The sequence below is a fragment of the Dipodomys spectabilis genome, unplaced genomic scaffold (genome assembly GCF_019054845.1).
Source record: "Dipodomys spectabilis isolate Male_0828 unplaced genomic scaffold, ASM1905484v1 ptg000173l, whole genome shotgun sequence".
Classification (NCBI taxonomy): Eukaryota; Metazoa; Chordata; class Mammalia; order Rodentia; family Heteromyidae; genus Dipodomys; species Dipodomys spectabilis.
The window spans coordinates 5,962,785-6,034,873 of record NW_024870850.1 but is presented as its reverse complement, the minus strand read 5'-3'; the positions used below and the strand labels follow the sequence as shown (position 1 = coordinate 6,034,873).

The following is a 72,089-nucleotide window of genomic DNA, read 5'->3' as shown; positions in this document are numbered from 1 at the left end:
GATCTAGCTTTAGTTTTCTACAAGTAGTTAACCAATTTTACCAGCACCATTTACTGAAGAGGCTGTCTTTCTTCCATTCTATTGTTTTAGCTCCCTTATTGAAGATTAGTTGGCTATAGATCTGTAGGTTCATTTCTGGGTTTTCAATTCTAATCCATTGGTCCTGAGGTCTGTTCTTATGCCAGTAACAAGATGTTTTGATTACTATGGCTTTATAGTAGAGTTTGAAATATGGTATTGATATTCCTCCAGCAGTGTTCTTTCCATTGAGGAGCGTTTTTGCTATTCGTGGTCTTTTATTTTTCCATATGAATTTTTGGATTGCCTCTTCTATTTCCTTGAAGTATGAGGTTGGAATTTTGATAGGTATCACATTGAATTTGTAGATAGCCTTGGGAAGTATTGCCATTTTCACGATGTTAATCTTTCCAATCCAGGAGCATGGAGGTTTTGCCATATTCTAAGTTCTGTTTTGATTTACTTTTTCAAGGTTTTAAAGTTTTCATCATAGAGGTCCTTCACTTCTTTGGTTAAGTTAATTCCTAGGTATTTTTTTGAGGGGCTATTACAAATGAAGCTGCTTTACTAATTTCAGTCACACTTTTCTCATTGTTGGCATACAGAAAAGCCATTGATTTTTGGGGGTTAATTTTATACCCTGCTAATTTGCCAAAATTTTGAATCAGCTTGAGTAATTTGGGAGTGGAGTCTATGGGATTCTTTAAATACAAGATCATGTCATCTGCAAAGAGGGAGAGTTTTATTTCTTCTTTCTGTATTTGGATCCACTTTATGTCTGCATCTTGTCTTATTGCTGTAGCTAGGTATTCTAATACTAGATTGAAGAGAAGTGGAGAGAGTGGACATCCTTGTCTTGTTCCTGAGTTAAGAGGAAATGGCTTTAGTTTTTCACCAATAAGTATAATGCTGGCTCTAGGTTTGTCATATACAGCCTTGAATGTTCCATGGATTCCTAATTTTTCCAAAACCTTCATCATAAAGGGGTGTTGGATCTTGTCGAATGCTTTTTCTGCATCTATTGAGATAACCATGTGGTTCTTATCCTTGCTCCTGTTTATGTGATGAATAATATTAATTGATTTGCATATATTGAACAGGATTTGCATCCCTGAAATGAATCCTGTTTGATAGTGGTGTATGATTTTTTTGGATAAATTGTGGAAGTCGATTGGCCAAAATTTTGTTGAGAAGTTTGCATCCATGTTCATCAAAGAAATGGATCTATAGTTCTCTTTCTTTGATGAGTCCCTGCCTGGTTTTGGGATGAAGGTTATGATGGCTTCATAGAATGTGTTCGGTAGTGAAATTTCTCTTTCAATTTCATTGAAGAGTTGGAGGAGTATTGGTGTGAGCTCTGCCTTGAAGGCCTTGTAGAATTCCGCTGTAAAACCACCTGGTCCTGGACTTTTCTTAGCTGGGAAGTCTCTTATTGCTGTTTCTATTTCAGTGCTTGATATGGGCCTGTTAAGATTGTTTAACTCATCTTGGTTTAGTTTTGGCATGTCAATATTTGCTAGGAAAAGGTCTATTTTTGCCAATTTCTCAAACTTATTAGCATAAAGTTTTCAGAAGTATTCCCTTATAATGTTCTGAATCTTGGTTGTTTCTGTAGTGATGTTTCCATTCTCCTCTCTGAGTTTATTTATTTGGGTGTGTTTTCTTCTTTTCTGATAAAATTTGCTAAGGGTCTGTCAATTTTTTTAATTTTTTTGAAGAACTAACTCTTTGTTTTGTTGATTCTTTCTATGGTTTTTTTGGATTCGAATTCATTTAATTCTGATTTAATTTTAATTGTTTCTTTCCATCTACTGGATTGTGGTTTATCTTGCTGCTCTTTTTCAAGGAGGTTTAGATGTGTCATTAAATTGTTGGTTTCAGATCTCTCCAATTTGTTGATGTAGGAGCTCAGAGGTATAAACTTGCCTCTGAGTACTGCCTTTGCTGTGTCTCAGAGGAGCTGGTAGTTTGTTTGCTCATTTTTGTTGAATAGCATGAACATTTGAATTTCCTTTCTAATCTTTTCCATGACCCACTCGTGATTCAGCCATGTGTTTTTCATCCTCCACGTGTTATCAAACTTTCTTGGGTAGCTTTTGGTGTTGAGTTCTAATTTTATTCCCTTGTGGTCAGAGACAATGCAAAGTACAACTTCAATGTTTCTGAATTTGGACAGGTTTGCTTTGTGGCCTAAAATGTGGTCTATTTTAGAAAATGTTCCATGTGCTGCTGAGAAAAACGTGTATTCTGATGCTACTGGGTGAAATATTCGGTAGATGTCTGTTAAATCTAGTTGATCTATGCAGCAGTTTATAACTGCGGTTTCTCTGTTGAGTTTTTGCCGAGTTGATCTATCTAATAGGGAGAGTGGTGTGTTAAAATCCCCAACAATTAATGTCTTTGGATCTATATGGGATTTGAGGGAAAGTAGTGTTTCTTGGAAAAATTTGGGTGCTCCATTGTTTGGCGAATATATATTTAAAATTGTAATATCCTCCTGAAGTAGAGATCCCTTAATTATTATGTAGCCACCTTCTTTATCTCTTCTCACGAATTTTAATTTGAAGTCTATTTTTTTCTGATATTAGGATTGCAACTCCCGCCTGTTTATGGGGGCCGTTTGCTTGGTAGATTTTGCTCCAGCCTTTAACATTGAAAATGTGTTTGCTTTTATGGGCAAGATGTGACTCCTGAAGGCACCAGATAGATGGATCTTGTTTTTTAATCCAACTAGACAGTCTATGTCGCTTAATTGGAGAGTTAAGTCTGTTAATGTTGATAGAAAGGACTGAGAGGTATTTGGGAGTTCCTGCCATGTTATCCACCTTCTTGGGGGCTGCGAAAACTGGGTTCTTCCTATGGTTCTTGGATTCTCAGTTTGGGTGCAGTTTCTTGGCCTTTATTGTGGTCTTGTTGGGTTTCTATGTGTAGGACATCTTTAAGAATCTTTTGTAGGGCTGGTTTGGTGGAGATGTATTGTTTCAATTTTTCTTTGCTATGGAAGGTTTTTATTTGGCCTTCAGTTATGAAGGAGAGTTTAGCTGGGTACAGTATTCTTGGTTGATAGTTGTTTGTTTGTAGGGCATGGCGTACATCATTCCAGGCTCTTCTTACTTTCATTGTCTCTGCAGAGAAATCTGAGGTGATTCAATTGTTTTCCCTTTATAGGTGATTAATCTCTTCTCCTTGACAGCTTTAAGGATCTTTTCCTTGGTCTGAGTTGATCCTGTTTGGATTATAATATGATGGTGGGATGTCCTATTCTGATCTGGTCTATTTGGAGTTCTAAAAGCTTCTTGTATCTGAATAGGCCTATCTTTTTGCATGTTTGGGAAGTTCCTTGCTAGGATCCTGTTAAACAAATTTCCTAGACCATTAACTTCTGTTTCTAGGTGCTCCTCTACACTCATTATCCTTAGGTTCGGTCTTCTGATGGTGTCTTCCAAGTGTTGGATAGATCTATTATATTTCTTGGACTTGTCTTGGATGGTTGTATGTTCTTTCTCTATAATATCTAGGCTGAAGATTCGATCTTCTGCATGGTCTAACCTGCTGTCAAGACTTTCTACTTTGTTTTTTTTTTTCTTTCCCTTCTAATTGGTTAGCTTTGATGGCTTCAAATTCTTTGTTGAAGCTTTGTTTTAGATCTTGTATGAACTTCTTTACTTCTTTAATTTGGTATTCAGTGTTTATTCTCAAATCACTTAGTTGATTGGTTATGGTTTCCTTGGACTCCCATTCCTTTTGTTGAATTCCATTCAGCATTCCCTTTGTGGTCTCCCTGACTTCCTTCAACTCTTTGATAACGGATCCCATGAATGCCTTTAGTGGTCTTTGTGTATTGTCATCCTGCTCTCTCAATTCCTGTTTTACTCTTTGCTTAGCTTCCTCCTGTTCATGTCATTCCTGTAGTTCTCTTTGGGTGTTCTCAGCCTGTTCATGCCATTCCTGCCTTTCTCCTTGAGTATTCTCAAGCTGCTCATGCAAATCCTTTATCAGTTTTTGAGTACCTTCCTCACGCTCATGATATTCCTATATAAACCTTTGGATTGTCTCCTCTCTCTCCCTCTCACGCTCATACAGAGTCCTTTGTAGGTTTTCAATCTTTTCCTGCATTGACCTTTTGTTTGCACTTTAGTATTTCTTGTAGGAAGAGATTAGTGTAGATAAATTCTCTTAACTGTGCTTCTCTGTGAACATCTTTATCCTTCCTACATTTCTATAGGTAGCTTTGCTAGGTGCAATAAACTCGCTGGATAATTTAGATTTTTTTTTATCTTCAGAATTGTAAAGATCTCTTACCATGCTCTCTTGACTTATATGGACTCTGCTGAGTAATTAGCCGATATGGAAATGGGTGCACACATATACCATATGGGTCCCATTTCTGTTCTAGTTTAGAAAATCATCCTGCATATATAGTTAACTTGTGAGTGTTTCATGCTTAGACAGCCTGCTGTAGATGTTATGTTCAATAATTTGATTATCCTTGGTTGGAAAATACCTCATTGGTAGTGTGCTTGCCTCACACGCATGAGGTCGTAGGTTCAATTCCTCAGCATCACATAAGCAGAAAAATCCAGAAGTGGTGCTGTGGCTTAAGTTGTAGCGTGCTAGCCTTGAGCTGAGGGAAAGCTCTCAGGGCCAGATTTCAGCCCCAAGACTAATAAAAAATTGATTATCCTTTCATCATTAGGCTTTTTACTTTGTAGGTATCTCTACATTTGTTTTTGCTTTATTGAAAATACTCTCTTCACCTTTTGCAAAAGCTTCTTAGCACATCTTCATTCCTGCATTTTATTCCTCCATATGTGTATGTGCAATTAGATTTTTCTCAAGCTCACTATTTTCTTCTGTTTATAACATTTCAGAATATGATAGGCTTTCGTGGTCACTTCACATATACCTACAGCATATAATGAACAAGTTGGTCCTTTCATTAGCATTACCAACATGCCTTCATTGTTTCCATTTAAACAATACCAGTTGATTTCATTATATTAATTTATTTAGAATATTCACCCTACAAACATGCATATAAACACACACACAGAAACACACATTCACACATACTTTGACACACACAGATAGGACTGGCAGAAAGAAAGAAGGAATAGTACTTTGATACTCTTTATTTTGCTACTTTAGAGAGTCTCTATCTAAATATATTGGGAAGAGAATAGTGATCATGGAGGTCTTGGAACTGGAAATTCTATACAAATCTTACCTACAATTCTTTCCTCAACCCTCAAGTAAGGGCTTTCTCTCTCCAAAATGAATTCCTTGAAATTGGATGCATCCCATTTGTTTTGTTACATGAAGAAAAATAAAAATCTCTCCCATTGTAGGTCTGCTCTTTTCTTGGTTGTTATCAGTAAGAACTATTCCATATGTTGTGTCTGTGAATAGACTTTGCTATATTATCATTCATAAATAACCCTTCGCTTCTGAATACTGCTCTTAAATTAAACATTCCTTAGTTAGCCTGACCTGCCGTATAATCACAAAACATAAACTGAGTGACTGAAAACAGGAGAATTGTTTTCCATACAGGTGTAGCTAGTGGCGCTAATTTAAAGAAACACAACATTTGCTGCCTCATGAAAACTTAATCCAACAGACAGCAGCCTTTTGCTGTGGTGCATGTGGTAAGGAGGAACACAAGGTCTCCCTTGACTTAAATATGTATCTGAATTCTATATGTAAGCATAAGAGACTACATTTATGTTCCATTCTAATTGGGGTAATATTTCAACTTATTCCTAGATAAAGAAGCAAGCATTTAATATATTGAAGTTTTAAGACATGAAATACTTCTTCAAAATTTCTTTGATCAGCATGCCGGTTTATCTTGAAGAACTATCAGTATGTTTTGGCCTTGGCTTTTGCTATTGAGGAGATCAACAAAAACCCTGATCTTTTACATAACCTGACTCTGGGATTTGATTTCTATGATGTTCACTTCAATTCTTGGACAATGTTTAAGAATCTTTTCATTTGTCTCTTTGGGAAATATAAGATTCCAAACTATTCCTGCGTGAGAGGAAGCACTTCTATAGCAATACTTACAGGACCCTCAGGAGTAACATCTAACCAGATTGGGGCATTGCTGGGACTATACACATTTCCACAGGTGAGGGTGGAAGGTGTGCAAGGATATAAAAATGTCTATTTTCATGCCATTTCAGGTGTTAGAAGAGAATGAGAGGAAGAGACTGAATTCACAAATAAATCAAATTTTGTGATATCAAATTGTAGTTACTTAATGGTAATCAGAAATGTACTTTTTTATTGTGAAAATACCATACAGAGGGGTTACAATTACATGGGCAAGATAACGAGTACATTTATTATCAATCATTGTTGCCTCTTCCTTTGTTTCCCCTTCCTATACCTTCTCATACATCCCCCAGTATCCCCCACCCGTTTCCCCCCCACGAAAATTGTAAAGTTCGTTTTTCGATATAATGACATGTATATCTCATTGATGCAATGGGTCCTCCTATATCCCTATTTAAAAAATTTGTCTTTTCGCTTCCCCTCCACAAATTATGCCAACATCAAATACAGTGAAATCTGGGGTTATATCGTGGGGGAGGGACATACAAAGCAACAAAGAAATCATCTTATAAATATGTTAGAAACAATTGCATGAAAGAAAAAAAACATGAGTCCTTATCTTGGGGTTCATTTCCCTAACATCAATTTATCTGACATTTTCTGCTTGACTCAGACATACACAGGTTTTGGCAAATAAGGCAAACCATGGGACCTATGTTTCTTTGGGCCTGGCTTACTTCACAATATAATTTTTTTCCAAGTCTTTCAATTTCCTATCAAAAGGGGCCATGTCATTCTTTCTGATGGAGGCATAGAATTCCATTGTGTATATATACCACATTTTCTTGATCTACTGAAGAGGATCTGGGTTGGTTCCCTACCTTAGCTATGATAAATAATGCTGCAATCAATATAGGTGTGCTGGTAGCTTTAGTGTGGTCTTACTTGTGATCATTTGGGTAAATGCCCAAAAGTGGGATTGCAGTGTAGTAGGAGAGCTTTATGTGGAGTCTTTTGAGGACCAACATACTACTTTCCAAAGTGGTTGAATAAGTTTATACTCCAATCAACAATGCAGTAAGATTCCCTTCTGTCCACATCCCCTCCAGCATCTGTTGATATTAGAGTTCTTGGTTTTGGCCATTCTAAATGGGGTGAGGTGGTATCTCAATGTTGTTTTAAATTGCATTTCTTTTATGGCTAGAGAGGTTGAGCATTTCTTCACGTGTCTATTGACCGTCCTTCTTTCATCTTCAGAGAAGTTTCTCTTTAAGTCTTTAGCCCACATATTTATTGGGCAGTTGTTTCTTTGAGGATTTGTTGTTGGGGAATTTATTTTTTTTGAGTTCCAAGTATATTTTAGATATGAGACCCTTGTCCGTTGTATGGCTAGTGAAGATCTTCTCCCAGTCTGTGGGCTTTCTATTGATCTTGCTAGCTATGTCCTTTGCCATGCAGATGCTCTGCAATTTCATGCAATCCCATTTGTCCAAACTTTCTTTGATTTGTTGTGTTTCTGGGTCTCTATTAAGAAAAATTCTGCCTGCACCAAGCGACCCAGGGTTTCTCCTATTCCATCCTGTAATGTTTTCAGAGTGTCTGCTTTGACTCCGGGCTCTTTGATCCATTTGGAGTTGATTCTGGTGCAGGGTGATATATAAGGATGTAGCTTTAGTTTTCTACAAGTAGTTAACCAATTTTGCCAGCACCTTTTACTGAAGAGGCTGCCTTTCTTCCATTCTATTTTTTTAATTCCCTTATTGAAGATTAGATGGCTATTGGACTTTAGGTTCATTTCTGGGTTTTCAATTCTATTCCATTGGTCCTGTGGTATGTTCTTGCGCCAGTACCAAGCTGTTTTGATTACTATGGCTTTGTAGTTGAGTTTGAAATTTGATATTGATATTCCTCCAGCCCTGTAGCTTCTGTTAAGGATCATTTTTGCTATCCGGGGTCTTTTATTGTTCTTTATGAATTTTTGGATTGCCTCTTCCATTTCCTTTAAGAAGGAGATTGGAATATTGATAGGTATCACAATGAATTTGTAGATAGCCTTGGGAAGTATTGCCATTTTCCCGATGTTGATTTTTTCAATCCAGTAGCATGGGAGTTTTTGCCACTTTCTAAGTTCCGTTTTGATTTCCTTTTTCAGGTTTTTAAAGTTTTCATCATAGAGGTCCTTCACTTCTTTGGTTAATTCCTAGGTATTTTATTTTATTTTTTTGTGGTGCTATTATGAATGGAGTTGCTTTCCTAATCTCAGCCACACTTTCCTCATTGTTGGCCTACAGAAAATCCATTGATTTTTGAGGTTTAATGTTGTACCCTGCTACTTTGCCAAAATTTTGAATGAGCTTGAGTAATTTGGAGTCCATGGGATTCTTTAAATACGAGATCATGTCATCTGCAAAGAGAGAGAGTTTTACGTCTTCTTTCCCTATTTGGATCCCCTTTATGTTTGTATCTTGTCTTATTGCTGTAGTTAGACATTCTAATACTGGATTGAAGAGCAGTGGAGAGAGTGCACATCCTTGTCTCATTCCTGAGTTAAGTGGAAATGGCTTTAGTTTTTCACCATTTAGTATAATGCTGGGTATAGCTTTGTCCTATACAACCTTTATTGTATTGGGGATTGTTCCATGGATTCCTAATTTTTCCAGAGACTTCATCATAAAGGGATGTTTGATCTTGTCATATACTTTTTCTGCATCTGTTGAGATAACCATGTGGTTCTTATCTTTGCTTTTGTTGATGTGATGAATTATTTTAATTGATTTGCATATATTGAACCAGCTTTGCATCCCTGAAATGAATCCTGTTTGATCATGATGTATGGTTTTTTTTGGATGAATTGTTGAAGTCGATTGACCAAAATTTTGTTGAGAAATTTTGCAGCAATGTTCATCAAAGAAATGGGTCTATAGTTCTCTTTCTTTGATAAGCCTCTGCCTGGTTTTAGGATAAGGGTTATTATGACTTCATCGAATGACTTCGGTAGTGAACTTTCTCTTTCCATTTCATTGAAGAGTTGAAGGTGTATTGGTGTGAGCTTTGCTTTGAAGGCCTTGTAGAATTCCGCTGTAAAGCATTCTGGTCCTGGGCTTTTCTTAGATAGGAGGTGTCTTATTGTTGTTTCTATTTTAATACTTGATATGGGCCTGTTAAGATAGTTTAACTCATCTTGGTTTAGTTTCGGCATGTAAATATTTGCTAGGAAAAAGGTTCATTCTGTCAAGTTCTCAAACTTATTACCATAAATTTTGAGAAGTAATCCCTTATAATGTTCTGAATCTTGGTCGTTTCTATGGTGATGTTTCCATTCTCATCTCTGAGTTTATTTATTTGGGTGTGTTCTCTCCTTTTTCTGAGAAGATTTACTAAGGGTCTGTCAATTTTGTTAATTTTTTTGAAGAACCAACTCTTTGTTTTGTTGATTCTTTCTATGGTTTTTTGGATTCTAATTCATTTATTTCAGGTTTAATTTTAATTATTTCTTTCTGTCTACTAGATTGGGGTTTATCTTGCTGCTATTTTATAAAGAGGCTCAGATATCTCATTAAATTGTTTTTTTAAGATCTCTCCAATTTGTTAATGCAGAAACTCAGAGCTATAAACTCGCCTCTGAGTCCTGCCTTTGATGTGTCCCAGAAGGGCTGGTAATTTGTATGTTCATTTTTGTTGAATATCATGAACATTTGAATTTTGTTTCAAATCTCTTCCATGACTGACTGGTGGTTCAAAAGTGTGCTGTGCAGCATGCATACGTTACAGGACTTTCTTTGGTAGCTTTTGTTGTTGAGTACAAATTTTATTCTCTTGTGGTCTGAGAGAATGCAAGATATAACTTCAATGTTTCTTAATTTGGACAGGTTTGTTGTGTTACCTAAAATGTGGTCTATTTTGGAAAATGTTCCATGTGCTGCTGAGAAAAACGTGTATTCTGATGCTGTTGGGTGAAATATTCAGTAGATGTCTGTTAATTCTAGTTGATCTATGCAATTGTTTAGAACTGTGGTTTCTCTGTTGAGTTTTTGCCGAGTTGATCTATCTAGTGGGGATAGTGGTGTGTTAACATCCCCAACAACTAATGTCTTTGGATCTACGTGAGATTTAAGAGAAAGTAGAGTTTCTTGGAAAAATTTGGTGCTCCATTGTTTGGCGAATAGAGATTTAGAATTTTAATATCCTCCTGAAGGATAGATCCCTTAATTAGTATGTAGTGACCTTCTTTATCTCTTCTCACCAATTTTAATTTGAAGTCTATTTTTTCTGATATTAGGATTGCAACTCCCGCCTGTTTATGGGGACCGTTCGCTTGATACATTTTTTTCCAGCCTTTCACATTCAAAATGTGTTTCTTTTTATGGGCAAGGTGTGACTCCAGAAGGCAGCAAATAGAAGGATCTTGCTTTTTAATCCAACTAGACAATGTATGTCGCTTAATTGGAGAGTTAAGTCTATTAATGTTGATAGAAAGGACTGAGAGGTATTTGGGAGTTCCTGTCATTTTATCCACCTTCTGGGGACTGCGGCAACTGAGTTCTTCTTATGGTTCTTGGAGTCTCAGTTAGAGTGTGGTTTCTTGGCCTTCATTGTGGTCTTGTAGATTTCTATGTGTAGGACATTTTTAAGAAACTTTTGTAGGGCTGGCTTGGTGGAGATACATTGATTCAATTTTTCTTTGCTATGGAAGGCTTTTATTTGACCTTCAGTTATAAAGGAGAGTTTAGCTGGGTACAGTGTTCTTGGTTGATAGTTGTTTGTCTTTAGGGCATGGCATAAAGTACTCCAGGCTCTTCTTGTTTTAATTGTCTCTGCTGAGAAATCTGAGGTGATTCTAATTGGTTTCCCTTTATAGGTAATTAATCTTTTCTCCTTGACAGCTTTAAGAATCTTTTCCTTGGTCTGAATTGATCCTGTGTGGATTATTATGTGACAGAGAGATGTCCTGTTTTGGTCTTGTTTATTTGGGGTTCTGAAAGCTTCTTGTATCTTCATAGGCTTATCTTTTTGCATGTTTGGGAAGTTCTCTGCTAGGATCCTGTTAAACAAATTTCCTAGACCATTAACTTCTGTCTCTAGGAGCTCTTCTATACCCAGTATCCTCAGATTTTGCCCGCTGATGGTGTCTTCCAAATGTTGAATATATCTATCATATTTCTTGGATTTGTCTTGGATGGTTGTATGTTCTTTCTCTATAATATCTAAGTTGTCTTCAATACTCGAGATTCAATCTTCTGCATGGCCTAACTTACTGTCAAGACTTTCTACTTTGTTTTTCCTTCTAATTGGCCAGCTTTGATGGTTTCAAATTCTTTGCTGGAACTTTGTTTTAGATCTTGTATGAGCTTCTTTTCTTCCTTAATTTGGTGTACAGTGTTTATTCTCAACTCACTTAGTTGATTGGTTATGGTTTCCTTGGACTCCCATCCTTCTGTTGGGCTCCATTCAGCATTCCCTTTGTGGTTTTCCTGACTTCTTTCATCTCTCTGTTTATGGACTACATGAATGCCTCTATTGATCTTTGTCTATTCTCATCCTGCTCTCTCAATTCCTATCTTACTCTTTGATTAGCTTCCTCACATTCACACAGCTCCTGTAGTTCTCGTTGAGTGTTCTCAGCCTTCTCATGCTATTCTTGACTTTGTCTTTGTTCGTAGCCTGCTCACACAATTCCTGACTATATCTTTGACTGATCTCAGCATGCTCACGAAATTCCTTTATTTCTCTTTGAGTATTCTCAATCTGCTCATGCAATTCCTGTATCAGTCTTTGAGTAGCTTCTTCACGCTCATGAGATTCTTGTTTCATCTTTGGTTTGACTCCTCTCTCTCCCTATCATGCTCAAACTCAGTCCTTTGCAGGTTTTGACTCTTTTTATTTACCATGTTTACCTGTAATATTTGTAGAGCTTTATGGGGACTCTCCTCTGGATTATTCATGATCTGTTCTGTCCCCTGATTATCATGAGTGATAGTTGATATACCCGAACTTGCCATTTTTTCTTGTGTTTTTTTCTGGTTTCATCTACCCATTTGGGATGAAAATAACATCAGTTTTGTGCTAGAAAACTATTTTAAGGCAAGCATCAACCAAAGTCTTGTAGTTGCACAGTGCACAGTCAAAAGTCTGCAGATAGAGTCTACTTCAACAGATACAATCTATTCAACAATAACATCTATGGCCTAAGAACAATAATGGCCTAAGAACAGCAAAGAAGAATTTGGCAAACTGGAAATTATTAGGTTTAGGGAGAAATGTGGGGGAAAATAGGATTAGAGGGATGTGGAAATGTAAAGGGAAAGTAAAATTAACCAAGTCCTAATCTCAAAGAGGTAAATGGATTGGCAGAATGATAGCAGAAAGAGGAAGAAAAAAGAAGAAAAAGAAAAAAGAGACAAGAAAAAATGGAAAAACAAAAATTTTAAATTAAAAATGAAACACTTAAAAATTGCAAGTTTAAAGAAATAATATTGATGGAAGAACGGCCATGGGGTGAGAGGAGGGGAGAGATAGAAAGGAGACAAGAAAAACTAAAAAATAAAAATGTTTAAAATATTATATGGGTATAAAGAGGTAATTCTTCTATTATAGAATTTAAGTCTAAGAGGTTTTGAATTGAGTAATAAATTTCTAGATTAAGTGTGTACACAATGGGGGATAAGGTCTAATTATGGATGGTGGGTATATACCTAAGGATGAACAGAACAGGAATTAAGTCTCGCAAACAAGAAAAATAAAGAAGAAAAAGTAAAGAGAACGAGAAAGAAAGAAGGATCAAAAGATCAGTTGAGATAAAAGAAGAACACGCACACATATACAGCTAAAATAAAATTATTTGAAGAAAAAAAGAATAATAGAAAACAATTTTTAATTAAAAATTAAAAAAAAATTAAAAAAAAACCAAAAGGTGCAAAAGAAGAGTTCTTTGATTTTTTTGGGGGGTGGGATGGAAAGATCCTGTATCTCCCTTGTGTCTGTAACCAGTCTCTTGGTGGAGTCTCTGGTCTGCTTGTGGTGTTTGGCGTTCCTGTGACTTGATTGGTTACTAAAGTCAATTTGTTTGGGCAGGCAGAAAAATGCTCTTCTTTACTCAGGATTTTGTGATCCTCCTCCCAGGCTAGTTCACTGGGAAGGAGATCTGCTTTGAGTATCACAAAAGAGGGAGATGGCTGTTTCCTCTAGTTTGGAGATGCTGTGATGAGGCTAGGTTCTGGGAAGTGTTGAGGCCATTCTGCAAACAGTAGCTTTTTTCTGAGGGGCTAGCTCCAGAGACCCTCACAGAGCCCAGCTTGGATCCATTCTCAGGGTTTATGTTTACTGAATTTTATTTTAATTGATTGTCTAGGCTGCTGTAGGGAGGAGCAGCCTCTGGCTCTGTTTATCCAGTGAAGAATGCCACTCCTCCCGGGCAGAGCTTTCTCTGCCTGGGCTGGGTGACATTTCCCTGGGTGGAGATGAGCCTGGCTGGTCAAGTTAGGTTCCTGTGACCTGCTAAATGACTTATTTGTTTTCTTCCAAGGCCTGAGTTGGAGCTAGCTCCTCAGCCAGACTTTTTTCAGTATCAAAGATGGAGACCTCTGGTAGTTGGGGAGGGGAAGTGGTGGCTTTCCATCCTCTGCTCTCTGAGAAGGTGTGATGATGTCAGGGTTCTACTCATGCCGAAGTCTTGGTTCCAGGGTCATCTCTGGTCTATAATCTGCACGATGAAGACATCTGCCCCTTGTCAGTTCCTGATGGTGTTGAGTAGAATCTGCTTGCCCACTGCATCTGGCACTTTTGTCCCGGAAATTCTGTGTTGTAGGTATGGCGTCTATGGTTACCGCCACCGCTGCCACCACCACAGCTGCAGCCGTGGCTGCTGGCAAATGCTCAGATCTGTCTTCTTGCCCAGATTTTCCTTCTCTGCCCAAACTCTCTGTACTGTGATGGCACACTTGGTGAAATTCTCTGGCCTAGAAGTGTTCACTGGAACACTAAAACTGCTTTCTATGTTATAGCTTGTTTAGCCTCCAGCTTCTCTACCAGCTTCCCCAGGCAATACAGAAATATAATTTTAAATTTTTTAAAAAGAGGTGAAATATTTGAGCAAATAATTGGATAATTTATTGTTTCAATCTATATGAATAATTTTCTTTAATAAATCAGGAAACGGAAGATGACTTTGCAGTGTGAAGATATGTTGAGCAGGTTACTGATGGCACACAAAAGCAATCCTAGCTAATCAGAAAACTTGTATCTCCAATTAACCTGTAAGGAGCACAAGGTGAATGTGTGACTCCATTGGTATAGAACCAGTTTTGAGGAAAATGGTCAAGGAAGTGCAAGATTGTATGTGTGTGGGCCCCTGTACTGGCATTCATGTGTAAACACACACACACACATACACACATAAAGAAAATAATATTTAGAATGAAATAAATCAGGCTCAGAATGATAAAGTATAGCCATATGTATCATGTATATATATAAATATATGTATATAATCAATCAGACTAACATAGGATATATGTAGAGGTGGAACTCCATGGTGTAACGTTTCTGATCTACTGACAGTGTAAAAAATGAACACCAAAAAGAGGTGAAGCATATCTTATCTGAGTGGGATAGGGTTTTAGGGAAAGACTAGGAAAAGGATGGGTGAAGGAATACAACATAATATTCAATGGGCATGTGTCAAAATGGAATTAGGAAAGTTGGGTAGTATATGGGGTTACAAATAGGAAGTATTGATGGGAAATAGTGACAATAACAAAAAAACATTTTACAAATACACAACTATTCAAAAACAAATTATTTTTTCGAAAACTAAAACAAAACCTACCTTCCATCTACTTCAACTAGTTCTTAAGAGACTTCAAGACTGAGATTGTGATGCATGGCAATCTTGTCATTCATAGAACATCCAATTTTCATTCCCTTTAGTTTACATTTGGGCCTTTTGATCCTGCCCTGAGTGACCATAAGAAGTTTCCTGCTCTCTATCAGCTGGCCCCAAAGGACTCATCAATAGCCACTGCTATGGTCTCTTTACTGCTTGACTTCAGTTGGAGCTGGGTAGGACTATTGACCACACAAGATGATAATGGGGCAAGGATTCTTGCTGAATTGAAAGTAGAGATGGCCAAGAACAGAGTTTGTGTAGACTATGAGCTAGTGATCTCCACCCAAGATGCATATAAGCGGTAGCAATCTATCGTGATCTTAATCTATCTTCAGCAAGTGTCCTCATCATATATGGTGATAATAATTCACTGATGATTTTCATGGTATTTATTGAGCAAATTATTATACATGGGAAAGTTTGTATCATGAACTCTCAGTGGGATTTCACCCTGAAAAGGAGATATTTCATGATAGGATCATTGCATGTACCTCTTATTTTTACACACCATCATGTAGATGTTTCTGGATTCACAGATTTTGTCAAGGCAGATAAGCCTTCCAAATACCCAGAAGACATTTTTCTTGCAAGGCTGTGGTTTCTCTCTTTTAATTGCTCTGATTCTGTATCTGACTGTGTAACATGGGACAAGTGTGCTCATGATGCCTCTTTGAATTGGTTACCTGGGCATATTTTAGACATGACTATGTCTGTAGACAGTTACAATATATACAATGCTGTGTATGCTGTGGCCCAGGCTGTCCATAAGATGCTTCTTCATCAAACAGAAGTTCAAACAACGGGATATAGAAAAGAACTGCCTTCCTCTACTCAGGTAAGTTCTTCTATGTTGGAGTACACAAACCATGAGCAAAGGCACTTACTAGAAGTGTTTCTTACTGTATGAAACTAAATATTTCTGTATGTGTACATATGGGTTTTTGTTTATATATATGTCATGTGTATATATGGGTGTATATGTACACATATATGTATATATACACATACCATATATATATGTATATCCTTATGTCATATATAACTTGTTTGCTGATATTAATGGGTATATATTTCAGTATTTGAAGTAGTTGTTTCAACTCTTAAGCTTTTTCCTTTCTATTATGAGAATCTATTGGAAGTACAAATTTGAACAACTGTATAGTGACATTTACAACACTAAATATTTCAGTTACTTTTCCAAACCCTATGAATTCTTTATGTTTCAATTTCGTAGAGGTATTCTAGACATGTGGGGATATGCTCTGAAGAAAACAACAGGCCAGTAACAAGGATAAATTAATTTTGGCCAGTGCAGGGGCTTGAACACAGTTGCTGGGTAGATCCCTGATCTGCTAGCACACAAACACTTTAGGACAGCAAACTCTTTCTGAGAAGTTTATTAGATATAACTTTCTCACTGAACTTTCTGCCCCAGCCTGCTTGGAAGCATGATCCTCTGATCTGAGCCTCCTGGTCAGCTGGTATTACATCCTTGAACCACCAGCACCCTGTTTATGAATTCACTAGTTATAAATAATATCAACATGTTCATAGCTCATGTTTTAAAATCTGTAAATTCAGCTTTTCCGTATGAGTTTCTTCAGTCATAGCAAAGGATGACTTGCTGAAACCAATTACCCATGTTTTTCATGAGTGACAGATTTTCATTCAACTTTGGGTATTAAGTATTTAGCAAGCACAAACTATAGAAATTCACAAAGGAGTGGTTGTGGATTTTTCTGAAAATCTTCCTCTTTTTCTGAGTGATCAGGATAGATTATTTTTTCACAAAGACGATTTTGATTCCTCCATAGATTTTCTTCTGTGATACTTCCCTAGTTGTCTCTACTATTCTTGAATTCAGAATCAGAGATTAAAGGCAATTAGGAGCTTTTAATATTTTGCTTTCTGTCTTAACTCTGGAACACATTTGACTATAAGATATGTCTCCTTTTAGCTGCACACCTTTCTGAAGAACAACCAGTTTTACAATCCTATTGGAAATCAAGTAATTTGGGACAAGCAAAGGAAATTGGAGCCAGAGTATGACATTCTGAATATTTGGAATATTCCAGAGGGTCTTGAACTTGAGGTGAAAGTAGGAAAGTTTTCTCCATATGCTCCACATGGCAATCAACTCTCTTTATCTGAAGATATGGTAGAGTGGTTCATTGAAACTGCAGAGGTGAATTGGATCTAATAATTTTTCACACAAAAATCAGCAAAAGTCACCCTTTAAGTTTATACCTGGCTGAGTTACAGCTAGGTTCTCCTATAATCCTAGAGTCTAATATATTGAGTGGAATATCATAGGTTAAAGTCAGCTCACATAGGAAACTTTGTGAGATTCCTATTGCCAATAAATCTCCAAAAATTTGGAGGTAGAGCTGGGATTAGGGTAGTAGAGTGTTATCCTTGAGACAAAATAGCTGAAGTCCAGTGCTCAAGCCTTGATTTCAAGACCCAGGATCAGAACCAAAAGAGCTAAAAATGTTTCTACATGTTGATTTGGAATATTTTCATAAGATATAAAATATATTTTTCTCTGTGGAAATCTAACACTGTGATAAAGGAACTGAGGAGTTAATTTATGGGATTAGAAAGGTTCTTTTGCTCCCTTCTGCGGGGATTCTTCCAATGGTTAATTGACTTGCTACTTAACCCTCTTTGATTAGAGGAAACATTAAAGACAGCTGTGAGAAGATTTTCACCTCATGTACACTAGAACACAAAGAAAAAACTATTATGACCTTGGGGTCACATAACCCTATAAAGTGGAGGTCTCCCCCTTGCTCTTTCTAATGTCACAAGTGAGTAGGAGAAAGCATATTGTGCCAGGAATTCAAGGAAATCCCATAGGGCTGTACACTACAAATTACTTTCTCACCACTACTTTCCACCTTTTAAAAATCCCATAACTTACAGTAATTCAACAGGCTAGAAATCAAGATTGAAACACATAGCCTTTGTGAATCATGGAGTATAGCATCTATAACAGAATTCAATAAATCAACTGCACTTACCTGTTTAAACATTATACTTAAACATCCCATTGTAAAACTATGGATTGTTGTAGTGTTTGGTACGTGTCGGAACAGTGATTGACACATCCTGCCTTTCCTCAGATCCCTCACTCTGTCTGCAGTGAGAGTTGTGGTTCTGGATTCCGGAAATCTCCTCAGGAGGGAAAGGCTGCCTGTTGCTTTGATTGTATACCTTGCTCAGAAAATGAGATTGCTAATGTGACAGGTCAGTCATGCTTATAAAGAAACCCTGTATATCTCCCTAGTTAACCTCAATTGAAACAAGTGAATTCAAAACTATGTATTAGGATCACAGAGCTCATTCTCCTTCTCTCTGTTTATAACTGAATTCTAAGAAGTGGTAGCATTGCTAATGGCAATTCTATAGAACATGGATTTGCATTACATATTTAGAAAGATATTCCAGTATATTGCAGGGAAAGTTACTCCAGGACCTTCTTATCACTAATCATTAGGAAAAGTCTAAACTCTACCATAAAAATTAAACATAAGTGGTATAAGGAGAGTATTCATCTTAAAACTTACATTTTACTCCTACAGAAAACTTGGATCTTGCTTATCTTTATTTCTCAGTGCTGAGAACTCTTTTGGCACAGGGCAAGGCCTCAGTAAGCTAGAATCAGAAATTGGAATAACTGTAGAGTGTCAAAGAGTGATGAGTTTGTATCTACAACTTCACAGGTGAATAGTCATGACAAGCATAATGAGAGGAAATCAAGGATAATATATCAAAGGGTAAAAATTAATGTCTTACAGAAACATATAGGGCAAGTTATATTTAAACTTTTAATATGATTGCATGACACTTAATTAGCATCACAAAAAGCATAAACAATTTTAATAAGATATTACAATAACCCAACTGTTACTTTATCAATATGACAGTCACTGATAAAAAATATTGAATAAAAATGGCTGAATAAAGAAGAAGAAAAAAATGGGAAGCGGATATGGCTTGTGAAAAAATACAAAAACACTTTTTTGATAGTAAATGCTGACATCTGAGAATTTCATCTAAAAGAAAAATTCCCTAAATTCTTTGAAGCAAACTTGCTTAATAAAAAAGTAATGGTGATGTACATTTCTCACCAGATATGGAGCAATGTGTGAAATGTCTAGATCATCAGTATGCCAACACACACAGGACACAGTGCCTCTTGAGACTGGAAAGTTTCCTGGCTTTTGAAGATCCCTTGAGCATGGTTATGGCCTGCATGGCTCTCTGCTTCTCTTTGCTAACTGCTGCTGTCAGTTACATCTTGCTCATCTCCCTCATCTTCTGTTTCCTCTGTTCTTTGCTCTTTCTTGGTCGACCCAAAACAGCCACCTGCATCCTGCAGCAGATCACATTTGGGGTTGTGTTCACTGTGGCTGTTTCCACAGTGTTGGCCAAAACAGTGACTGTGGTTCTGGCCTTCAAGGCCACTTCCCCAGGAAGAAGGATGAGGTATCAGGGGCTCCTAATTTCATCATCCCCATCTGCAAGCTCATCCAGGTGACCTTCTGTGGCCTCTGGCTGGGAATCTCTTCTCCCTTTGTGGACACAGATGCACATTCTGAACATGGCCACATCATCATCCTGTGTAACAAGGGCTCCCTCACTGCCTTCTACTTTTTCCTTGGATACCTGGGCTTTCTGGCCTTCTCCAGCTTCACCGTGTCTTTTCTGGCCAGGAACCTGCCTGACACCTTCAATGAAGCCAAGTTCCAGACCTTCAGCATGCTGGTGTTCCGCAGTGTGTGGCTCACCTTTCTACCTGTCTACTACAGTACCAAGGGGAATGTCATGGTGGCTGTGGTGGTTTTCTCCATCTTGGCCTCTGGTGCAGGGCCCCTAGGCTGCATTTTTGCCCCAAAGTGTTATACCCTCTTGTTAATGAGAAATAGAAATTCTCTGCATGGCTTCAGGGATAAAAAACATAGCAGGAGACATAAGCATACTTAGTATTAAGTACCTAGGTTTGATTAGTATACAGGAGGTGTGATCAAAATATCTAGTTATAGTAATTATCTCTTCTTGTCATAGTTTATATTATAGAATTTTTACTTCAAAGAGTAAGGCTGTACTGTATATTTCCTATCAATTGTAGTCACAAGTGATGGTAATCACAATTTACACTGGAATTTTGCTTCTATATCTTGGTTCTTTCTATTTAATCTGCACTTAATTATATTATCCCCTCTTCCTAAAGTCTTTTCTCTATTGTATTTTATATGCTTATTTTAATTGTAAATGTACTCTAGAGAGTGTTTATAATTTCATGAGTAAGGTAATGAGTACATTTCCTATTGAGCATCTTTAATACCTCCTTTGTTTTACCCTACCCTTCCTTCAGCTCCATGTCCCTACCTCTTTTTTGCCCTCTCCCTCCAAGTTGTAGAGATCGTTTTCAACATAGTGTCTTGTACATCTCATTGTTACAATGGGTCAACTTCTGTCCTCGTTTCCGTATTTTTTGTTTCCTTTCCCTTCCTCAAATTAGAAAAATGTGTATGCAATATGCAGTCCACTCCAATCAATTATATTGAAAACAGGTTATACCTTGGGGAAAGAACATACAAAAGAAACCAAAAAATCATGGAGTACACTATAAGTGATAGTAAAAAAGATTTAAAAAACTCTTATCTCCCTATCTTGGGGATTATTTCACTTAGCATCTTCTTATATGGTCAAATGTACATAGCTTTTCTGCTAGTCTGGTAAGATTAACTTTGTCTTTCTCAATAACTCCTCTACATCATTGTGTTTATTAACATCCTGTCTTCCCACCACCATGTTGCAGAGTCCTCAAATACAGTTCATTAATATTTTCCTCTTCACAAATTTACACGTTTAATGTCTTTAGATTTTGTTTTGTTAAATATTTGTATATTTCTACTCACATGTTCATCTTTTGAAATTATCCTGAGTCTCTTTTGTGGGACCTTTCTCTCTGGCCTGATCTCTCTTTCTCCTTGTCTCTTTCCATCTCCATCTTTGTCTTTCTTTTCCCTCTCACACTGCTTCCCTCATATAACTTGGGAATGACTTGTATATGTTACAAAAATGCACTTTGATTGAAGTTTACAATGAAGAAGTTTTTTCAATTTTCTCCTAAGTTTAAAGTCTATTACTCACAATGGTAAGCCCTTTCTTGCCTGAATATATTCTTCATTTTATGAATGATAATATCTCTTCATTAATTTGATGCAAAAAATTTTGAATATTATATATAAAGTTATTTCTTGTAATATCATCACTTCTTACAATTTATTAAAACAAGAAATTTTTTCCCCACATTTCATAGTATTGATAAGGTAAGCTTTACTTATAGTTTTAAATAGATTGATTTACTGAGCCCTATATTATGTTTACATAATTATATTTTTAAGAGATATAGACATAATTGCACTCATTTCTTGTCTGTTCAAGAGTTCTTTTCTTGTTCCTTCTGATAATTATTCAATTCATTTACGCATACTTGTAACAGGAACTATACTGTCCTTCACCTCTTCTCTCAATGTTTCTTTACCACTTGATCTGCAGTTGCATTTGTAACTGTTAGTCCTCTTACTGGAAATAAGACTCTTGTACACTTTGCTCCCTGGCTGACTTCAAATCTCTTCTCATATTTGCATTTGTAATGAATACATGGCTGTGTAATGTACTATAGCTTTCTATAAATTAAATTAATAGTTGAAAATATAAAAATATTTTCACAAAAGAATCTTGTGTGCTTGTTCTCTTATTGAGAGCATGATGTTTAAAAAATGAAAATGTAATTGCCCTCAATATGGCAGTCAATATATAATCAAAATACTCATCAGTTTCTACTGAGTTTTTGACTACATTCTTTCATTTTTTTAGGAATTTCATTAATAGAGTTAATTTTATATTATTGAGTAAAATGCAGAATCCTCATTGTCATGTGAAAATATTGGGAGAGTATGTGAGTACAGTGATTTTGCATAGTATTTTGTAGTATTTGCTATTTTTTTTCTGAGTTAGGATTTCAGTGATCTTACACAACACGTTTTCCCTTAAATGAAGAAATGAAAAGAATGTACACATAGGATGGATTGATTTGTTGAAGTAAAATGGATGGATGGGAGCCAAGGAGGAAGTAAATGAAATATAAAGGAAAAGTTCATGGAAAAAAGAAGTAAAACAGAGATAAGAAAGGAACAAGAAAAATGCAGCCATTTGAAAGATTTTTGTTTTTGTTACAATAATAATTTATTCATAAGAAATAGACTGGATTTGACCTTTGAGTCATGGTTTACCTATCTTCTGCGTGTGTGTGTGTGTGTGTGTGTGTGTGTGTGTGTGTGTGTGATAATAGAAATCAATTGCCATATGTTTTTTGCTGATGTTTATTTTTGCTTTAAAGTGGTTTACATATATTCTATCAAACACTGGGGATATCATATTCATGAATGAAAATAAAATAATGGAAGCCATTAGAATCAGTTAAATTTTTAGAGGAAACAAAGTATGATGGGTCCAAAGGCCTTTAGAAAAACGACTTTATGTGCTCATAAAACTATCATAATGAAACCCATTTTAAATATATACACTAGTAAAAATTTAAAATATATAAACAAATAAAATTTAAATTCAATCTACTTAGAGTTGGGAAAATAACATCTCTTTTGTGTGTTTGGAACAAACTTCATTTTGTAATCAATTAAAATAAAGTAACATGAGTCCAAAATTGATTTCATATATCCCTTAAAATGGTGGATTCAAAAAAACTAATACCTAGGCTTCAAAATCAAATTAAAGATTTCAAAAGACATCTGCAATGAACAAGAAAGCTATCATATAAGACACTATATAAGAAGGTGGAAAAACATCCTTCACTCACAGTTTGGCAGAATTTAATTTGCAAAAGTGGCTATTTTACTAAGAGCTACTATACATTCAATTTTATTCCACTGAAAATATCAGTGTATTTTTGTAGGAGTATGAAAATTAACACCAATCCAAAACCAGTGGGAAACTCTTATAACCCTAGTTGAGACTATGAAGATTCTTCTCTGAATACAGCATGAGAAAAAATGGTTCTGGGATGTCATGCTTGGGTGAGGTGTCAGATATCTGTGATGTCAGCTCTGTAAGAGGTAGAGATTGAGGAAATGAGAGTTTCTGGGCAGTTCTATGTGGATGTTAGTCACAACAGTGGTGCATGCTTATAATAACAGCTGTGATGGAAATGTATCCATTTTTTTTGCATTGCCATGAAGTGAAAACTAATCTCAAAAATACACAGAGCAAGCTGTGTGTTGGTGACTTATGTCTGTAATAATTGGTAATCATCAGTCTGAGATCTGAGCAATTTGGTTCAAAGCCAGCCTAGACAGGAAAGACATTGAACAACTTATCTACAATTAACAACCTAAAAAGCTGGAAATAGCGCTTTGGCTGAAAGTGGTAGATTACTAACATTGACCAAAAAGCTCAAGAACAGTGTGGAGGACAAAGACAAAACAAAGCAAAACAAAAATCAAAACCTCCAAATTCACAGAGTGGAAGAGACACAGTGGGCTTGGGATGGAGTAACATTACATTTTGGTCTTCAATGTGGGAATCCACAGCCTGTCTCACACATGACTTAAAGCAGAAGGGCTAAGAAACTGAGTGTGGGAAGCAAAGTAGCTTGGATTCAATCAACAGCATTCTCTGATTTCCCAGATATGAACAAGTTTCAGCACAAACTCATGAAAAGACTTTACCTTAGTAGAGAAACAATGAACACATCTACATAAAATTTGTTAGTAAAATTAAGGTGAGAAACCTCAGGTGGGAAGGACATTGGAGCCAGCTAAATCTGTAAGCTTTCCTTTTAGCTTTGGGTAGAACCACAGCTCAGCAGCTTCCAAGGAGGGAAATAATGGACAAGAGAAGATTAAATTGTGAATTGATGTTTGATTTGGGAGAAGGTAAAATCACAGTCTTGGTAAGAATTTTGTGAGGCTCCCACAATGAGGGCTCAGACCCCTAATACTTTCATTGAAGATTGTACTGAGCATCCTTGTTGGAAAATGTGTGCTTAATAGAGTCAATTCTACAGTGATATCCCTCAAAAGCCACCTACTAGGTTAAAATTGTCACTTGAAAGAAATGAAATGAACTGTGACAAATAATCACAAATTTAAGTTAAACCCATTCAGCAAATTAGTCAATACTCCAACAATCACCAGACTGAGAAAGAAGTCAAAGAAACCATCAAATTCCTAAAAGTACCTAAGAAATGTATCTTAAATACCTAGGAAAAAATGTAACCAAGGAAGTGAAAGAGATCTACGAAGAAAACCGTAATTTTATGAAAATCAGAAGACATAGAAGGAAAAAAATCTCTATTGGGCATAGATTGGGAAAAGGAATATTGTGAAAATATCTGCATCATTCAAAATTATATATATATATTTGTGTATTATACATATATATTTAAAGAAATCCTTATTAACATCCCAAAGTCACTTATCATAGAAATAGAAAATTCAATCCTAATACTGATATAGAAAAACAGACCTCACTAAGCCAAAGAAATCTTGAGCATAAAGAGTAATGCAGGAGTTATTATGACACCATACTTCAAATTATGCTATAGAGCCCTATTACAAAGTGAACATTTTACTTGCCAAAACAAAGAAGAATAAGAAGACCAACAGAACAGAACAGATCAGAAGACCTCAAAATGAGTTTGACACAGGTGCCTACTGTGCACACACACACACACACACACACACACACACACACACACACACACACACACACACATTCAAGAGTTGTTTCATTGCAGAAAAGTCCAAAAACTATATCTGTACATGTAGAAGATTGAAAATAGTTCATTGTTTGTTTCAGCTTCAATTTTTATGTAACTTCAAAGTGGAGCAAATAGGTTATTATACTTATTTAATTTTTGTTATATTAAATAACTTCAAGAGCCAGTTAGAAGTTGACAACGGTGTAGGTGGGACCTAATTGAGCTCTCTCCAAGAAACCAGTTTTCACACTTCAGGGAAAAATCCATTACTGGAAAATCACACCAATTGAGCCGTGATAGTACAGAGATTCTTCCCAGTGAGGAAAAATTCAGGCATTCTGCGTGAGAAGACATATTTGAGTACAAGCTCTTGCCAGTGACATCTTCAGGAGTGGCCAGATAAAGCTGGTACAAAGGTGTGAGAGGCTGAGAGTGCTTATCTCTCCCTTCCACTAGTGGGAGCTGGATAAATAGGAGTGGAAATCAACATTCTGCTGGCCACTGAGGATTGCAGATCAGGACAGTCTGAAAAGCCAAGGGAAACTATGAGCATCCCACAAAGGACATCCACTCCTTCCCACAGAAAGGGCTATGGAAGGTGGCCTTCTCCCTACTGACACCAGAGAAGAACACCATATTTGATACTGGCATAGATCCTGCCATAATAGCCAGCAGATAACTAAGGCTGATAAACATCAACTGTGGCACCATTTTTTATCAGGGCAAAGAAATTGGACCTGTGAGGATCAGCTCCACTCTGAGGAAGGCTTCCCTGTACAGGAGGAGAAAACTTCTCACAGGGCCACGTCTGAACAACTCTGGTGAGCCCAGAGAGGCAGCTCTCCTCCTCTGCAGGGAACAGCCAAACTTACAGCTTAACCAGCTACAGGAATTACAAAACCAAAAATCTGTAAAATCTCACTAAATTCATTTAAGAAAGGGGGACAGGTTATAAAAGCCCATGGTGTCTCCAGTTTCCAGCTTGGGCCTAACAATGGGTTATACAAAAATGGGCTAGCCAAAAATGTGCTACCCCCATCAGATAAAGCCATTGATTCCAACCACCTCAATCTCAAACACTCAAGGTCACTCTCAGCAACAAACTACAGAAGCCAGCCATCTCCTCTCTGCATTACATGAAAAGCAGATCTTCTGGCCACTAAATTAGTCTGAAAAGAAGGTTACAAAGATCCCAAGTCTGTATAGAATTTATTTCTTCCCATCCAAACAATCTGTTTTGTAGAACCAAACAAACTAAAAGAAAAACTGACTACTGCAGATAAATCAAGTACACCATCAAGAGACTGAAAAGAGGACTCAGGGTAGACACAAGATCCCCCAAATAAATAGTGTTTTTTCCTCCCTATAATAATTATATATATATATATATATATGTATACATATACACATATATATTTACCTATATTTAATTTTTTTGTTTTTAAATTATTCTCACTTTTTGTTAATTCCTTTTCCTTTCTGTTTCCTGTGTTTTGTTTTTGATTTGATTTTTTGTGTTTTCTTTTTATACAAGCCCATTTGGTTTTTTCTTCCTAATTGCTGTTCTGTTCATTCCTGGAAATACAGCCTATGGTGATTACTGGGCTTTCTCCACAACTGTGTCTGTACTTGATTCTGAATATAAGTTGATTACCCAATTCTCTACTGCACATTCTTAATATTTTTAACTTTAGTATTATTACTACATATCATTATACTTTATCTCTTTATTTGTTATTTTTTAAATTTTTCCTTTTTTTCTCCTGTTGCTGTTTCTTCTTTTTTCTTACTCTGAATGTAAGTCCTAATATTCTTCCCTATGTGTCATTTCTTCTCTACATGACTCTACTCTGATTTTCTCCTACTAATTTGTTTACATTTCTCAATTTTTCCTCTAATTTCACCTCAAATCATTTTCCATTATTCCTGGTCCTTCACTCTTTGTTTTCTTTACTCTCTCACTCTCCAGTTGTGAGACATTAAGCTAGACGAAATCTGTAATCAATGAGACAAACCAAAGTGGCTCATATTGCTATCCTTTCGGCCCAAATTGCTTTAAACCTCATAACACACTTGTTAATTGATTAGAACTGTATATATAATACCCACTGAAACACAATAAATAGGGGAATAGCTATCTATGATGGTGAACATGTAAAATCAGTGTAAATACATGGCCCAGGGTTGGATTTGTCTCAAAACTGTGCTCCATGTTGGTAATGGGCCTATTTACATATCCAATAAAGTGAGATAGAGTGAAAATACCTATCCTTGACTGTGAACCTCCAAAATCTATGCAACATAGGGCTCTGGGTTGCTGCTTGTCTTAAAATTGTGTTCTGATGTGGAATTGGATGTACTTTTATTTCCTAAAAAGCACAGCTGTAGTGCAAACACTTATCTTTGATTGTGAACTTCCAAAATCTGTGCAATAGAGGGCTCTGTGTTCAGGCTTGCCGTAATATTGTGTTCTGCTCTGGAATAGGAGAAGCTTTCAGTTCCAAAAGAGGAGAGATAGAGTGAAAATATCTAATTTTGAGTATGAACCTGGGAAGACTACTGAACTTAGGGGCTCCGGAATGGTGCTTGTTTGTTTGTTTGTTTGTTTTGCCAGCTGTGGGGCTTCAACTCTGGGCCTGTATGCTGTCCCTGAACTCTTCAGTTCGAGGCTAGTGCTCTACCAAGTGAGCCACAGCAGCATTTCTGGATTTCTGGTGGTTAATTGGAGATAAGTGTCTCACAGGCTTTCCTGCCCAGGCTGGCTTTGAACCACGATCTTCAGATCTCAGCCTTCTGAGTAGCTAGGATTACAGTCATGAGCCACCATTACCTGGATGGTGCTTGTTTTAATATTGTAATCTGGGGTGGAAGTGGATATACTTTCATCTCCAAAAATGTAGAGATATAGTGAAAACTCCTATCTTTGTTTGTGAACCTCTAAAATCTTTGCAATCACAAGGTTCTGGGTGGTGTGTGTCTAAAATTGTGTTCTGGTGTTGAAATGGATATACTTTTATTTCCAATAATGGAGAGATACAGTAAAAACAGCTATCCCAACTTTGGAAAAGCCATCCATCATACACTGAACTTCAGTTTGTGCAAAATTCATCAAATGGAAATAAATGGGTTATTTTAGTTTGGTAATTCCTTTTAGAAAATAGCATAACAATTAACAGAACACTTGACAACAGGAATAACTTGCTTGGTTTTAGTTATTCTAAACTGATTAATATATTTACATTCTTTTTAAAATGTTTTTTATTGTGAAAATACCGTACAGAGAGGTTACAGTTACCTGACTAAGGTAATGAGTACATGTCTTATCAAGTGTTGTGCCTCCTCCTTTGTTTTTCCCCTACCATCCTTTCCCTCCCAACTCAGAGCCTCCTCTTTCAAAACTGATTAATGTTATAATCAAATGTTGATGCCTAACTAATGTATGGCATATCACCTGCAGTTAAAATAAGTGTTTCAGTATCTGTCTTACATAATTGCAACCCATTTGTCTATCACTTTTACAATAACAATAAAAAATGTGTATTAAAGAAATTGAGAGGGGTCCAAGATGGCGACGGAACAGGAGGGAAACACCACAGCTCTCTACAACCAAATAGAGAGTTTAGGTTTTAATGTTCCATTTCTTCAAAAGACCAACAACAACCAAAAGGCGATTACTCAGAGAGATTCAGGAAGTGAAAAAAAGAAAATGGAAAAACTCCAGAACTTACACAAAGACAGTAAAGTAGTAAGACCATTTCCCCACCCCTTACTGTCAGTGGGCTCCATGTCGAGTAGCAGGGCTCCATGCCAGGAACCACAGAGCTGCAAGCGTCCGAAGGCTCTGGGAAGACTCCCAAGGGCCAGTGCGAACCTGGAATGCCGAACCTGCACAAAGACCCCCCAAAGACACAGTGCCTCGGCACATGCAGACATAAACAGCCCAGTTTTGCCCTGAGTGGCAGCCAGCAACAGCAGCAGCAGCAGTGGTGGTGGCAGTGACAGTGGCGACGAATCACCCCAGGCACTCATTCACAGTCTCTCCACATCGGCCTGCAGGAACAGCCCAGCCCAGTCCAGGGCAGAGGTAACAGCAGTAGCAGCAGCAAACAAACATATGCCGCCAGAGCCACACAGCACCTTTCTGCACTGGCCCTCATGAGCCCAGTCTGGGGCAACCGCAGACTCTCTGTGTGGCACAGAACCTCCTTGCACTGACCGGTATAAGTGGCCCAGCCCAGCCTGAGGTGGCAGCAGCAGCCGAGGCAAGGCATTGGAGGTGGCAGCAGCGATGGACCCTAGACTCCTCAGCCCTGTGCCGCTCTCTCTCAGCCTGTGAAAGAAACCCAACTCAGTTTGGGGCTTGAGTAATTGTGCTGGTAGTTTCAAAAGTCTCCAAACTTGCAGTGCAGCACAACACCTTTCTGCACCAGCCTTTGTAAGCATTGGGCCTTGCCCAGGGCAACCTCAGGGCACAGAACCTCCATCCACTGGCCTGCATTAGTGACCCACCCAGGCTGGGGTGGCAGCAGCAGCCAAGGCAGGGCAGTGGCCACTACCTTGCCTCCCCATCCCAGTGCCTCTCTCTCCTGGTCGGAGGAAGCAACACAACTCAGTTTGGGGCTGTGGTAATCGTGGCTGTAGTAGCAAGGAATCTGAGGAAGATGGTGGAAAATCTGGAGGCTAAACAAGCTCATGCATAGAAAGCAGTTTTAGTGTTCCAGTGAAGAGTCCTAGGCTAGAGAATCACACCCAGTGTGCCATCACAGTACAGAAAGTTTGGCCAGAATTGGAAAACTCAGGCAAGGAGACAGATCTGAGCACTTGCTGGCAGCTGCAGATGTGGAGGCAGCAATGTCAGTGACAGCGGCCAGAGCTTCCATACCAATGGAGAGAGTCCAGGATAAAGGTGCCCGACATTGTGGGAGAGTGGATTCTACTCACCACCAGCAAAAACTGACAAGAAGCAAGTATCTTCATCCTGAAGATCGCAGACCAGAGACAAGCCAGGAACTAAGACTCTAGCATGAGTAGAACCCTGACATCCTCACTCCTTCTCAGGGAGCAGAGGAAGGAAGGATGCCCATCCCCCACCACCAGAGATCTCCAACTTTGATACTGACAAAGGCCCAGCTGAGCAGCTAGCTCCAACTCAGACCTTGGAAGAAAACAAGTCATTTAGTAGGTCACAGGAGCCTGAACTGAACTTCTAGGCTCAGATCCACCCTGGGGAATGTCACCTGGCCCAGGCAGAGAGAGCTCCCACTCCAGAGGAGTGACTTTCTTCAGTGGGTAAACTGAGACAGAGGCTGCCCCTCCCTATAGTAGCCTGGACAAACAATTGAAACTCAGTAAACATAAACCCTGAGAATGACTGCAGGCTGGGCTCTGTAAGTGTCTCAGAAGTCAGGCCCTCAGGAAAGCTACTGTTTGCTGAAAGGCCTCAAATCTTCCCAGAACCTAACCTCATCACAGCACCTCCAAATCAGGGAAAGAGCCATCTCCCTCTTTTGTGATACTCAAAGCAGATCTCCGCTCCACTCCACTAGCCTGGGAGGAGGATCTCAAAATTCTGGGTATCACAGAGTACTTTTCTGCCTGCTCAAGCAAACTGACTTAAGAAACCAATCAAGCCACAGGAAGGCTAAACACCACAAGCAGACCAGAAACTCCACCAAGAGACTGGTTATGGACACAGGGGAAAAACCAATCTTTCCTGCCTGATCCGCACCCCCACTCCCCCCAAAAAAATCGAAGAACTCTTTTTTCTACCTTTTTTATTTTGATTTTAAATTTTTTCTATTATTTTTTCTCTCATAATTTTTATTTTAGATAGGCTGGGAAGGTGGCTTAGTGGTAGAGCATTTGCCTTGCATGCATGAGGCCCTGGATTCAATTCCTTAGCACCACATAAGCAAAAAGAAAAAAAAAAGTCAGAAGTGGAGCTGTAGCTCAAGTGGTAGAGTGATAGCCTTGAGCTGAAAAGCTGAGAGACACTGCCCAGGCTCAGAGTTCAGGCCCCATGACTGAACAAAAAAAAAAAGAAATTATTTTAGGTGTATATGTGTGTGTGTGTGTGTGTGTGTGTTTCTGTGCTTTTTTGAAAACCACGTTTAACCTTTTTGGTAATTATTTTTGTTTCCTTTTTTCCTCTCTTTCTTTCTTTTTTGCATGACTTAATTGCTGTTCTGCTCATCCCCAGGTATATACCTGTCATAGACTATTAGACCTTATGCCCCATTGTGTACATACTTAATCCAGAAATTTTATTACTCAATTCACAACTGCTTAGACTTAACTTCTTTAAAAGCAGTATTATCTCTTCATACCTATATAATTTTCAAGTATTCCAATTTTAAGAATTTTTATTTTTTAGTGTTTCATATTTCCTTTCTATCCCTCCTCTCCTTTCATCCTGTCCCTTTCTTTTCTCAATATCATTTCTTTAAACTTACATAATTTTTAGTTTTTTACTTTTTAAATTTAAATTTTTGTTTTCCATACTTTTTTTTTTTTCTATTCCTCTCCTATCATTCTGTCAAAACTATTTTCCTCTTTGAGATTAGTATGTCAACTCCCACTCAGGATAATCAGGTGACAGAACAGTTAATGAATAATCCAGAGGAGAGATCCCAAAAAGCTCTACAAATACTACTGGTCAACATGGTGAATGAAAAGAATGAAAACATGAAAAGGACTCAGTGTGAGCCTGATAGCGAGCGAGAGGAGAGAAACCATAGATTAATACAGGAATCTTGTGAGTGTGAAGACCTATGTCTCTTTGGGCCTGGCTTACTTCAAAATATAATTTTTTCAAGTCTTTCCATTTCCCAATAAATGGGGCAATGTCATTCTTTCTGATAGAGGCATAGAATTCCACTTTATACCTATATATCTATATATATATCTGTATATATATAGATACATATATGCATCTATATAGATGCATATCTATATATGTGTCTTTATATATAGATACATATATATGCATATATATACATATATATCATATTTTCTTTATCCATTAAACTATTGAGGGGCATTTGCATTAGTTTTATATCTTAGTAAATAATGCTGTGATAAAATAAACATAGTTGTCCTGGGAGCCTTGGTATGGCCTTGTTTGTGATCATTTGGGTAAATGCCCAAATGTGGGATTGAAGCATCATAGAGGAGCTCTATGGGAGTCTTTTGAGGAACCTCCATATTGCTTTCCAAAGTGTTTGAAAAAGTTTGCACTACCACCAACAATGCAGTAGAGTTCCCTTTTGGCTACATCCCCTCCAGCATCTGTTGTTATTAGATTGCTTGATTATAGCCTTTCTAACTGGGGTGATGTGGAATCTCAATATTGTTTTGATTTGTATTTCTTTTATGAGTAGAGAGTTTGAGCATTTCTTCATGTGTCTATTGGCCATTCTTATTTCCTCTTAAGAGAAGTTTCTCTTTAAGTCTTTAGCCCACTTATTTATCGGGCAGTTGTTTCTTCGTGGATTTGTTGTTAGGGATTTAATGATTTTAATTCTAAGTATATTTTATTTTTATTTTATATTTTTTTAAAGAAGTTTTTTCTTGTGAAAATACTGTACAGAGGGTTTACAATCACATGAGCACGGTAATGATTACATTTCTTATCAATCATTCTTGCCTCTTCCTTAGTTTTTCCCCTACCCTCCCTGCCCTCCCATCTCCACAACTACATTCCCTCCCCTCCCTCGGCCTAAACTGTAAAGTTTATTTTTGACATAGCATCTTCTACATCTCATTGTTGCAATGGGTCATAGTATAGATATGGGACCCTTGTCCCTTGTATACCTAGTGAAGATATCCCAATCCGTGTACTTTCTTTTTTTTTTTTTTTAAATTTTATTTTATTTTATTTGAGAACATACTGTACAGAGGGGTTACAATTACATGGGCAGGATAATGCATACATTTCTTACCAAGCATTGCATCCTCCTCCTTTGTTTACCCTTCACCTCCCTTCCCAGCCTCCCCCCTCCCTCCCACCCAATCATACCCCCCCTCCCCCCCCCCTCACCGACATTGTAAAGCTGGTTTTGACATGACATTTTGTACTTCTCATTGTTGCAACAGGTCCACCTGAATCCTTAAACGACTTGTTTGTCCCCGTCTCCTCCACATGTTATACTGACATCAAATATAGTGAAAGCAGGGGTTACACTGTGGGGGAGGGACATACAAAGCAACAAAGAAATAATCTTATAAATGCATTAGAAACACATGCATGAAAGAAACAAAAACATTAAAATACATATTTGAGGTTTTGTTTTCCTAACATCACATTATCTGACTTTTTCCGCTTGACTCATACCTATACTAGATATTGCAAATAAGGGAAACCATGGGACTTATGTTTCTTTGGGCCTGACTTACTTCACTTAATATAATTTTTTCCAAGCCTTTCCATTTCCTAACAAATGGGGCAATGTCATTCTTTCTGATGGAGGCATAGAATTCCATTGTGTATATATACCACATCTTCTTGATCCATTCATCTACTGAGGGGCATCTGGGTTGGTTCCATGTCTTAGCTATGGTAAATAATGCTGCAATAAACATAGTTGTGCTGGTAGCTTTAGTGTGGCCTTGTTTGTGATCATTTGGGTAAATGCCCAAAAGTGGGATTGCTGGGTCGTTGGGGAGCTCTATGTGGAGTCTTTTGAGGAACCTCCATACTGCTTTCCAAAGTGGTTGAACAAGTTTACATTCCCACCAACAATGAAGTAAGGTTCCTTTCTGTCCACATCCCCTCCAGCATCTGTTGTTGTTAGAGTTCTTGATTTTTGCTGTTCTAACTGGAGTGAGGTGATATCTCAATGTTGTTTTGATTTGCATTTCTTTTATGGCTAGGGATGTTGAACATTTCTTCATGTGTCTATTGGCCATCCTTCTTTCTTCTTCAGAGAAGCTTCTCTTTAAGTCTTTCGCCCACTTACTTATTGGGCAGTTGTTTCTTTGAGGATTTGTTGTTGGGTGGTTTAATTTTTTGAGTTCCAAGTATATTTTAGATATGAGACCCTTGTCCGTTGTATGGCTAGTAAAGATCTTCTCCCAGTCCGTGGGCTTTCTATTGATCTTGCTAGCTATGTCATTTGCCCTGCAGAAGCTCTGCAACCTTATACAATCCCATTTGTCCAGCCTTTCTTTGATTTGTTGTGTTTCCGGGTCTCTATTCAGAAAATTTCGGCCTGAGCCAAGGAGACCCAGGGTTTCTCCTGTTCCATCCTGTAATGTTTTCAGAGTGTCTGCTTTGAGTTCAAGGTCTTTGATCCATTTGGAGTTGATTCTGGTGCAGGGTGATATATAAGGATCTAGCTTTAGTTTTCTACATGTAGTTAACCAGTTTTGCCAGCACCATTTACTGAAGAGGCTGTCTGTCTTCCATTCTATTGTTTTAGCTCCCTTATCGAAGATTAGATGGCTATAGGTCTGTAGGTTCATTTCTGGGTTTTCAATTCTATTCCATTGGTCCTGAGGTCTGTTCTTATGCCAATACCAAGCTGTTTTGATTACTATGGCTTTATAGTAGAGTTTGAAATTTGGTATTGATATTCCTCCAGCAGTATTCTTTCCGTTGAGGAGCGTTTTTGCTATTCGGGGTCTTTTATTGTTCCATATGAATTTTTGGATTGCCTCTTCTATTTCCTTGAAGAATGAGGGTGGAATTTTGATAGGTATTGCGTTGAATTTGTAGATAGCCTTGGGCAGTATTGCCATTTTCACGATGTTAATCTTTCCAATCCAGGAGCATGGGAGGTTTTGCCATTTTTTAAGTTCTGTGTTGATTTCCTTTTTCAAGATTTTAAAGTTTTCATCATAGAGGTCCTTCACTTCTTTAGTTAAGTTAATTCCTAGGTATTTTATTTTTTGTGAGGCTATTACAAATGGAGTTGCTTTCCTAATTTCAGCCACACTTTTCTCATTGTTGGCATACAGAAAAGCCATTGGTTTTTGGGGGTTAATTTTATAACCTGCTACTTTGCCAAAGTTTTGAATCAGCTTGAGTAATTTGGGAGTGGAGTCTATGGGATTCTTTAAATACAAGATCATGTCATCTGCAAAGAGAGAGAGTTTTATTTCTTCTTTCCCTATTTGGATCCCCTTTATGTCTGCATCTTGTCTTATTGCTGTAGCTAGGCATTCTAATACTAGATTGAAAAGAAGTGGAGAGAGTGGGCATCCTTGTCTTGTTCCTGAGTTAAGAGGAAATGGCTTTAGTTTTTCACCATTGAGTATAATGCTGGCTGTAGGTTTGTCATATACAGCCTTTATTGTATTGAGGAATGTTCCATGGATTCCTAATTTTTCCAAAACCTTCATCATAAAGGGGTGTTGGATCTTGTCAAATGCTTTTTCTGCGTCTATTGAGATAACCATGTGGTTCTTATTCTTGCTCCTGTTGATGTGATGAATAATATTAATTGATTTGCGTATATTGAACCAGCTTTGCATCCCTGAAATGAATCCTGTTTGATCGTGGTGTATGATTTTTTGGATGAATTGTTGAAGTCGATTGACCAAAATTTTGTTGAGAAGTTTCGCATCAATGTTCATCAAAGAAATGGGTCTATTGTTCTCTTTCTTTGATGAGTCCCTACCTGGTTTTGGGATGAGGGTTATGATGGCTTCATAGAATGTGTTCGGTAGTGAGCTTTCTCTTTCAATTTCATTGAAGAGTTGGAGGAGAATTGGTGTGAGCTCTGCTTTGAAGGCCTTGTAAAATTCCGCTGTAAAACCATCTGGTCCTGGACTTTTCTTAGCTGGGAGGTCTCTTATTGCTGTTTCTATTTCAATGCTTGATATGGGCCTGTTAAGATAGTTTACCTCATCTTGGTTTAGTTTTGGCATGTCAATATTTGCTAGGAAGAGGTCCATTTCTGTCAAGTTCTCAAACTTATTAGCATAAAGTTTTGAGAAGTATTCCCTTATAATGTTCTGAATCTTGCTTGTTTCCGTGGTGATGTTTCCATTCTCATCTCTGAGTTTATTAATTTGGGTGTGTTCTCTTCTTTTTCTGATAAGATTTGCTAAGGGTCTGTCAATTTTGTTAATTTTTTCAAAGAACCAACTCTTTGTTTTGTTGATTCTTTCTATAGTTTTTTTGGATTCTAATTCATTTAATTCTGATTTAATTTTGATTATTTCTTTCCGTCTACTGGATTGGGGTTTATCTTGCTGCTCTTTTTCAAGGAGGTTTAGATGTGTCATTAAATTGTTAGTTTCAGATCTCTCCAATTTGTTGATGTAGGAGCTCAGAGCTATAAACTTGCCTCTGAGTACTGCCTTTGCTGTGTCCCAGAGGAGCTGGTATTTTGTGTGTTCATTTTTGTTGAATAGCATGAACATTTGAATTTCCTTTCTAATCTCTTCCATGACCCACTCATGATTCAGCAGTGTGTTGTTCAGCCTCCATGTGATACCGGACTTTCTTTGGTGGCTTTTGGTGTTGAGTTCTAACTTTATTCCCTTGTGGTCAGAGAGAATGCAAGGTATAACTTCAATGTTTCTGAATTTAGACAAGTTTGCTTTGTGGCCTAAAATGTGGTCTATTTTAGAAAACGTTCCATGTGCTGCTGAGAAAAACGTGTATTCTGATGCTGCTGGGTGAAATGTTCGGTAAATGTCTGTTAAGTCTAATTGATCTATGCAGCTGTTTAGATCTGCGGTTTCTCTGTTGAGTTTTTGCCGAGTTGATCTATCTAGTGGGGAGAGTGGTGTGTTAAAATCCCCAACGATTAATGTCTTTGGATCTATATGGGATTTGAGGGAAAGTAGTGTTTCTTTGATAAATTTGGGTGCTCCATTGTTTGGCGAATAGATATTTAGAATTGTAATATCCTCCTGAAGGAGAGATCCTTTAATTAGTATGTAGCGACCTTCTTTATCTCCTTTCATGAATTTTAATTTGAAGTCTATTTTATCTGATATTAGGATTGCAACTCCCGCCTGTTTATGCGGTCCGTTTGCTTGGTAGATTTTGTTCCAGCCTTTAACATTGAAAATGTGTTTGTTTTTATGGGCAAGATGTGACTCCTGCAGGCAGCAGATAGAAGGGTCTTGTTTTTTAATCCAACTAGACAGTCTATGTCGCTTAATTGGAGAGTTCAGTCCGTTAACATTAAGAGATAGGACTGAGAGGTATTTGGGAGTTCCTGCCATGTTATCTACCTTCTTGGGGGCTGCGAAAACTGGGTTCTTCCTATGGTTCTTGGATTCTCAGTTTGGGTGCAGTTTCTTGGCCTTTATTGAGGTCTTGTTGGTTTTCTATGTGTAGGACATCTTTAAGAATCTTTTGTAGGGCTGGTTTGGTGGAGATGTATTGTTTCAATATTTCTTTGCTATGGAAGGTTTTTATTTGGCCTTCAGTTATGAAGGAGAGTTTAGCTGGGTACAGTATTCTTGGTTGATAGTTGTTTGTTTTTAGGGCATGGCATACATCATTCCAGGCTCTTCTTGCTTTGATTGTCTCTGCTGAGAAATCTGAGGTGATTCTAATTGGTTTCCCTTTATAAGTGATTACCCTTTTCTCCCTGACAGCTTTAAGGATCTTTTCCTTGTTCTGAGTTGATCCTGTGTGGATTATAATGTGACGGTGGGATGTCCTATTCTGGTCTGGTCTATTTGGGGTTCTAAAGGCTTCTTGTATCTGGACAGGCCTATCTTTTTGCATGTTTGGGAAGTTCTCTGCTAGGATCCTGTTAAACAGATTTCCTAGACCATTAACTTCTGTTTCTAGGTGTTCCTCTACACCCATTATCCTTAGATTAGGCCTTCTGATGGTGTCTTCCAGGTGTTGGATAGATCTATCATATTTCTTGGACTTGTCTTGGATGGTTGTATGTTCTTTCTCTATAATATCTAGGCTGTCTTCAATCCCTGAGATTCGATCTTCTGCATGGTCTAACCTGCTGTCAAGACTCTCTACTTTGTTTTTTATCTCTTTTCCTTCTAGTTGGTCAGCTTTGATGGCTTCAAGTTCTTTGTTGAAGCTCTGTTTTAGGTCTTGTATGAATTTCTTTACTTCCTTAATTTGGTGTTCAGTGTTTGTCCTCAAATCACTTAGTTGATTGGTTATGGTTTCTTTGGGCTCCCATTCCTTCTGTTGGGTTCCATTCAGCATTCCCTTTGTGGTCTCCCTGACTTCCTTCAGCTCTTTGTTAATGGATTCCATGAATGCCTTTAGTGATCTTTGTGTGTTCTCTACCTGGTCTCTCAATTCCTGTATTACTCTTTGATTAGCTTCCTCCCGTTCGTGGGATTCCTGCAGATCTCTTTGAGTGTTCTCAGCCTGCTCACGCCATTCCTCCCTTTCTCTTTGAGTATTCTCAAGTTGTTCACGCAACTCCTGTATCAGTTTTTGAGTAGCTTCCTCACGCTTATGATATTCCTGTATAAACTTCTGGGATGCCTCCTCTCTCTCCCTATCACGCTCATACAGAGTCCTTTGTACGTTGTCAAACTTTTCATTTATCATGTTTGCCACCAGTGTTTGTAGAGCTGTTTGGGAACTCTCCTCTGGATTATTCATTATCTGTTCTAACCCCTGATTATCAGGATTGGGAATTGAGATACCCGAATTTGCCATTTTTCTTGTGTTTTTCCGGCTTACTCTGCCCATTTGAGATGAAGATAGCACCAGTTTTGTGCTAGAACACTATCTTAAGGCAACCATCAACCAAAGTTTGCATTTGTACAGTCAATAGTCTACAGATACAATCTAGTTCAACAGATACATCTATTCGACATCAAACAACTATATGTTAAAGAACTTTGAACCGCAGAGAAGAATTTGGAAAGCCAGAAATTATTAGGGTTAGGAAGAGATGTGGGTAAAAAATAGGAATAGATTGGTGTGGGGAGGCACAGGGAGAGTTAACTATGTCCTAATCACAATGCAGGAAATAGGTTGGGTAGGATGTAAGTAGAGAGAGAGAGAAAAAGAAGAAAGGGAAAGAGGAATGAAAAGAGACCAGAAAAAAAATAGAAACGTAAAAATTAATGTTATTTTAGAGATTAAAAGACCATCTATTTATAGAGGAATATGAATATGTTGAGAGAAAGGGAGGGACATAGAGGAGATGAGAAAAACTTTAAAAAAATGCTTAAAATATTGTATAGGTATAAAGTACTGCTATTAGTGAATTTAAGTCTCAGAGGTTTTGAATTGAGTAATAAGTTTGTGGATTAAGTGTGTACACAATGGGGGATAGGGTCTACTGGTTAACTACGGGTTTATCTGAGGATGTGCAGGACAAGAGTTAAGTCACATAAAGATGAACAAAGAGGAAAAGATGGAAAGGATAGGAAAGTGAGAAGAAAAGATCAGAAGTTTAGTAGAGCTAGAAAAAAAAACAAAAAGATAATTAAGAATGAAAGAAAAAGAGAAAGAAGACAAGAAAAGAAAAGAAAACACACATTCACGTATTCCTAAAATAAAAATTATAAGAGGAGAAAAAAAAAAAGTTAATGGAAAACAATTATTTTTTCAGAAGAGGCAAAAATTAAAGATTAATAAAAGTTTTAGAAAAGCAAAAAAATTTTTTTATATATATATAAGGTAACAAAAAACGAAAAAAAACAAAACAAGAAAAAGAAAAAAAGAAAAGAAGAAGAAGAAAAAAAAAGTTCTTTGATTTTTTTTTTTTTTTTTTGGGAGGGGTGGGAAGAGTCCTGTATCTCCCTTTTGTCTGTAACCAGAGTCTGGTTGGAGTCTCTGGTCAGCTTGAGGTCCTGTGGCTTGATTGGTTTCTTAAGTCAGTTTGTTGGAACAGGCAGGAAAATGCTCTGCTTTACCCAAGATTTTGAGATCCCCCTCCCAGGTTAGTTTACTGGGAGGGTGATCTGCTTTGAGAATCACAAAAGAGGGGGATGCAGTGATGAGGCTAGGTTCTGGGTAGAGTTGAGGCCTTTCAACGAACAGTAGCTTTTCCCTGGGGCTATTTTGTGAAAAAAAACTCACAGCACCCAGCCTGGAGCCATTCTCAGGGTTTCTGTTTTTCAATTGATTGTGGTGGCTGCTAGAGGGAGGGGCAGCCTCTGGCTCTGGCCACCCAGCGAGGAGAGCCACTCCAGTGGCTGGTGCCTGAGCTGGGCGACCCCTCCCTGGATGGAACTGAGTCTGTGAGGTCACCTCGCCGCCAAGTTCCTGTGACCTGCCAAATGACTAGCTCTATTCCAAGGCCTGAGCTGGAGCTAGCCGCTCCTCCGAGCTTTGTCAGTATCCAAGATGGAGATCACTGGTGCTGGGGGGGGAGGGGTGGCCTTCCCTCCTCTGCTCCCAGAGGAGTGAGGAAGTGGGGCTTCTACTCACGCGGAGTCTTGGATCTCGGGTCGTCTCTGGTCTGCAAAGTGCAGGATGAAGTTGTCCGCTCCTTGTCGGTTCTTGCTGGTGTTGAGTAGAATCCGCTCGTCCGCTGCGTCTGGCTCCTTCGTCCCGGACTGCGTCTCAGGTATGCCTCCGCGGCGGTGGTCGCCGCTGGGACCCTGCCGCCGCAGCGGCAGCTGGTCAGATGTGTCTGCTTGGCTTCCCCTCTCTTGACTAACTCTCTGTCCTGTGATGGCACGCTTGGTGTGATTCTCTGGCTTGGGACTGTTCACTGGAACTCTGAAACTGTTTTCTATGCAAGAGCTTGTTCAGATTCCAGCTTCTCCTCCGCCATCTTCCCAGAACTCCTCCTCCGTGTACTTTCTATTCATCTTGCTAGCTATGTTCTTTGCCATGCAGAAGCTCTGCAGCTTCATTAAATCTCATTTGTCCAAAATTTCTTTGATTTCTTGTGTTTCTGTGTATCTATTAAGAAAATTTGGGCCTGTGCCAAGTTTCTCCTGTTCCTTCCTGTAATGTTTTCTGAGTGTCTGATCCATTTGGAGTTGACTCTGGTGTAGGGTGATATTTAAGGATCTAGATTTAGTTTTGTACAGGTGATTACCCAATTTTGTTAGTACCATTTACTGAAGTGGCTGTCTGTCTTCCATTCTAATTTTTATGGCTACTTTGTTGAAGATTAGGTGGCTATAGGTCTGTGGGTTCATTTCTGGGTCTTCAGTTCTATTCTATTGGTCCCCAGTTCCGTTCTTGTGCCAGTTCTAAGCTGTTTTGAATACTATGGCTTTGTGGTAGAGTTTCAAATTTGGTATGGATCTTCCTGCAGCACTATTCTTTCTGTTAAGGATCATTTTTGCTATTCAGGGTCTTTTATTGTTGCATATGCAATTTTGGATTGCTTCTTCTATGTCCTTGAAGAATGAGGATGGGATATTGATAGGTATCACATTGAATGTGTAGATAGCCTTTGGAAATATTGCCATTGTCATGATGTTGATCCTTCCAATCCAGGATCATGGGAGGATTTTCCCTTTTCCGAAGTTCTGCTTTGATTTCTTTTTCCAAGTTTTTAAAATTTTCATCGTAGAGATCCTTCACTTCTATAGTTACAAAAGAACAAATTGCATTCCTGATTTTAGCTGAACTCTTCTCGTTGTTGGCATACAGAAAAGCCACTGATTTTTGAGGGTTAATTTTATACCCTGCTACTTTGTCAAAGTTTTGAATCAGCTTGAGTAATTTGTGAGTGGAGTCTGTGGGATTCTTTAAATACAAGATCATGTCATCTGTAAAGGGGGAGACTTTTATTTCATCTTTCCCTATTTCGATCCTCTTTAAGTTTACATCTTGTCTTATTGCTGACCTGGGAATTCTAATAATAAATTGAAGAGAAGTGGAGAGAGTGGACATCATTAACTTATTCCTGAGTTTAGAGGAAATGACTTATTTTTTTACCGTTAAGTATAATGTAGGCTGTAGGTTTGTAATATACAGCTTTTTTATATTAAGGAATGTTCCATGGATTCCTAGTTTTTCAAGAGCTTTCAACATAAAATGGTGTTGGATTTTGTCAGATGCTTTTTCTACATCTTTTGATATAATCAGGTAGTTCTAGTTCTTGCTCTTGTTGATATGATGAATTTTATTTCTTAAAACCGCTTTCTATATGACAACTTGATTAGCCCCCAGCTTCTCCTCTACCGTCTTCCTCTGGACACTACTGGCATTTTTATTGTGTTGAAACTATGAGATTTCAAAAGAGAGGATATTTGCCTGGATTTGGTCATTTGAATCAACACTCTTAATTATAATGCCCTCATAATTCAGTTGACAACTCAGAGGCATACACTTTTTCTGGCCATTTCACCATTCACATGATATGGCATCATCTCATGCAATCCAGTTGCATCATCCCAAATGACTTTCATGCAAATACTTTCTTGACACAGACTTTGGACAAATTACAACTAAGATAACTCCATCTCTGGGGTCTCACTATCTGTGATTTGGATGAAATCACAGCACCTGCACTGAAGAAGGCAAATCTGAAAACATGTTTCTAACTTGTGTTTTTCTCCTTGATGCAGGGCTACTAATGCATAGCCCCTGGGAATAGTCTTACACATTACTTCTGAAGACTCAGAGAGACTTTAATTAGAGGCAAGCTATAGTGTATATCTCTGTCAACAAAGACACATATGCACATATAGAAAGATATAAGAATATCTGTGAAATTGTGATCCTCCATTCCAGCCAGAATTTCTGCTTGGCAGATGCTTCAGGGATGTATATTTTCACTTTAATAATTCTCTTTCTCCATCTTCCCCTCCCTGTCAGGTCCTTGGCTGAAACTACCTGCTTTTCTACAATGAAGCAGCGAGCACACATGGATGGAGATGTGATGATAACTGGGATTATGCCCCTGTGCACTTTGGGAATAGATCACAGGAACAGTCATGCTTCTAGGCAAGAAGAAAACAAGTTGTAAGTAATTTCAGATTTTATCTCTATTACTATTTTATTCTGAGCACGTTCCATGGGTGAGGGAACTCTGGGTGTGCACATCAATGATCTTTGTGTCCCCTCTACTGACCTCCTTCCTTATTGCTCCAGGAGCAGCTCAGTTTCATTATTTTGCCTTACATCTCTTATACACCGATTATCTGCATGCTCTCAGGAGAGGGCTCCATTTCCTTCCAAGTAGTTTCTCCTTTCCATATCCATAAGCTCTTTTCTTTTCTCCAGCACACTTGTATCTCCTCCATTTCACCTGTCACTGTGGAAAATGAAGAGGCCAGCCACTGATTTCATGCCCTAGAACAGGCACAAACACACATACTCGTGTGCACACAGACTTATACAGTCACACATTCTTTGTGTACACAAGCAGTTACTGTTCCAAACTATGTATTTTGGTCCTGTTTCATGTCAGATATCCTCTACCATCCAGCATTACCAGACAGCTCAGCATTATGAAAGATTTCTTGTGCGAGAATTTTATATTCACATTATTAATTCTTTCCACTTGTGCACATGCAAGTTCTTTAAGTTTTTTTCTATAACTTAGAGTCTCACTAATAAGTGGTATAATAAAAGAGAAAAGAAAAGAAAAATGATTGCACAGAACCTCAAGGAATTCTCTCAAACTATCTGATTCTTATTGCAAAAAATATATAATTATCTTTCTCATTGTTACTGGTTTTTAAGTGCTGGTATGAAAACTATAGCCAGAGGCAGCTGCCCAAAATTGAGAGCAGAGATCTCAGGATAGGAATTACTCTCTTCTGTGCTATAGAAAATACATGGATTCATTTTATATGTCACTGATAAGTTTATCTTTCTTACTTTCGTGCTGGTACTGGGGACTCAGGGCCTGTGGGCTGTTCCTGAACATTTTTGTTGAAGGCTAGTGCTCTAGCTTTTGAGGCACAGCTTCACTTCTGGCATCTTTTCGTAGTTAAATGGAGATAACAGACTCACAGATATCTCTACCCAGGCTGCCTTGAAAACATGATCCTCAGGTCTCAGCCTTATGAGTAGTTGAGAATAAAGGTGTGAAGCCTTACTGTCTGGCTTTACTTATTCTTTATATTCCACACTACTTCCCCATGTTTTGCTGTTTCATTCTTTTAATTTTCCAGAACATAATTAAGTACTTGTGTTAAGTTGATAATATTGTCACCTTTGTTACCCTTTTCCTCAATTTTCTCCTATTTTTTCCCTTTCCCCCAACCCCCCACCAAGCTATACAGATCAGTTCCAACATTGTCATGTGTACATCAGTGTTATATTTGTTCTTCCTTAGAAATTTTGATATAGATTGTACTGAATCTTCTGTACATGGTTTTGCACTAATACAGGTACTTTCACTATACTGATTCCGGCATCCAGAACAATTGGAAGTGTAGGTTGATATATGGAATTTTGTTGCTTTACTTCAGTTTTATCACCTTATTGTTCTTGTAGTACCTCCTTTTGGCTTTATTGATTGTTTCTAGTCTCTTATTTATTTTTTTAGTCTATAGTTCTTTTTCATTTTCATTATTTCATTCCTTCTACTAATTTTGGTTTTATTTTTCTAGCTCCTTGAGATGCCGCATAGGTTCTCTAATATAGCATCTCTATTCCTGATTTCAATAAAGGTTGTTACAATTTCATTTCATTGCTCTTTATATATATATCTATATATATATATATATATAGATATAGATATAGATAGATAGATAGATAGATAGATAGATAGATAGATAGATGTAGATAGGTAGATAGATAGATTCTGATATTGTTCCAAAGTTCAGAAAACTTCTTGACATATGCTTTGAAAAATAAATCCTTTAATATGTATTAATCATTTAATTACATTGAATGGTCTTAATTAAATTAAATTCTTTGTTTCTGACTGAGAAACAAGGCATTTCATTTAGATGTTATGGGGATATTTTCTTTCAGTGTTTTCCTTGTTAATTTCTAGCCTTACCACAGTGTGGTTCATAGGTGAGTTCAATTTACTTTTCATACTTTTAAAATCTGGCTGTTTTGTGTTGTATCCCATCTCTTCTGGAGAATGCTCAATATGTTGATGAGAGATGGATTATTCAGACATTGGGTGAAACCTTCTGTAGGTGGATGTGAGGCTCATCTAATCAAGGGTGAAATTTAATTTTGATACTTCCCTGTTTACTTGGTCTAAATGTCTCTCTAGGAAATCTTCAGCTATTATTGTATGGAGGATTAGCTCAAAGCCTGCTTTTATAGAGTTAAGTGCTTTGATCATGAGTTAGCATACTTTTACAATTGATATGTTGTCTGGTTGTTTTTATTGCTTCATCATCGCATTACAAACTTGGCACATTTGGTTGTTTTGATTAAAATCTGTTTGATGCGATATGATAAGGATAATTCTGCCTAATTTTCCTTTTCATTTGCATGGACTACCTTCTTCCACTCCTTTTTCTCTTTGATGTATTGTTTATTGCTATTATAAAGATGATGTAAATAGAGGTTACAGTTATATAAGTAAGATGAAGAGAACATTTCTTTTCAAACAATGTCACCCTTTCTCTCGCTATGTTTTTCTCCCATCCTCACCTTCCAGTTCTATAGCTTATTTTCAACATAGTGTCTAGTGAGTAGCACTGCTGTATTTGTTTACCTTTGTTCCACCATTTCTGTGACTCCATGGCCACAAAAACATTGATAAAGAAAAAAATCTCTTTTGTTCCCATTTCCTGTTCTTTTTTGAAAAATATTATTTTTTATAATCACATACACATAGGTATTACATCTTTGTGTTTCTCTTTGAGTACGTTCTCCTTGTTCTCACCGTGGGGAATGCCTAGAGACCTGTATAATTTATGACATGCAAGGTTTTTGTTGTTGTTATCTCTCTCTCTCTCTCTTTTTTTTTTTTACCGTTTTTCATTTACTTGTAGATATATAAGTACATTCTAGCTACTACACTCAGAGAAACCATGAAACTTCTGTTTCTCTGGGTCTGGCTTACATTATTTTCTTACTCTCACTGAAGGCCATTCATTGAAAGTGAATTGAATTTCTTGGAATCAACCTTTTGTTTGGACTAGAGATTTTATTCATTCAGCCATTCTAACTCTTACTGGTAGAATTTACTGCCTTTCCATTCCCAGTCATTGACAGATCATGTCACACTGTTTTCATTATGTAACTTCTTCTCCAGGCTTACTGAATCTTCTTCTATGCTTCCTCTTTCACAGATGTCATTTTTTTTTTAGTTCAATAATACTTACTTTTAGACTTTTGAATTTTGAGATTTATTTGTCTGCTACAGATTTTGTGTTACTTGTGAAACTTAGAATAGATTAAAACAATCTGTTTTGGAATGATAACTACCTGTGATGTTAAGGAGAAAAGAAAAGAAAATATGCATACACAGGTAGTACAGGACTATGACCAAATTCATAAGTGAATGAGAGACATGTTATAATGAAATCTTTTCATTTAACGTTTAATGAAACTTTTTCACTTAATATTTTAAGATGAGAAGAGGTAACAAGTTAGACAAGATATATACTCACTGCCTTACTTATGAAACTGTACCCACTCTGTATATCTCCTTGCAATAAAATTAAAATAAAAAATATTTTATTGCTCAGTAGGAAATAGAATCTTTACCTTATTCATGTAACTTTACCACCTCTATACAGTATCTTAAAAATAAAAAATATAAAACATATTTAAAGAAAATATATTAAAGTTATACAAATGAAAATGGCAACTACATTGTATTCCTCTCATCATTTGTAACTTAAATATTTAATTTTAAATTATTCTATGAAAATTACTAGATATGTTACTAATATTTTCTCTTCATAAGCATTATGTGTAATATTTGTCTACCACAGTTACATTGTTAGAACCTATTAAACTCACTTGTATAATCACTCTCAGCAGTAAGTTTTATACATTTCTAAAATTTTATTTTCTTTTCATGGTAGTACAAAATGTTGCCATTCACCAGATCCGTTTATGAATATAGTGTCCCTTGAACCATGTCACCCTGTTTAAAATTCGCACCCATACCTCCAACCCCACTCCCTCTTTTTCTTTTATTTTTTTATTGGTCATGGGGCTTGAAAATCTCTTTTTCTTAATTTTGGGTTACATATTAATTTTTTGACATTAATAATGAATGTACACTTTATATATACATATACCCTGCACAGTTATTCCAAGTATTCAAGTCTTAGACTTTGAGTCCACAGCAGAAACAAATGAAAGACAAATGTAATGTTTTCTGAGGTGTTGGACACACTACTTCATGTATCTATTCACCATGATTTTCTTCCTCTGAGCAGTCTCTCTTAAGTCTCTCTTGGGTTATTGAGTTTGGGAGTTTCCTTCTGTCTTGCTAAATTTTAGCTCTAAGTATATGTTAGATATGACCTCTTTATCTGATGTATAGCCAGTCAAGATTTTCTACCATTCTGTGCTCTGTTCATATATCTTCCTAGCTTTGTCCCTTGCTACTCAGAATCTATTCAGTTCAATACAATCCCATTTATCCAGGCTTTCTTTGATTTGCTGTGATTATGTATCTTTGTTTAGGTTGTTTTGCTCTGTGGCTAGAAGACTTAGATGTTTCCCTAGTAATTCCTGTAATATTTTCACAGTGTCTGTCCTCACATTAAGCTATATGGTCCATTTAAAGTTGATTCTGGTACAATATGATATATGGGTATAAAGCCTCTGTTTTTTTGCATGTAGGTGGCCAGTTTTGACAGCACTGTTTCTGTAAGAGGCTATCTTTCTTAAAAGCTGTGTTTTGGCTCTCTTATCAAATATTAAGTGCCTAGGTGTTTGTGGGATTGTTTCTGCATCTTCTGTTCTGTTTCATTGGGTTTCAGGCCTATTGTTTTGCCAGTACCAAGATGTTTTTATTACTATGGCTTTGTAATAATGCTTCAAATTTTGTATTGATATTCCTCCAGCTCTATTCCTCCTGCTAAAGATGTCTTTATTGCTATTCACGATATTTATTATTCCATATGAGTATTTCGATTGATTTCTCTAATTCTTTGAAGAAAGTTACAGATTTTTTTTCGTATTGCAGTGAATTTGTATATTGCTCTGGGCAGAATTGCCATTTTTATGATGTTAATTCTTCCAAACCAGGAGCATGGGATGTTTTTCTATTTCCTTAAGTCAGCTTCAATGTCTTTATAAGAATTTTTTAAAAAAATTCACAATATAGCTCCTTGCCATCTTTGGTTAATTCCTAAGTATTTTGTGAGGCTATTAAAAATTGTGTTTCTTTCTTGATTTCAGTATCACTCTTCTCATTGTTGGAACAGATGAATGCTATGGATTTTTGTCTTTAGATTTCAGAGCTTGTTCCTTTGTCACAGTTTGAATCAACTCAAGTAGCTTGGGGTGAGGAATTCTATATGATTCTTTAAGTACAGAATTTTATTGCTCACCAAAAGAGATACCTTTACTTCGTCTTCCCTATCTGGATCCCATTTATGTGTTTCTCTTGCCTTATTTCCCTTCCTAGGTATCCCAGCAGTATGTTCAATAGGAATGCAGAAAAAAGTCATCCTTGTGTTGTTCTGCATTTAGAGGGAATGGCTTTAAATTTTTCTATGAAGTATAATGATAGCTCTAGGTTTGTCACAGATAACCTTTATTACGTTGAGGAACTTTCCATGGATTCATAGCTTCTCTAGACATTTTATCAGGAAGTGGTGTTGAATCTTGTCAAATCATTTTTCTGAATATATTGAAAAGATCATGTGCTTCTCATCTTTACTTCTGTTGCTGTGTTGAATTACATCAACTGACTTGTGTATATGGAACCAGGTTAGCAATCCTGGAATGAATTCAATTTGAACATAAGGTATGGTATTTTTCATTACTTATTGAATTTGGTTGGCCCGAATTTTGTTGAGACATTTTACATCAACGTCTATTGGAGAAATGGGTCTATAGTTCTCTTTTATTGATGGGTTCCTATCTGGTTTGGGTATGAGTGTTATGTTGGTTTCATAGAAAAATTTTGGTAGTGAACTTTCCCTTTCTGTTTCATTGAAGAGTTTGAGGAGCATGGGAGTGAGTTCCTATTCAAAGACTTAAAGTTTCCTTCTATGAATCCATCTGGTCCTGGGCTTTTCCTGAATTGGAGGCTTTGTTGCCATTTCAATTGCATTCATTTTTATGGGCAATGTAGGTGACCACCTGGAACTCTTCCTCCAAGGAAGCAGTCCCTGAGGAGGCACAAACAGATTCTGAGCTCAAACAGTTTTGAGGTGGGCAGCAGAAGTCTTATTGAGGGGCCCCTGTGTCTGGATGTGGCATTATCAATCTCCTCTTTCTATTTTCCCATACCCTTGTTCTATGGTGTCTTTCTGCTCCTTTGTGTTGTGTGGCAGTAGCAGCAGCCACTCCTTAAGGGTCTGCAAGCTGATTTGCATGTCTGCCCTTGTTTCTATCTTTGAGTTTCTAGGATTAGTGTTTGCTGTGTGATTTTGTCAGTATCACGTGGTTCTCTGTTTAAGATTTGATCTGTGGCACTTCATGTCTGGGTCTCCCTGGGCTGCCTGAGAAGGCTAGGGGCAAAGGTGCAGCCACTCAGCAGTGGTCTGCATGTTGTCTTGTATTCAGCTCTGTGTTAATGTTGTGAGATTTCTTATGTATTTGAATGAGTCCCCATCTCTTTAATGTTTGATTTTTTTTGCTCTCTTGAGGTAAAATGGATGCAAGGAATCTAAGTAGCTGTTTTTCTTAGATGAATCTAAGGAGTTTGCTTGTGATAATGCCACCATCTTCTTGGAAGTGTCATGTCCGCATTGATGTGCATCATTGAGGTGTTGATTTGAGATTTTTCTAATTTGTTGATGAAAGACTTGAATCGTCTTCTGAGATCTACCTTGGTTTGTGCCAAAGGAGTTGATATTTTAGTTGTTCTTTCACATTGAATCCCAGAAACAATTAAATTTCCATTTTTATCTCTCTTCAAAAAACTGCTGAAGTCTCATCAATGAATTGCTTAGTTTCCATGAGCTTATTTTCTGTGACTCATTTGGTTGTACTCAGCTTTGATTGTGTTGGCAGGAAAGAAGTTATACATTCACGTATATTTTTCTTGTTCCTTAATGGTTCTGTTTTGTGGTCTGAAAAAATTACTTTAGTATTTCTTGTAGGAAGAGTTTGGTGTAGCTAAATTCTCTTAACTGTGCTTCTCTGAGAACATCTTTATCATTCCTTCGTTTCTACAGGGTAACTTTGCTAGGTGCTATAATCTTGGTGGATAATTTAGACTTTTTAATCTTCAGAATTGTAAAGATCTCTTGCCATGCTCTCTTGACTTATATGGACTCTGCTGAGGAGTTAGCTGTTATGAAAATGGGTGCACACATATAGCATATGGGTCCCACTTCTATTCTAATATAGAAAATCATCCTGTATATGTAGTTAACTTGTGAGTGCTTCATGCTTAGACAGGCTACTGTAGATTTTATGTTCAATAATTTGGTTATCCTTGGCTGGGAAGTTGGCTTATTGGTAGCGTGCTTGCCTCACATGCATGAGACCCTGGGTTCAATTCCTCAGCATCACATAAGCAGAACAATCTAGAAGTGGTGCTGTGTCTCAAGTGATAGAGTGCTAGCCTTGAGATGAGAGATAGCTCCCAGGCCCAGATTTCAGCCCCAAGATTAATAAAAATATTGATTATACTTTCACCTTTAGGCCTTTTACTTTGTAGGTATCACTACATTTGTTTTTGCTTTGTTGAAAATACTCTCTTCAACTTTTGAAAAAGCTTTTTAACACATCTTCATTCCTGCATTTTATTCCTCCATATGTGTATGTGCAATTAGATTTTTCTCAAGCTCACTATTTTCTTCTGTTTATAACATTTCAGAATATGATAGGCTTTCATGATCACTTCACATATACCTACAGCATATAATGAACAAGTTGGTCCTTTCATTCCATTACCAACATGCCTTCATTGTTTCCATTTAAACAATACCAGTTGATTTCATTATATTAATTTCTTTATAATATTCACGCTTGCAAACATGCATATAAACACAAAAAACACAGATTCACACATACTTTGGTGCACACAGACAGGACTTGGAGAAAGAAAGAATAAATAGTACTTTGTTCCTCTTTATTTTGCTACTTGGTTCCTTTTGAGAGTCTCTATTTAAATATATTGGGAAGAGAATAGTGATCAGCATTTTATCATGTAGGTCTTGGAACTGGAAATTCTAGGCAAGGCATACCTACAATTCTTTCCTCAACCTTCAAGTAAGTAGTTTCTCTCTCCAAAATGAATTCCTTAAAATTGGATTCATACCTTTTGTTTTGTTACATAAAGAAAAATAAATATCTCTCCCCTTATAGGTCTGCTCTTTTCCTGGTTTTTATCAGTAAGAACTATTCCATATGTTGTGTCTGTGAACATACCTTGCTATAGTATCATTCATAAATAACCCTTCGCTTCTGAATACTGCTCTTAAATTAAACATTCCTTAGTTAGCCTGACCTGCCCTATAAACACAAAACATAAACTGGGTGACTGAAAACACGAGAAATATTTTCCATACAGGTTAACTAGTTGCACTAATGTAAAGAAACACAACATTTGCTGCCTCATGAAAACTTAATCCAACACACAGCAGCCTTTTGCTGTGGTACGTGTGGTAATGAGGAAAACAAGCTCTCCCTCAACTTAAATAAGTATCTGAATTCTATATGTAAGTGTAGGAGACTACATTTACATTCCATTCTAATCAGGGTATTATTTTAACTTTTTCTTTGACAAAGAAGCAAGCATTTGGTGTATTGAAGTTTTAAGATATGAAATACTTCTTCAAAATTTCTTTGGTCATTATGCAGGTTTATCTTCAAGAACTATCAGTATGTTTTGGTCTTGGCTTTTGCTATAGAGGAGATCAACAAAAACCCTGATCTTTTACATAACCTGACTCTGGGATTTAATGTCTATGATGTTCACTTCAATTCTTGGACAATGTTTAAGAATCCCTTCATTTGTCTCTTTGGGAAGTATAAGTTTCCAAACTATTCCTGCGTGAGAGGAAGCAGTTCTATAGCAGTACTTACAGGACCATCAGGAGTAGTATCTGACCAGATTGGGACATTGCTTGGACTCTACAGATTTCCACAGGTGAGAGTGGAAGGTGTGCAAGGATATAAAAATGTCTGAATTCATGCCATTTCAGATGTTAGAAGAGAATGATAGGAAGAGACTGGATTCACAAATAAATCAGATTTTGTGATATCAAAGTGTAATTACTTAACGGTAGTCAGAAATATAATTTTAATCATTTTGAAAAAAGAGGTGAAAGATTTGAGCAAATAATTGGATAATTTATTGTTTCAATCTCTATGAATAATTTTCTTTTATAAATCAGGAAATGCAAGATGACGTTGCAGTGTGAAAATATGTTGAGCAGGTTATTGATGGCACACAAAACAATCCTAGCTAATCAGAAAACTTGTATCTACAATTAGCCTACACGGAGCATAAGATGAATGTGTGACTCCACTGGTGTAGAATAAGTCTTAAGGAAAATGCCCAAAGAAGTGCAAGAGTGTATGATTATGGGCCCCTCTACTGGCATTGATGTGTAAACACACACACACACACACACACACACAGAAAATAATATTTTGAACAAAATAAATCAGGATCAGAATAAGAAAGTGTAGCCATATCCTCACAAATGTGATAGTTACATCTAAAATATGAATATATTACGTGAAATAAATATGGAATAGTCAAATAGCCATTGCACACACATATACGTATATATGTATGTATAATGTGTATATATGTATATGTACATACACTTTATTAATCTGAGTAACATAGGATATATATAGAGGTGGAACTCCATAGTGTAACTTTTCTGATCTACTGACAGTGTGAAAAATGAACTCCAAAAAAAGGTGAAGCATATCTTGTCTGAGTGGGATAGGTTTTAAGGGAAAAATACAGAAGAATAGGAAAAGGGTGGGTGGAGTAATACAACATAATATTCAATGAGCATGGGTCAAAATGGAATTAGGAAAGTTGGGGAGTGTGTGGGGTTACAAATAGGAAGTGTTGATGGGAAACAGTGACAAAAACTAAGAAATATTTTACAAATACACAGCTATTCAAAAACAAATTATTTTTTCTAAAACTAAAAAACAATCCTACGTTCCAAATACTTCAACTAGTTCTTAACAGGGTTCAAGAGTAAGATTGTAAATAAGAGAAACAAGGGGACGTAAGTTTCTTTGGGTCTATAACTAGTACATGTTTGAGTCAAGCAGAAAAGTTCAGATAAGTTGATGTTAGGGAAATGATCCCTAAGATATGCATTCAACTGTTTTTTTAGGTGATTGTTTCTAACACATTTATAAGATTATTTATTTGTTACTTTGTATGTCCCTCCCACATGGTATAACTCCTGCTTTCACTGTATTTGAGGTTGGTATAATTTGTGGAGGGGAAGGGAAAAAACAAATCGTTTAGCTAGGGATACAGGTGGATCCATTGCAACAATGAGATGAACAAGTCATTATGTGGAAAAACTAACTTTAAAACTTTGGTGAGGGGGGAGGAGGATTGAGTGGCGGGGTAGGGGAGGGATGGGAAGGGGAAACAAAAGAGGAGGATACAACAAAAGAGGAGGATAAGAAATGTACTCATTATCTTGCCCATGTAATTTTTACCCCCTGTACAGAATTTTCACAATAAAAATAAAATAAAGAAAATTTCTCTCAATTGCAAAAAAATAAAAAATAAAGGCTGAGACTGAGATAGTGATTCATGGCAATCTTCTCGTTCACAGAACATGCAATTTTCATTCCCTTTAGTTTACCTTTGGGCCTTTTGATCATGCCCTGAGTGACCATAACAAGTTTCCTGCTCTCTATCAGATGGCACCAAAGGACACATCAATAGCCACTGCAATGGTCTCCTTACTGCTTCACTTCAGCTGGAGCTGGGTGGGACTATTGACCACACAAGATGATAATGGGGCAAGGATTCTTGCTGAATTGAAAGTAGAGATGGCCAAGAACAGAGTTTGTGTAGCCTATGAGCTAGTGATCGCCACCCAAGATGCATATAACCACATAACAGTTAATCGTTATATTAATCTATCTTCAGCAAGTGTCCTCATCATATATGGTGATAATAATTCACTGATGATTTTTATGATATATATTGAGCAAATTATTACACATGGGAAAGTTTGTATCATGAACTCTCAGTGGGATTTCACCCTGAAAAGGAGATATTTCATGATAGGATCATTGCATGTACCTCTTATTTTTACACACCATCATGTAGATGTTTCTGGATTCACAGATTTTGTCAAGGCAGTTAAGCCTTCCAAATACCCAGAAGACATTTTTCTTGCAAGGCTGTGGTTTCTCTCTTTTAATTGCTCTGATTCTGTGTCTGACTGTGTAACATGGGACAACTGTGCTCATGATGCCTCTTTGGATTGGTTACCTGGGCATAGTTTTGACGTGACTATGTCTGTAGACAGTTACAATATATACAACGGTGTGTATGCTGTGGCTCAGGCTCTCCATGAGATGCTTCTTCATCAAACAGAAGTTCAAACAACGGGAAATAGAAAAGGAGAATTGCCTTCCTCTACTCAGGTAAGTTCTTCTGTGTTGGAGTACACAAACCATGAGCAAAGGCACTTGCTAGAGGAGTTTCTTACTGTATGAAAATAAGTTATTTCTGTATGTGTACATGTGGGCTTTTGTTTATATATATGGCATGTGTATATATACAGACATATATATACACACCAAATATATATATATATATATATATATATATTTATATCTCTATGTCATACATATCTGGCTTGCTGATATTAATGGGTATATATTTCAGTATTTGAAGTAATTGTTTCAACTCTTAAGCATTTTCCTTTCTATTGTGAGAAACTATTGGAAGTACAAAATTGAACAAATGTATAGTCACATTTACAACATTAAATATTTCAGTTGCTTTTCCAAACCCTATGAATTCTTTATGTTTCAATTTCGTTGATGTATTCTAGACATGTGGGGATATGCTCTGAAGAAAACAACAGGCCAGTAACAAGGATAAAATATATTCCATCTTTCTAAAAATTAATTTTGGCCAGTGCAGGGGGCTTGAACACAGTTGCTGGGTAGATCCCTGAGTCTGTGTTTAAGGTTAACACACAACCACTTCAGCATAACAAAACTTCTGCCATTTTGTGAAAAGTTTATTGAATAAAAAATTCTCACTGCCCTTTCTGCCCCAGCCTGCTTGGAAACATGATCCTCTAATGTGAGCCTCCTGATTAGCTGATATTACATCCTTGAACCACCAGCACCTTGTTTATGAACCCATTAATTATGAATAATATCAACATGTTCATAGCTCATGTTTTAAAATCTGTGAATTCAGCTTTTCCCTATGAGTTTCTTCAGTCATGGCAAAGGATGACTTGCTGAAACCAATTCCTCATGTTTTTCATAAGTGACTGAGTTTCATTCAACTTTAAGTAGTAAATATTTAGCAAGCACAAACCATAGAAATTCACAAAACAGTGGAGTGAATTTTTCTGAAAATCTTCCTCTTTTTCTGAGTGATCAGGATAGATTATTTTTTCACAAAGATTATTTTGATTCCTCCATAGAAATAGTAGTATATCTACTATATACTCTATACTATACTATATACTATATACTATATATCTCTACTATTCTCAAATTCAGAATCAGAGATTAAAGGCAATCAGGAGCTTTGAATATTTTGCTTTCTGTCTTAACTCTGGAATACACTTGACCATAAGATGTGTCTCCTTTTAGCTGCACACTTTTCTGAAGAATAACCAGTTTTACAATTCTATTGGATATCAAGTAATTTGGGACAAGCAAAGGAAATTGGAGCCAGAGTATGACATTATGAATGTTTGGAATTTTCCAGAGGGTCTTGAACTTGAGGTGAAAGTAGGAAAGTTTTCTCCATATGCTCCACATGGCAATCAACTTTCTTTATCTGAAAATATGGTACAGTGGTCCATTGAAACTACAGAGGTGAGTTGGATCTGATCCTAATAATTTTCCACACACATAAATTGGCAAAAGTCACCCTTTAAGTTTGTACCTGGTTGAATTCCAGCTAGGCTATCCTATAAACCTAGAGTCGATTATAGCTCAGATGGGAATGTCATAGTTTAAAGTCAGCTCACACAGGAAACTTTGTGAGATGCCTATTGCCAATAAACCTCCAAAAATTTGGAGGTAGAGCTGTGTACTAGAGTGCTACACTTGAGACAAAATAGCTGAAGTCCAATGCTCAGGTCTTGATTTCAAGCCCCAGGATCAGAACCAAGTGAGTTAAAAGTGTTTCTACATATTGATTTGGAATATTTTCATAAGATGTAAAATATATTTTTCTCAGTGAGATTCTAACACTGCAATAAAGTAGCTGAAGATTTAATTTATGGGGTTGAAAGTTTCTTTTGCTCCCTTCTGTGGTTATTCTTTCATTGGTTAATCGACCTGCAATTTAACTATCTTTGTTTAGAGGAATCATTAAATGCATCTGTAAGAAGATTTCACCTCATGAACGCTTGAAAACAAAGAAAAAACTATTATGACCTTGGGGCTCACTTAACCCTATAAAGTGGAGGTCTCCTCCTTGCTCTTTCTAATGTCACAGATGAGTAGGAGAACGCATATTATGCCAGGAATTCAAGGAAATCCCATAGGGCTGTAAACTAGAAATTACTTCTCACCACTACTTTCCACTTTTTAAAAAACCCATGCCTTACAGAAATTCAACAGGCTAGAAATCAAGATTGAATCACTTAGCCTTTGGGAATCATGGAATATGGAATCTATAACAGAATACAATAAACCAAATGCACTTACCTGTTTAAAACATTATACTTAAGCATCCCATTGTAAAACTGGATTGTTGTAGTGTTTGGTACATGTTGGAACAGTTATTGACACACCCTGCCTTTCCTCAGACTCCTCACTCTGTCTGCAGTGAGAGTTGTGGTCCTGGATTCCGGAAATCTCCTCAGGAGGGAAAGGCTGCCTGTTGCTTTGATTGTATACCTTGCTCAGAAAATGAGATTGCTAATGGAACAGGTGAGTCAGGCTTATAAAGCAATCAGTTATCTCTCTCTAGTTATCCTCAATCAAAACAAGTCAATGCAAAAACTGTGTATTAGGATCACAGAGCTCATTCTCCTTCTCTCTGTTAATAACTAAATTCTGAGATGTGGTAGTATCGCTAATGACAATGTGATAGAACATGATTTTGCATTATTATTTAGAAAGATTTCCAGAATATTGCAGGGACAGTTACTCCAGGAATCTGTCTTATCACCAATCATTAGGACAAGTCTAAACTCTACCATAAAATTAAACATAAATGGTATATGGTGAGTATTCATCTTAAAACTTACATTTCACTCCCACAGAAAACTTGGATCTTGCTTATCTTTATTTCTCAGTGCCGAGAAAATTTCTTGGCACAGGGCAAAGCCTCAGTAAGCTAGAATCAGTTTAGGAAATGGGAATGACAATAGAGGGTCAAAGAGTGATGAGTTTGTTCGTACAACGTTACAGGTGAAGAGCCAAGACAAGCATAATGAGAGGAAATCAAGGATAATATACCACAGGGTAAAAATTAATGTCTTACAGAAACATATAGGGCAATGTAAGCTATATACTTCCAATTTTAATATGATTACACGACTCTTAATTAGAGTCAGAAAAAGTATAAAAGAGTTAATAAGATAATGTCATATCCCACTTATTATTTCAACTATATGTGTGATAGTCATTGATTAAAAATATTGTATAAAAATGCCTGAATGATGAAGAGAAAAAGGGAAGCAGTTACGGCTTGCAAAAAATAAAAAAGAATTTTTATGATAGTAAACGCAGACATCGGAGAATTTCCCCTAAAGGAAAAATTCCCTAAATTCTTTGAAGCAAACTTGCTTAATAAAAAAGTAATGGTGGTGTACATTTCTCACCAGATATGGAGCAATGTGTGAAATGTCTAGATCATCAGTATGTCAACACACCCAGGACACAGTGCCTCTTGAGAGTTGCAAGTTTCCTGGCTTTTGAAGATCCCTTGGGCATTGTTATGGCCTGCATGGCTCTCTGCTTCTCTTTGCTAACTGCTGCTGTTCTTTGGATGTTTGTGAAACACCAAGACACTGCCATTGTTAAGGCCAATAACCGGGCTCTTAGTTACATCTTGCTCATCTCCCTAATCTTCTGTTTCCTCTGTTCTTTGCTCTTTCTTGGTCGACCCAAAACAGCCACCTGCATCCTGCAGCAGATCACATTTGGGGTTGTATTCACTGTGGCTGTTTCCACAGTGTTGGCCAAAACAGTGACTGTGGTTCTGGCCTTCAAGGCCACTTCCCCAGGAAGAAGGATGAGGTGGCTGCTGGTATCAGGGGCTCCTAACTTCATCATTCCCAACTGCACGCTCATCCAGGTGACCTTCTGTGGCCTCTGGCTGGGAACCTCTCCTCCCTTTGTGGACACAGATGCACACTCTGAACATGGCAACATCATCATCTTGTGCAACAAGGGCTCCCTCACTGCCTTCTACTGTGTCCTGGGATATCTGGGCTTCCTGGCCCTGGCCAGCTTCACTGTGGCTTTTCTGGCCAGGAACCTGCCTGACACCTTCAATGAGGCCAAGTTCCTGACCTTCAGCATGCTGGTGTTCTGCAGTGTGTGGCTCACCTTCCTGCCTGTCTACCACAGTGCCAAGGGGAAGGTCATGGTGGCTGTAGAGGTCTTCTCCATCTTGGCCTCTGGTGCAGGGCTCTTAGGCTGCATTTTTGCCCCAAAGTGTTATACCCTCTTGTTAATGAGAAATAGAAATTCTCTGCATGGCTTCATGGATAAAAGACAGAGTAGGAGAAATAAGCATACTTAGTATTAAGTGCCTAGGTTTGATTAGTACACAGAAGGTGTGATCTAAATCTCTAGTAATAGTAATGATCTCTTCTTGTTATAGTTTATATTATACAATTTTTACTTCAAAGAATAAGGCTGTACTGTATATTTCCTAGCAATGGTAGTCACAACTGATGATAATCACAATTTATACTGGAGTTGTGCTTCTATATCTTGGTCTTCCTCTTTAATCTGCACTTATTTATATTATCCACTCTTCCTAAATTCTTTTCTCTATTGTATTTTATATATGTATATTTTTATTGTAAAGATACTGTACAAAGTGTTTATAGTTACATGAGTAAGTTAATGAGTACATTTCCTATGAGCATCTTTAACCCTTCCTTTGTTTTCCCCTACCATCCCTTCAGCCCCATGTCCCTACTCCTTCTCTGCATCCCCCCTCCAAGTTGTAAAGTTTGTTTTCAACATAGTGTCTTGTACATCTCATTGTTACAATGGATCAACCTGTGTCCTTGTTTCAGCATTTTATTATTTCCCTTCCCCTCCCCAAATTAGAAAAATTTGTATGCAAGATGCAGTGCACCCCAATCAATTACAGGGACAACAGGGGTTATAACTTGGGGAAAGAAACATACAAAAGAAAAAAAATTCACAGAGTACATTAAAAATGACAGTGAAAAAGATTAAAAAAAACTATTGTGTCCCTATCATGGGGATTATTTCACTTAGTATCTTCTTATATGTACATAGTTTTGCTGTTAGTCTGGTAAGATTATCTTTGACTTTCTCAATAACTCCTCTACATCATTATGTTTATTAACTTCCTGTCTTCCCACCACCATGTTGCAGAGTCCTCAATTACATTTCATTAATATTGCCTCTTCACAAATTTACATTTTTAATGTTGTCTTTCGATTTTGTTTCGAAATTATCCTGAGTCTCTTTGTGGGACATTTCTCTCTGGCCTGATCTCTCTTTCTCCTTGTCTCTTTCCATCTCCTTCTTTGTCTTTCTTTTCCCTCGCCCACTGCTTCCCTCATATAACTTGAGAATGACTTGTATATGTTACAAAAATGCACTTTGATTGAAGTTTACAATGAAGAAGGTTTTTTCAATTTTCTCCTAAGTTTAAAGTCTGTTGTGCATAATAGTAAGCCCTTTCTTGCCTAGATACACTCTTCATTTTATGGATGATAATATCTCTTCATTAATTTGATGCAAAGAATTTTGAATATTATATATAAGGTTATTTCTTGTAATATCATCACTTCTTACAATTTGTTAAAACAAGAAAATTTTTATTTTCCACATTTCAAAATCTTAATAAGGCAAGCTTTACTTATTGTTTTAAATAGGTTGATTTACTGGGCCCTATACTATGTTTACATAATTACATTTTTAAGAGCTATAGACACAATTGCACTCATTTCTTGCCTGTTTAAGAATTATCTTTTTATTTCTTCTGATAATAATTTAATTCATTTATGCATACTTGTAATAGGACCTATACTCTCCTTCAACTCTTCCCTCAATGCTTCTTTACAACTTGAACTGCAGTTGCATTTCTAACTGTCCTCTTACTGGAAATAAGACTCTCATACACTTTGCTCCCTGGCTGACTTCTAATCTCTTCTCATATTTACATTTGTAATAAATGTATGGCTATGTAATGTACTATAGCTTTCTATAAATTAAATTTCTAGTTGAAAATATACAAATATTTTCACAAAAGAATATTGTGTGCTTGTACTGTTGTTGAGAGCATGATGTTTAAAAAAATGAAAATGTACATAATTTTCAACTTCCTCAGTATGGCAATCAAGATATTATCAAAATACTCATATGTTTCTACTGAGTTTTCAACTACATTCTTTTTTTAAGAATTTAATTAATAGAGTTTATTTTATGTTATTAAGTAAGGTGCAGAATCCTCATTTGGTCATGGGAAAATATTGGGAGAGTATGTGAGTTCAGTGATTTTGCATAGTATTTTATAGTATTTGCTATTTTTTTCTGTTAGGATTTCCGTGTTCTTACACAACACTTTTTCCCTTAAATGAAGAAATTAATATAATGTACACACAGAATGGATTGATTTGTTGCAGTAAGATTGGATGGAGGAGAGCCAAGGAGAAAGTAAATGGAATATAAAGAAAAGTTCATGGAAAAATAAGTAGAAGAACAGAGATAAGAAAGGAACAAGGAAAATGTAGCCATATGAAAGATTTTTGTTTTTGTTACAATAATACTTTACTCATAAGAAGTAAGCTGGATTTGGCAGTTGAGTCATGGTTTACCTATCTTCTGTGTGTGTGCATGTGTGCATGCAAGTGTGTTTGTGTGTGTGTGTGTGTGTGTGTGTGTGTGTGTGTGTGGTAATAGGAATCAACTGCCATATGTTTTTAGCTGATTTTTTGTTGATTTAAAATGTTTTACATATACTCTATCAAATATTGGGGATATTACATTCATGAATGAAAATAAAACAATGGAACCCTTTCGAATCATTGAAATTTTTAGAGGAAATAAAGTATAATGGGTCTAAAGGCATTTAGAAAAAAGACTTTATGTACTCATAAAATTATCATAACGATACCCATTTTAAATATACACTTTAGTAAAAATTAAAAATAAATAACAAATAAAATTTAAATTCAATCTACTTAGAGTTGGAATAATAAAATCTCGTTTATGTATTTGGACCAAACTTCATTTTGTAATCAATTAAAATAAAGTACACGAGTCCAAAATTGATTTCGTATATTCCTTAAAAATAGAGGCTTCAAAAAAACTAATACCTAGGACTCAAAACCAAATTAAAGATCTGTAAAGACATCTACAAAGAACAAGACACTAGATAAGAAGGTGGAAAAAAACCTTTCACTCAGTTTGGCAGAATTAAATTTACAAATTTATTCCACTGAAAATTTCAGTGTATTTTTGTAAAAGTATAAAAATTAATACTAATCCAAAACCAATGGGAAAATCTGATTACCCTAGTTGAGTCTAAGAAGATTCTTCTATGAATACAGCATGGTAAAAATGATTTTGGGATGTCTTGCCTGGGTGGGGTGGCAGATATCTTTGATGCCAGCTCTGTAAGAGGTGGAGATTGAGGAAATGAGAGTTTCTGGACAGTCCTATGTGGATGTTATTCACAACATTAGTGCATTCTTATAATCACAACTGTGATGGAAATGTAAAAAAGAATTGAAGTCCATTTGTTTACATTGCTATGAAGTGAAAACTTATCTCAAAAATACACAGAGCAAGCGGGATGTTGGTGACTTATGTCTGTAACACTTAGTATTCACCAATCTGAAATCTGAGCAGTTCAGTTCAAAGCTAGCCTGGACAGGAAAGACATTGAGCAACTTATCTATAATTAACTACAAAAAAAGCTGGAAATAGGGGTTTGGCTCAAAGTGGCAGATTACTAACACTGACCAAAAACCTCAAGAACAGTGTGGAGGACCTCATTGCCCAGGAACAGCAACAAAGTAGAACAAAGACAAAAGAAAACAAAGCAAAAACCAAACCCTCCAAATTCACAGAGTGGAAGAGACATAGTGGGCTTGGGATGAAGTAACATTACCTTTTAGTATTCATTGTGGGAATCCTCTATTAAAATAGCCTGTCTCACACATGTCTTAAAGCAGAAGGGCTAAGAAAATGAGGGTAGGAAGGAAAGTAGCTTGGATTCATCCTCTGAAATCCCAGATATGAACAAGTTTCAGCACAAACACATGAAGACTTTACCTTAGGAGAGAAACAATGAACACACCTATGTAAAGTTTGTTAGTAAAAGTAAGGTGAGAGGCCTCAGGGGGTAGGACATTGGAGCAACTATATCTCTAAACTTTCCTTTTAGCTTTGGGTAGAGCCACAGCTCAATAGCTTCCAAGGAGGGAAATAATGGACAAGAGAAGATTAAATTGTGAATTGATGGTTGATTTGGGAGAAGGTAAAATCACAGTCTTGGTAAGAATTGTGTGAGGCTCCCAGACTAAGAGCTCAGACCCCTAATACTTTCATTGAAGATTGTATTGAGCTTCTATGTTGGAAAATGGGTGCTTAATAGACTCAATTCTATAGTGACATATCTCAAAAGCCACCTACTAGGTTAAAATTGTCACTCACAAGAAATGGAATTAGAACTGTGACAAATAATCATAAATTTAAGTTAAACCCATTCAGCAAAGTAGTCAGTATGTCAGCAATCACCAGACTGAGAAAGAGATCAGAGAAACCATCAAATTCCAAATAGTACCTAAGAAATATATCTTAAATACATAGGAATAAATGCAACAAAGGAAGTGAAAGAGATCTACAAAGAAAACCATAATTTTATGAAAATCAGAAGACATAGAAGGAAAAAAAATCTCCATTGGGCATAGATTGGAAAAGGACTATTGTGAAAATATTTGCATCACTCAAATTATATATACATATATTTATGCATTTTATGTATATATACTCAAAGAAATCCTTATAAACATCCCAAAGTCACTTATCATAGAAATAGAAAATTCAATCCTAAAACTGATACAGAAAAACAGACCCCACTAAGCCAAAGAAATCTTGAGCATAAAGAGTAATACAGAAGGTATTATGACACCATACTTCAAATTATACTACAGAGCCCTAGTACAAAGCCAGCATTGCACTTCCCCAAACAAAGAAGAACAAGAAGACCAACAGAACAAATCAGAAGGCCTCAAAATGAGTTTGACACAGGTGCCTACTGTGCACACACACACACACACACACACACACACACACATATTCAAGAGTTGTATCATTGCACAAAAGTCCAAAAACTGGATCAGTACATGTAGAAGATTGAAAATAGGTCACTGTTTCTTTCAGTTTCAATTAATGTAACTTCAAAGTGGAGCAAAGAGTTTATTACACTTACTTGATTTTTGTTATATTAAATAACTTCAAGAGCCAGCAGGAAGGTGGTGGAGGTGTAGATAGGACCTATTTGAGCTCTCTCCAAGAAACCAGTTTTCACACTTCAGGGAAAATCCATTACTGGAAAATCACATCAATTGAGCCATCATAGTACAGAGATTCCTCCCAGTGAGGAAAAATTCAGGCAGTCTGCATGAGAAGACATATTTGAGTAAAAGCTGTTGCCAGTGGCAGCTGGAGAAGGGCCAGACAAAGCTGGTAAAAAGGCGCCAGAGGCTGAGAGTGCTCATCTCTCCCTTCCTCTAGTGGGAGCTGGATAAATAGGAGTGGAAATCAACATTCTGCTGGCCACTGAGGATTGCGGATCAGGACAGTCTGAAAAGCCAAGGGAAACTATGAACATCCCAAAAACGACATCCACTCCTTCCCACAGAAAGGGCTATGGAAGGCAATCCTCTCCTTACTGCAACCTGAGAAGAATGCCATATTTGATACTGGCATAGATCCTGCCATAATGGACAGCAGATAACTAAGGCTGAGAAACAGCAATTGTGGCACCATTTTTCATCAGAGCAAAGAAATTGGACCTGTGAGAATCAGCTCCACTCTGAGGAAGGCTTCCGTACAGGAGGAGAAAACTTCTCACAGGGCCAGGGCTGAACAACTCTGGTGACTCCAGAGAAGCAGCCCTCCTCCTCTGCAGGGAACGGCCAAACCTACAGCTTAACCAGCTTCAGGAATTACAAAACCAAAAATCTGTAAAATCTCATAAAAATCATCTAATAAAGGGGGAGGGGATAGGCTATAAAAACCCGTAGTGTCTCCAGTCTCCAGCTTGGGCCTAACAATGGGCTATCCATAAATGGGCTAGCCAAAAATGTGCTACCCCCATCAGATAAAGCCACTGATTCCAACCAGCCCCAATCCCCAAACACTCAAGGTCACTCTCAGCAACAACCTACAGAAGCCAGCCACTTCCTCTCTGCATTAAATGAAAATCAGATCTTGTGACTACTAAATTAGTCTGGAAAGGTGACAAAGATCTCAGTCCTGTACATAGAACTTATTTATTCCCATTCGAACAATCTGATTTGGGGAACCAATTAAGCTGCAAGAAAAACTGACTACTGCAAGAAAACCAAATACACCATCAAGAAACTGAAAAGAGGACTCAGGGGAGACACAAGTTCCCCCAAATAAATAGTATTTTTTATTCCTTATTATAATGTTTATATATATCTATGTTTAATTTTTCTTGTTTTTAAACGATTTTCACTTTTGTTAATTCTTTTTCCTTTCTATTTCTTGTGTTTTGTTTCTGATTTTGATTTTTTTGTGTTTTCTTTTTATACAAGCCCTTTTGGTTTTTTCTTCCTAATTGCTGTTCTGTTCATTCCTGGAAATACAGCCTATGGTGATTACTGGGCTTTCTCCACAAATGTGTCTGTACTTGATTCTGAATATAAGTTGATTACCCAATTCTCTACTGCATATTCTTAATATTTTTAACTTTAGTATTATTACTTCATATAATTAAACCTTATTTTTTATTTTATAAATTGTTCCTTTTCTTTTTTCTCTTCTCTCTGTTTCTTTTTTCTTACTCTGAATGTAAGTCCTAATTTTCTTCTCCCTGTTCCATTTCTTCTCTACATGACTCTACTCTGATTTCTCCTGCTAATTCTTTTTACATTTCTCAATCTTTCCTCTAATTTCACCTCAAACCATTTTCCATTGTTCCTGGTCCTTCACTCCTTCTTTGCTTTCTTTACTTTGTTGTTCCCCAGTTGTGAGACATAAGCTAAACTAAATCTGTAGCCAATGAGACTATACCAAAGTGGCTCATGTTGCTATCCTTTTGGTCCAAATTACTTTAAATCTCATAACACACTTATTCCTTGGTTAGAACTATATATAATACAAACTCTTAAAACTCAATAAATAAGGGAATACCTATCTATGATTGTGAACATGTAAAATCATTGTAAATACATGGTCCGGGGTTGGATTTGTCTTAAAACTGTGCTCCATGTTGGTAATGGGCCTACTTACATATCAAATAAAGTGAGATAGAGTGAAAACAAGTATCCTCCAAAATCTATGCAACACAGGGCTCTGGGTTGCTGCTTGTCTTAAAATTTTGTCTTGGTGTGGAATTGAATGTACTTTTATTTCCTAAAAAGCACAGAGGTAGTGCAAACACCTATCTTTGATTGTGAACTTCCAAAATCTGTGCAATAGAAGACTCTGGTTTCAGGCTTCCCTTAATATTGTATTCTGCTGTGGAATAGAGTTTTCCATTCCAAAAGAGGAGAGACAGAAGGAAAATACCTAATTTTGAGTATGAACCTGGGAAGACTACTGAACTTAGGGGCACCAGATTGGTGCTTGTTTTTTTTTTTTTTTTGCCAGTTGTGGGGCTTGAACTCTGGGCCTGTGTGTTGTCTCTGAACTCTTCATTTCAAGGCTAGTGCTATACCAAGTGAGCCATCACAGCATTTCTGGATTTCTGGTGGTTAATTGGAGATAAGTGTCACACAGGCTTTCCTGCTCAGGCTGGCTTTGAACCACGATCTCCAGATCTATGCCTACTGAGCAGCTAGGATTACAGGCATTAGCCACCAGTAGCTGGATGGTGCTTGTTTTAATATTGTGATCTGGGGTGGAAGTGGATATACTTTCATCTCCAAAAATGTAGAGATATAGTGAAAACTCCTATCTTTGTTTGTGAACCTCTAAAATCTTTGCAACCACAGGGTTCTGGGTGGTGTGTGTCTTAAACTTGTGTTCATTTCCAGTAAAGGAGAGATACAGTGAAAACACTGATCTTTGATTGGGACCCTACACAGTCTGTGCAACCACAAGGCTCTGGTTTGAAACTTATATTAGAATTGTGTTGTCGTATTGAATTGGTTATACTTTCATTCTCAAAAGAGGTGACATAGAGTGAAAACAATTTTTTTTGTTGTTAGCCTCCAAAGTCTGCACAACTACATGACTCTGCATTTATCCTTTGTGTTCTAGTGAGGTGAATTTTCTTTCATTCCCAAATAGAAAGAAAAAGCCATGGGAACACAAGAAAACTGGCAAGTCAATGAACCTCATTGCCCATTCAAGTCAAACAGGTAACAGAGAAGTTAATGAAAAATCATGAGACTAGTTCTCAAAATGCTGAATAAAAACATACTGAATAAAAACATGTCGAATGAAGAGTGAAAGCCTGAATCAGGCTACTCATGAGCGTGAGAAGGCTAGAGGAATGCATGTAGTACACCAAAAGCTGGAAGAATTCTAACAGAAGGCAAGGGAGCCAAATGAAACTATAGCCACTCAACTAAGGGATTTGAGAATGAACACTGAAAACTAAATCTAGGAGGTGAAGAAGTCAATACACGTTCTAAAAGAAAGCTTCAAGAAAGAATTCCAAGATATCCCATCAGTGCATCAAAATCTATTATGCCTGATTAACATTGATTTTTCAGATGTCACAGTGTTCTCATAATACAAAACAACAGTATCCAAGCTTCATTCAAAAAGGTCTGAAACCCTGACTGTCTTTCTAAGGAGTAAAAACAGTTTCATAAGGGCACATTGCTTCCATGACATTGAGTCAAAGAAATAATTTCTCCCAACTTTGGAAAAGCCATCCATCATTCACTGAACTTCAGTTTGTGCAAAATTCATCAGATGGAAATAAATGGGTTATTTTAGTTTGGTAATTCCTTTTAGAAAATAGCATAACAATTAACAGAACACTTGACAACAGGAATAACTTGCTTGGTTTTAGTTATTCTAAACTGGTTAATGTATTTACATTCTTTTTTAAATGTTTTTTATTGTGAAAATACTGTACAGAGGGGTTACAGTTACCTGACCAAGGTAATGAGTACATTTCTTTTTTCTTTTTTCTTTTTTTGGGGGGGCAAGGGTCCGGTCATGGGGCCTGAACTCTGGACCTACGCGCTGTCCCTCAGCTCTTCAGCTCAAGGCTAGGGCTCTACCACTTGAGCCACAGCGCCACTTCCGGCTTTTTTCTTTTTGCTTATGTGGTGTTGAGGAATCGAACCCAGGTCCTCAGGCATGCAAGGCAAGCACTCTACCACTGAGCCACCTTCCCAGCCCCAATGAGTACATTTCTTATCAAGCATTGTGACTGCTCCTTTGTTTTTCTCCTACCATCCTTTCCCTCCCATCTCAGAGCCTCCTTTTTCAAAACTGGTTAATGTTATAATCAAATGTTGATGCCTAACTAATATATGGCATATCATCTGCAGTTAAAATAAGTGTTTCCGTATCTGTCTTACATAATTAAACCCATTTGTCTATCACTTTTACAATAACAATAAGAATGTGTAATAAATAAATAGAGAGGGGTGCAAGATGGCAATGGAACAGTAGGGAAACACCACAGCTCTCTACAACCAAATAGAGAGTTCAGGTTTTAATGTTCCCTTTCTTCAAAAGACCAACAACAACAAAAAGGTGATTACTCAGAGAGATACAGGAAGTGAAAAAAAGAAAAAGGAAAAACTCCAGAACTTACACAGAGACAGTAAAGTAGGAAGACCCTTCCCTCACCCCTTGTAGTCAGCAGGGCTCCATGCTGAGTGGCAGGGCTCCACACCTGGAACCACAGAACTACAAGTGTCCCAAGACTCTGGGACGATTCCCAATAGCCAGTTCTAAACTGGATAATATAAGCAGAAAACTTGGAATGCAGAACCTGCATGAAGATCCCCTCCCCCCACAAGGCACAGTGTCTCCACCCAGGCCAACATAAACAGCCTAGCCTAGCCCTGAGTGGCAGCCAGCAACAGCAGCAGCAGCAGTGGTTGTGGCAGTGACAGTGGTGACGAATCACCCCAGATGTGCAGTTCACAGTCTCTCCACATCGGCCTCCAGAAACAGCCCAGTCGAGACCAGGGAAGACCCAACAGCAGTAGCAGCAACAAACAAGCACAGGCTGTCAGTACCACACAGCACCTTTCTGCACTGGCCTTCATGGGCCTATCCTGGGGCAACCCCAGACTCTCTGCAGTGCACAGCACCCTCCTGCACTGGTCTGTATAAGCCTGAGTTGGCAGCAGCAGCCGAGGCAGGGCGGTGGAGGTGGCAGCAGCAAAGGACCCCAGACTCCCTAGATCTATGCCTCCCTCCCTCAGCCTGTGAAAGCAACCCAACTCAGTTTGGGGCTCTAGTAATTGTGCTGGTAGTTTCAAAAGTCTCCAGGCTTGTACCACAGTGAGCCCCTTTCTGCACCGGCCCTTGTAAGAATTGGGCCCAGCCCAGGGCATCCCCAGAAATGCTGCAGGGCTCAGAGCCACCCTGCACTGGCATGCATAAGCCTGGGGAGGCAGCGCCAGACAAGGCAGAGCAGTGCAGCAGCAGTGGCCAAGGACCCTAGCCTCCCCATCCCCGTGCCTCTCTCCTCTGGCCCAAGGAAGCAACACAACTCAATTTGGGGCTGTGGTAATTGTGGTTGTAGTAGCAAAAAACTCCAGAATTGGATTCAGAGGAAGATGGTGGAGGAGAAGCTGGAGGCTAAACAAGCTCATGCGTAGAAAGCAGTTTTAGTGTTCCAGTGAATAGTCCTAGGCTAGAGAATCACACCAAGTGTGCCATCACAGTACAAAGAGTTTGGTCAGAGTGGGAAAATCCAGGCAAGGAGCCAGATCTGAGCACTTGCTGGTAGTTGTGGCTGGGGAGGCAGCAATGGCAGCGACAGTGGCCATAGCTGCCATACCAACAGAGAGAGTGCAGGACAAAGGTGTCAGACGTGGCAGGTGAGTGGATTCTACTCGCCACCAGCAAGAACTGAGAAGGAGCAACTATCTTCATCCTACAGATCACAGACCAGAGATGACCCAGGAACCAAGACTCTCGCATTAGTAGAACCCTGACATCCTTACTCCTTCTCAGGGAGCAGAGGAGGGAAGGCCGCCCATTCCCCACCACCAGAAATCTCCAACTTTGATATGGACAAAGGCTCAGCCGAGCAGCTAGCTCCAACTCAGGCCTTGGAAAAAACAAAAAAGTCATTTAGTAGGTCACAGGAGCCTGACCTGACCTGCCAGGCTCAGCTCCACCCTGGGGAAGTCACTCGGTCCAGGCAGAGGTAGCATCGCATCCAGTGGATTGCCTTTCTTTGCCACGCCTACTCCAGTGGAGTCTGCTTAGCATGGAACATCTGGCATCAGATCTGAGAATGGGGCTTCAAAGAGACCTACCTCCTGGAAAGTCTGGCAAGCCCCTGGGAAAGATGTGTTCCTGTTCCTGTTTCTCTTTTCTTCACTGCATAGGAGTGTCCATTATTCTTTTACTGTTCCTGCTGCTTGTTCTACTTACTCATGCTCATTCTTATACTCATACTCATTCTCTTATTCAGGGCTCTTTCTTGGAAGTGATGACGACTCCAACATCCGATGAGTGTCCTGAGAGTATGACTAATCCACCAGATCTAAGTGCTACCCTGAAAACCTCTCTTATGGAGGCTATTAGACAAGTCATAAGTGAAAATAAAAGCATTGGGGGTTTTATGACTTCACTTCAGCAGAAGGAATTGTTTGTAAGAGATTTATAAGAAGCTGTAGGCACGGCTAGAGCAGAAAGAGTGTATGGCTATTGGAGACTTCCCTTTAATCCTGGAGCATATACAGTAGACCCATATGGATATCCTGTAGATAAGAAAGATGTAGAGGGATATTTAGACCAAAAACTAAATAAGATTCCTAAAAGATTGGTGGATGGAAGGTGGTAGTGGATTATTAGGGGATGCTGGTGGGATCCTCCCTTATCAAGTGGGCCTCAAAGACTTCCCCCAGATCCATAGCCTTTTACAGGTGTGTATGATAAGGATGGCAACCGTTGGGTAAATTACTTAGGAGAAAAAACTTCCTATTACTTAGTAAACTTCCATTTACTGAGAGACTTGCTAGATCTAGGCTTCCTTGGTGCTTACTATCAAAAAAGAACAAGGAAGATCTTATGAGACAGTTAAGGCCTCTATGGAGAAGAGTAAACGATTATGTGAAAGAGTTACAGAGAAGACACTATAAGCCTGAATTGGATGTATGGCCAGATTTAGCTAAGTATACTGAATATCATGATTTCTGTTCACAAATTAGGGACCTTCTAAAGAATGGCAAAGAAGCACAATTGCTTAGAAAAGATTTGAAACGTATAAAGTAAAAACTAAGCAGAAGTAAAAATAAAATACTAGAGTTTATGCCTTTCTGTCTAACACCTTGCCCTTATGCTCTGGTTAATGATTAGTAGGTGAGAAGCATCTCAAAACCGATTGCACTTTGCTATTCTTATGGGGTTGTTGAGGTAAAGCCTGAAACAAGTGCCTATCATCATAGCTCATCATCCAAGAACAAGATCAGGCAACCAGCTGGTGACCACCCAAAGCCTTGCAACAAGATTGTGTAACCTTTTGCCCTTTCTAATGGAGACTTTTTTCTATAAAAGCTTGTCATCCTCTGCAATAAATCGCACTCAGCATTCACTCCTCTTGTGTGTGAGTTGTCTGTTTGCCATCTCCCTACCTGTTCCAGTTACCCCCACTAGGTGTCCTCCGCCTTCCCGAAGAGCCGGTCTGCCGCAGGTGGCGCCCAACGTGGGGCTAGAAGGAGTCTCTTTGGCCAAGGAACCTTGGGAGGTAAATATCTTTCCTTCTCTCTTTTCTTTTCACCTGGAATAGTTAGTCTAATACTCATTGGGGTGCTGCAGGCCTCTCAGCTGCGGCTGAGAAAGATAAGGAGTGAATCATGGGGAGTTCATCTTCTAAGAATAAGGATATGTTTGTCTCTATTTTAAAACATATGCTAAAAGCACGAGGCATTAAAACCTCCACAGCGGCAGTGGGAGAATTTTATGATTTTGTGTTACAAACTAATCCTTGGTTCCTGGAGGAAGCTCATGGCTCAGCAGCAGTCCCTATGACAGCTTTCTCCTTATGGACACAAATAAGAGATCTTATGGAAGAAAAGACAGAATTTGAGTGTTTAGCAGAAGAAACATATTCTACAGCAGAGGAAACGTTTGAATTGAAAGATACGGACCAGTGTCCTAGCTATGGCACGACTAAAAGAGCCTCTAAAATGGAAATAGACAATGAGGAAAAACCACTTATAGTTTTAGACGGAGACTGGGATATTGATATTGAGAAAGTAAAAACGCCCGCACTTCCACCCAGAGGTTTTCGAGCAGCCATGTTAGAAGCCAAAAAGCTCGGCCATACTGCTTTCATTTTCCCTATTAGAGATTTGGACTATGGTGCTCTGCAATGGGAGCCCCTATCATTAAAATTATTAAAGGAACTACAAACAGCAGTAAAGACTGTGGGTCCTTCTGCCCCTTTTACTTTAACAATAATGGACTCCATAGCAAGCAATTGGCTGACTCCTTATGATTGGTATCAAACTGCCAAATCTGTGTTAACCCCGGGACAGTACATACTATGGAGGACAGAATATGAGGATCTAGTAAAAGGGGAAGTGCAGCGGCGATTATTCACCACTTCAGGCTTTAAGCCTACAGTCTCCACGTTAACTGGTCAGGAAGATTACGCAGATATTAAAAAGCAGCTTAAGCTCCCAAAAGAG

The 72,089-nt window shown here is 37.7% G+C and overlaps 1 protein-coding gene across 1 annotated transcript; it reads left to right on the top strand.

Annotated features, from left to right (window-relative positions):
• Window positions 1–29,606: 29,606 nt before the first annotated feature.
• On the top strand, window positions 29,607–58,582 carry LOC122119955 (vomeronasal type-2 receptor 116-like). The gene is made up of 7 exons (XM_042694002.1): window positions 29,607–29,722; window positions 42,439–42,585; window positions 51,487–51,775; window positions 53,476–54,273; window positions 55,468–55,695; window positions 56,637–56,760; window positions 57,660–58,582. The coding sequence occupies exons 1-7, from the start codon at window positions 29,607–29,609 to the stop codon at window positions 58,580–58,582; spliced, it is 2,625 nt and encodes an 874-aa protein (XP_042549936.1).
• Window positions 58,583–72,089: the final 13,507 nt, after the last annotated feature.

Bases quoted from the DNA above. Each gene is read 5' to 3' on its own strand.
- LOC122119955 (XM_042694002.1), top strand. From the start codon at position 29,607: ATGTCAGTGACAGCGGCCAGAGCTTCCATACCAATGGAGAGAGTCCAG. The intron at 54,274-55,467 runs GTAAGTTCTTCT...GTCTCCTTTTAG, and splicing joins AATTGCCTTCCTCTACTCAG to CTGCACACTTTTCTGAAGAA. The intron at 55,696-56,636 runs GTGAGTTGGATC...GCCTTTCCTCAG, and splicing joins GGTCCATTGAAACTACAGAG to ACTCCTCACTCTGTCTGCAG.